Raw genomic sequence first — 68758 nt, forward strand, 5'->3', positions numbered from 1 at the left:
CATAAAGACAAAGAGCTGAACATGAGCTGTTTGGAGCCAACACAGCTAAAGCAGTTTTGGTCTATAACAGTAAAGGAATAGTAAATCATGCATGGAAAAGACTTTATCTCCTGTGCATGGGTAGTAAGCTAGGAGGCTTGAAGCCAAAGTATAGTCTGAATGTGGAAGTCCCTCCCTCTCCCTGGGAGATATACAGACCTCAAAACCTCTCCAGGTGAGGCAGGCAGCCCCATGCTCCTTGCTGAGTCCTTGAGGCACTGAGGAGCAAGGTGCCCTTGTGCTACAGCAAATCCTTGCCTGCTGGCATGACAGCAGCTTTCCAGTCAGCTCTGGCCCTCAACCTGGAGCAGATAATAGGTGACATCTGAGTATCTGCAGAAGTTCAGAGTCCAGAGGGTTATTTGGGGTGAAGGTTTTGGGGTGGTTTTTTTTTAAACAAACAAACTGCAGTATGCTAGCATACTGTTTACTATAAAAATACTAAAATTAAAAGCTCTGACATGGTTGCTGACCCACTATGAGCATTGCTGACAGAAGAACACAGAATCAGGTTCTATCACCCATTTGTTAGAAAGGTACCACAAAACTGGACAGAATGGAGAGAAGAGTCACAAAATGTAATTCAAAGACTGGGCATGGATAAAGAACAGAAGAGCCTGCTGCCGTTCAGGGAAGGACTTAAGGAGCTCAATCTGTTTTAGTTAATCAAAAATAAGATTGAGAAGCGGTGTGGCTACAGGGTATAATTACCCACATGGGGAGAAAATACTGGCTACAAAAGGGATCTTTAATCTAGCAGAGAGAGGCATAACAAGAACTAATTACCAGAAGGTGAAGCCCAGCAAATCTAACATAGTAATGGGGCACAACTTCTTAGGAGCACAGATGATTAATTATTGGAACAAAATACCCAGGGCAATGGTGGGTTCTCCATCTCTGTAGTCAGGTTGAATACTTCTCTGTAAGACCTGTTTTCAGCATGAGATACCAGACTCCATAAGAACACTCCCAGTGAAAACTTAAGGCCTGTGTTGCACAAGACCAGTTTTGGACTCCTCTTTCATCTCACATCCACTTTAACTCAGCACCTCTTCTGCACAAAGACCTCAACCCCACACCAATAAAGCCATTTTCTCACTTTAACTTTGCTATTTTTTCTGTTACCTCTTCCATGGTCAGTGCTGGGAAGAAGGCTTGGATGCCCAGCCACTTGTTGCTCCTGATTTTCATCCTCTCCTTGGCCTACACTTATTTTCCCCACACCATACTGTGACATCTCTCCAGTTTGTTTCTTACAGCCTGCTCCGACTCTTTGCATGCATCCCTACAAAAGCTGTCTGTGCCACCAAACAGCTGAACCATAGCGTGCAGCTCAAGACAAAAATCTCTCACTGTTACTCCCACTTGTGGGCCACCCATGCTTTCCCCATGCTACCCTCTGAGGGACACACAGATCCGGAAAGGGATTCTTGGGCGGAGTTCCCCTTGTGTTACCACACACCTTTGACCTTGGCGAAGTGTCTGCTCTGCTTTCCCTTCCCACCCTGTCTTTCCTGGTGCTCAACTGTATCCAAGAACCCACCAGTGGATGGACTGGGTGCTGGCTCTTAAACAGAGATCACGTTTTGAGCCAGAAGCACCTGAACATTATATGAATACCTGCCATTTGCTGTGCTTTCTCCATGCCCAACAACACCCCATGGTGCAGTCTCACCCAAGTCACGGGAGTCAATCTCACTAGTCTCTATTTACTTAAGTAGTTCTTCCCCTTTTTATATCCAACCCCCACACACTGCTTCTCTGGTAATATATTCACTGCCACAGTTGGAGCATTTGTAACCTGCAGAGTCTGAGCCAGTCTGGAGACAGAAGGTTTCACTGCATTGACACAGCTTTGTAATAAAATGACCCACCTGCTGGTATTTTAGGGCCAAAGGTGCTTTGAGGGCGGCTCCATTGGTGAAGCCCATTTGTCAAGAATGGTTTAGAGCTCCAGAGTCCCACTAGATTCCTCACTAATCTGGGCAACCAATTTGCATTAAATTCTAAAAATGCTCTTTTTTTCATCTTCAGCTTGCAAGGCAACTTTATCTCTCCCTCCCAGAAGTGGGAAATGGCTAACCCAATCTATGCATTTATCAACATTGGCATGGATTATTAGAAGCAACCATATCTGGACCTCAGTTTAAGGTTGCCACTCAATTCCAGCTGGTATAAAATGTTGCTTTCAGTATGGCTGAAGCTGCAGCAGGCACACAGAGCTTCTGCTGTCCTTCCTTCCCTAGCTCACAGATAGCCTCTGACATCAATTCAAAGTTTCATTTTTCAAAGAAGATGAAGGATTGAATCCCTGCTCCATGAAGGACCAAATTTCAATCTGTGACCCCTGTTGACAGCTGGGCTCCTCTGAGCCAATGCCTCTGAGAACTGACAACAAAACAGCTCTGATCAAAGGGAAGTCTCTGGGGAAATCATTCAAGTGGGGAGCAAGTGCACTCCCAAGCCTGGGGGTCTCTGAGGGATGTGACTAGGCTTTCCTTGGAGACAACTTTTCTGCCAACACTGAGGCTAACAATACAAAAATCTTTATTCTCCCCACCTCATGCTTTCATTCCCTCAATCCCTGCAAAGAGAAAAGCCATTCACGTAGAGTGCTGACCCCCAAAAAAAGGAAACTGCCAGAGGCCCCATGAACTCTATGTTGGGTTTAGTGACTTTTTTTTTACATGAAAAAGTGCTTGGAGGCTGCAGTAATGGATGCAATATAAAACTCTACAAAGAATCAGGAGGACTTGACCCTGAGTTTCTAGGTCAGCTGTCAAAGAAATAACCTTAATTTCTTGCATTCTGGAAATGAGTGCTGAATAAGGGAATTGCACAAATGAGGACTGCAGCATGTAAATGCAGATGAAGTCTTACCCGCCCAACTCCAATTTAATTCTACCATGAAATAGAGTTCCAGAGCTCAGTCCAAGAGCGCTAATACACCTGCATCATTTCCATTGCCCCAGGAAGAGCTATATCAGATGTTGCAACTGAAGAATTCAAGCCTGGCATTCTCCTGTGGCTTTCCTAACATCAAGATGCCTGAGCTTACACCACAAGCCATGAAGGAGAAATAATTCAGCACATTAAATATACATGCATGTATGTATATATTTATCAACAGAAAGAGAAAAAGAGAGTTAAGAAACTGCAAAATCCATGAGCCATTTACAACTGGCTTTTTCCCCTTCTATCTTTTTCCATTTATTGTGCAAAATGGGCCTCAAGCTCCAGTTCCAAAATACTCATGGTAATAATTCCCTCTAGCAGAGAATTATTATTTCCTGCTTGTATTCTCACTTCAAATACGAAACATCCAGCTGTAAACATAGAAGGACCGGGGTTAAAGAAAGATACTCCCATTTTGCTCAGAATGGCATTCCTAGAAGTGTTTATTGCCATGTAGAAGCTGTTAATTGTATTTTAAATTTTTACTCAATTTTCAGTGAAAAACATCTATTATTCCTGGAGCATTTACAGGTGATATTTATCTCTTGACCCCAGTTATATGGTATGCATTAAGACCACAAAAACCAAGCACTCTACAACAGAGTCACTGAGTGTTGGTAGGGAGCAGGGGGCAGCTGTGGTGATGAAAAACGGAGAGATACTAAAAAAGAACCATCTTGGTAACAGGTGTGACCTCACTTGTGATGTCAGCAGCCAAATATTGATGATAATCTACTGAAAGTTACTAGAAATCAAGCATCAGAAGGTATAAAGTTACATCAGGATCATGCTTGCAGCTGTGTTCAGGATAACACACTGATGTTTTCGCCATGCTAACACTAGTCAATTAACAAACCTTCCAGGCCAAACTAGCAACTGAAAAAAGAGATGCTAATCCAGTCTCTGAAGTGCTGCAGTGCACAATGCGTGGGCTCACTCCATATGTTCTCTCCCTCCGTGCAGAGTAAACGTCAGTGTTGCTTTTGCATGTTTAATGGCAGTTTTCTACAACCCACTGAGCTCAGGAAATATTAGAGGAGCTACGAGTGATTAAATTCAACTGGAGTGAGGCCAACTCATCTCACCATTCTTCAAAGTTGGTGGAAAATGTATACCAGGAAGAGGTGCGGGTAGTAAGTTTCCGAGCACTAAACAAGGATGCCACCTCAGGTAAAGTTTGCCTGAAAGAGGCAGTCCCGTATGTGCTCAGGCCTGAGCCCCTGCCAGTCCACCATCCCAGGCCTTAACTCTTGTTGGCAGCCCCTGCGCTACACCCAGCCTCACCCTGATCTCTCTACAATGGGATTAAGTAATTTATAGAGCAAATAAATAACAGGAGGCTATGAATCATGAGGCTATTACTCCTTCAAGGGTTCCTGTTCTAATTCTAATGATGCCATCAGCTGCAAGAAAGAAAGCTTGAGTCATCATAGCCCCTGGATAAAATAATATATGTGCAATACACAATTGCCTCTTTGTTTAGATATGCCAGCTTTATTACCCATGAGTCCTCTGACAGCCTGTAATAAGGAGGAATCGGTTTGATACTGGCCCCCACTGCAACCATGAGAGCCCCATGCAACCCCCATGAGAGCCAACATGATGCAATGCACCCGCTCTTTTCCTTACACTTAAGGCTGAGAGCCAACATGATGCAATGCACCCGCTCTTTTCCTTACACTTAAGTGCTGAGATATGGATCACAAATGACCCTTTAAAATCATGAAAAATGTACTTTATTTGTGCCCAGCACAGTTTTACCATGCACCTACTCCATCTCTACAGACCCTCTCCTGTCTCTCTCCCTCTCTCCCTCCCTTCCTGGGAGCTCTTGTGTGATTCAGGGATGGGACAGCTCACACAAGGCTCTGCAGGCTCAGCTCTGCCATGTGGCTCTGGTGTCTCCACAAGCCTGAACCAGGAGAAGTCATAGCAGCTGCAGCACCCAGCTTTTGGGCCGGTATCCTCAAACTGGAATCCAAAACCTGTGCTAAGGACCCACGAACCCTATGGCTTATGGAAGAGGGAGTAGGTATGTCAGAGCAGTTTGACTATGGTACTGAGCAACGAAGTGAGAATGTAGCTGAAGAGGGCTTAGCACCTGGGGCTTCCTGTCTTTTCGGAGAGTAGGAGTGCTCTTCCCAGCACTACAGGGAGATGTTCTCATTCCTTCTTTCCAAGGATGGAGAGTAGCAGGTTTGCTTCCCTGCCTAGTGAAGACAGACTCATCTTTATCTTTCTCAACATTGATTTGAGCACTATTCCACTGATCAGAGCATCTCCCTGGGTGGAGAGAGTATCTGGGTTTGGCATTTTACCCTAAATAGTTGTTGAAACAGTAGATAACGGTTCACCAAGGCAGAGCATATTAGCCTGGTCACATTAATATGACTTGAATGCCTTCAAACTGGAGCTTGCATCTCAATGTGTTGCTGCACATCAATTGTGGAGATGGCAAAGAGCTGGCTCTGATACCTCTAAACAAGTCCATCGTTATTATGGCAAGTGCCATACAACAGCAGAGGACAGAGCATGTGTGGAATCCATACATGCTTTTCATTTGCTCAGATTCCCTGGATGAGTGGCAGTACTCTGAATGAGCTTCTAGAGCTATTCTCAAAAATATGTACTAACATCATTCATATGCTCTTCAACTGTGCTCTGTTAGACAAATCTTTGCTTGCGACCTATCTTTTAATGTCTGTTGTTAATGTATTGTCTTTTGTCTCCACTTCATTTTGCAGATGTCTGCAAGATTTCCTCAGAGACTGGAAGGAAATGCCCACTAGAAAGACTTTTCCAGCCTTTTTCCTGCAGTAGGCAGCTTCCCTCCATCTTTAATAGCTGCGGGGTTGGATCCCTTTATGTTAGGATTTTAACCAGGCTTGCTAAAAGTTCACTGTTCCAGCTTCAGCGTAGGAATTGCAAATGATCGTCTTTTGATCCGCTGCCAAATGCTTCTTCAGGAACAAGGAGAGGGATGCCTGCTTAGTGAAGCCAGCCTGCATCCTGAACTACAGCTTTCCAGTTCCCACATTTTAGATTGCATCCTTGTCCAGCATGCAGCAAACAGAAGCCATAAATTGCAGAAGGCTATGAAGACCAATCACAAAAAAAAAAAAAAGGGTTAGAATAAAATTCAGGAGTATTTTTCTTCCCTGCCTGGTGTATGCTTCCTATAGATCACAGCAACAGGGGAGCAGCGTGCACACCCTAAGAAGAGCACTTCTTTTGCTGAGAGTCTGGGTCCTTCAAAATTGTTTTAAGCTGTTAAACTGTTAAAGCATTTGAAATGTAGCCAGGTCATTATGCTTTGAGATTAGTTACAAGGTATGTCAGTAACAAAAAAACATATGTGTGTCACCATATTTTATAAAGACCTGCTCTCCACACAGGCGGCATGCATTGTGGTCATTCTGTTAGAGCCAAGGGAACTGCTCAGAGCATGCAAAGTTAAGCGTATGTGTAAGTCTTTCCAAGATCAGGGTTGTAAGACAAAATTGGAAAAAAAAAAAATTAAGCAAAAGCCATGGTTGGTATGGGATTTTCAAATATTCATATCTCAGTTAAATAAAAATCAATTTCCTTCACAATAAGACTGGGCCTCGTGACTTAGGCATAGCTATTTCCATGGTAAATCATAGTTTTCAGCTGTCTGCCATTTTGCCCACAAGAGCTGTTGAAAAGAGTCACAAGATACAATGGGAGAAACACATTCTGCTTCTCATTCTCACTTTTTAAAGTTTAAAGGCAAATTTGAGCCTGGAAGGTGGACATTTCACAAGCTACAACTACTGGAAAATACAGTTTTATAATAAAAGCTATTTTGTCACCATAAATATAGAGCTAGTTGTCACTTACTTTAATATCCAATAATATGGTTTTATAAATATACAAATGACATGTCATTTTGCATCTAATACCTTGATTCTAGGTGTTTAAGACTTCTAGGAAGAAAAAAGTAACAAAATATGAAGCAACATGATAAAAATACAGGACTTTTTTTGATTCACTTTTGAATGACAAGAAGCATAAATGTATTAGTGTTTGCAGGTGTTGGAGGAACCAACAAGGCCTTGGCTTACTTGGTTTTCCAGTGCCATCATTCTGCTATAATCTTGCAAGAATTTTGAAGTAATGGAGGTAAAGGAGTTTCTCATGCCTTTTCCTACACTAAATAGGAGACCCTATCATCACAACCCACATTTTTCCACTTGGGCACAGGTGGAAACAACTGCTGTGTTGCCAAAGCTTCTTTGGAAGATCAACTCTATTAGCAAAGCAAAAAGCCAGTGCCTTCAACTCCAGAAGAAAAGCTACCATCCTACCTCTTGGAGAGAAACCATCCCACCACAGAAAGCAAATACTCATCCTCACACCAAACTCCATCTGGTTAGTGCTCAAACTGAAGGACATCTTTTTTTCATGCTGCGGTCAGTGTTCCAGCTAAATTATTTTCTTTACTTACAAGACTTAATTAACACCTTTCTGAGTCAGAAAAACTCCTACCAATTGAATGGCAAATGGTCAATTGTATGGAGAACACTTAGGGTGATAGGATAAATAGTGCAAAGCAGAAGCAATATGTGGACACATATGTTGGTTACACGTCACAGCCACAGTTAAGCACAGTAGGATTTGGCTTACTGTGGTATCCTGAGGTTATATATGAATGTCTGTGTATATGTAGCTGAACATGCCTTTTAACCCCCTGGTCATGATAGTTCCCCGATTTCAAGCTGATGTTGTGCCTGCTACTTGCTATGAACCTGCACAGCATTTGATAGGAATTCTTTTTTAATTTTTAATGGTAGGTACAGCTTGGGTTCTCACAACAGATCTGCTCCATAGGAAGGCTTGGTCCTTTGGAAACATGTGATGGCCACTTTCCAGAACCACACACAAACTCTGGCTTCTGTGAGATTCAATTTCTCAGCCAGGACCAAAGCAGCTATGGAAAAACAACAGCAATGGCAACAAGCTTAACAGTCCTTTCTAACACAGTACACAATACCAGAGGGTGTAATTCTGACTCTGCTTCTGGGAAACACAACTTACCTTCATTTGCTTTATTTTTACCATTTCCTGACATGGAGAGAAATGATTCTTTGCTGAGATATCCAACTCCATCTGAAGTGCCAACGATTTTCTCTGTTGATTTTTGTTTATCTGTTCTCTCAGCATAAATGCCTTCTGTAATGTCAAAGAAAGATTTAATTCTTGGCCATTTGTGCAACATACTGCAATTTTTTTCAGATACGTGTGCAATACAGGAGCTGACATAGCGGAGTGGCAGTCTGACTGCTCCATTGTCCTACCTCCAACACTCACAGACGCACAATTACATCTAAAGAGACAGCCCCGGTCACCCCCTCACCTCAGAACCATTGCACCTTTCTTCCAACGCTGCTTCAGAGCTTTCACAGGCAGTACAGATCTCACGCCCTTCCTGCACGAGATCTGCATCCCTCGATTATGTTATGCAAACTGTGGCCACAAAGAATCACTGCTAGATGACAGGAAGGCAGGGAAAACACCTTTTCAGAACAGAAGTTCACGACCAAAAGAAAAAATGTCACACTGTACCACCTTAGGCAGATACTGTGGCAGCAGCCATAAGAGTACAGCTGCCAGTAGCATTTTCTTCCTTCCTGCTAGACCTTGTACTGCTCTGGAGTGGCTGAGGTGATACTAACGGCACCTCTATTGCCATTTGGGAATATGAGGACTTCAGGAAGTGGCAGACTTTGCAAGGATGCAAAGTGACATTCAAGTCAGATCTAGCCTTAGGGCAGAGAAGCAGAAAGTCAATTCAGGCAAATATTATTGAGTGATTTTAATACATTTGTTGTTGTTAGGCTTTTTCCCCCTCCCTTTTTGTTGGTATAATTGATCCTTTGGAAATTAAAAAAAAAAAAAAAAAAAAAAAAAAAAACAAAATCAGTTGGAGGCTAACCCATATGGTCTAGGAAAAAAAAAAAAAAAAAAAAAAGAAAAAGACTCAGCAAATTCATTTTGTGTTATAATGAATAACAGCTTTTGGGATGATTGCAAAGTGCCTGAATTAGGACAAAATATAAATTTTTAGATGCACACAGAGAAAAAGGATAAGGAGAAATGGAAATTATAAAGTAACATTTATGATTTATGAAAAATTCTTCATTTTACTGCTAATCATAATGGACTCCTGCTGCTTATAACCTTATTGCAATCAAAGGGGTATATTCATTTCTTGCATAGTTATGTGCACATAACTCCTATTCAAGCTAATAAGTGTTATGTGCTTGCTGTGAGGGGCAAAGAGGTGCCACACAATTATATCATTTACTATAGCTTCATTGCAAATGATAAAAATGGCCTGGAATGTTATAATTATAGGTAACATTGCCAATTTTTAATTTTAAAAACAATGTATAGCATTGAACCTTTGGCCTTGTTCTTGAGGGAAGATAGAAGTGGTTGCAGGCACTGGAGGCAGTGGGAGGATAGGTTTCTGTACACGGTCAAACTCTCTACAGGCCTCCAGCAAGTCTCACTATGTGCTGTGAGGAGACTGCTGAACCACTTTCCAATAAAGCTTCTCGTGGGCACCTGCAGGGCTGGGTATAGGCTACCCATTTTACCATGCCTGAAACTGTGGAAGAGTTGGATCTTGGTGGGACCAGACATCACACTGAAAATATCACAGACAGCAACTTTGAAGAAACAGCAGAGACTTCTGTGCTGACCTGCAGGAAATTAATATCCCCTTTTCAAGGGTATTATGGAACCTGCAAGGAACTGTCTGGTATATCTTGGTTCAGTATATTTTAGATGTGATCCATTAGTCAGGGTCTGACATCAGAGTTCAAACCAGTGGCAGGATGTTTAGCCTGTGCAATTATTTTGTGTGTTTTCTTCTGGGAAAAGTGTGACCAGATCCACCTTGGACAGTGTATCCACAGCTGCAGTAAAGCAGAAGAAGACCGTATACATATATATACATAGTGCCATTTTGGCCATAACATTTCAATTTTGTATGGCAGGCTGAGGTGAACTTTCGATATTAAAAGCCAAAATGGTACAGCTTAGCTATAAGACCAGAGCTAAGAGTTCTTTTGATAATGCTAACCCAAAACATTTCCATTGTGCTGACTGAGAAAGTTTCACACAAGGTGACATAGATAAAATTGATACATGCTAAAAAAAATGCTTTGATTTTGGTAAATTATTGTTTTCTAAAAGACAACCAAAGTAATGTTCTCCAGTCCTGAGTGGTATTTTCCAAACTTTTGTATTTCCATAAAGGAAATAATATTACAAGAAAATAATGAAAAGTTCACAAACCTGGATAAGGGACTATGCACTTAAGTATCATAGATAGAGAAGAAACAAGTCATCCCCGTACAATTCAATGTGTATAGAAGTGTTTGAAGGACCATCTTAGGCTACTGTCCCAGGTCCAAGTTGCCCTGACATGAGTATTCTTGATACAGCAGTCACAGGGCAAGGATAATGCAGAAACCAGAAAAAACAAACAAACAAACACACACACACACACCCCCCAAAAAAAAAAAAAAAACACAAAACAAAAAAAACAGATTCTAAAGCTGAATTCTTCAGAAATTTTGAGTGATTTTGAGTTCAGACAGACTGATTTGGAAAAAAAGGCACCTTGCAAATTGATGAAAGTCACTGCAGAGCTATCCTTCCCCCTACTTGTGGTTGTTGGTCTCTTCTCCCAAATAACAAGCAATAGGAGAAGAGGAAACAGCCTCAAGTTGTGTCAGGGGAGGTTTAGATTGGATATTGAGACAAATGTGTTGTCAAGCTTTGGAACAGGCTGCCCAAGGAAGTGGTTGAGTCACCATCCTGAAGGTGTTTAAAAGATGTGTAGATGTAGTGCTGAGGGACATGGTACAGCGGTGAACTTGGTAGTGCTAAATTAATGGTTGAACTCGATGTTCTTAAAGGTCTTTTCTGACCAAAATGGTTCTATGATTCTACCTCACCTTAGAAACCATCATCATAGTCTTCTCGTGTGATATACGAAGGAGCTGCTACCAGTAATTAAAGCAGCCAAATCTTCAGCGCTTACACAGCACACACAAGCCCACAAATGTTACAATCTGGCAATAAAGACAGATATCCAAATTCCTATTTAGTTAACAAAATAAGTAGCACTTATTCTCAAATGTGTCAGACCACCCAAGGCTCCAGTTTAATTGCTTTCAGAGGCGGTGGACAAACATTCTCCTTCAGATCCAGCCGTGCTGCTGGATGTTACCACTGCAGGTGCTCATTTGTTGCATCCCCTGTCCTCCTCTTCCCGCCTCTTGCCTTTTCTAGTGTTAAGCACCCTTTTGAACCAGCCCACACAGCCATTCCTGTCAGCATTCCTTTGTTTGTGCCAAGTAAAATCACCCAGGTTACTTTAATCAGTTTAGATAGGAGGTGGCAGGAGTGACTGTAGCCGAGAGGCACCAGTCTTTGGTCTGCAAGGCAAAGATGAATGGCCAGCAGGCAGCAGCCTAGGAGCTGATGAAGAGAACTGAAAAGCTCAGGTGCAGAACAAAGGCAAAAAGCCAGTTCAGACCTAATTCATCCTATTATGGTGCTGGAGAAAAAGAATGCCTGACACTGCACTGGTCACTCCTGCAGGTCTCTCCTGCTGTTCTCATGCCATCCTGTAGATCTGTTTTTCTAGCTTCTCCCACAATCTGAGATGTCTCACCTGCCATGAATGGAAATACACTGTTCATGTATGACTACCATTGACCCACAGTACCTGGACCACATCCTTTATTCCTCTGCCTGGAAATGCTGTACCAGTGACCTTTGAGATCCTTGTTTATTTGATATTTTTCAGGGATTCCGACAAACATTGCTCATCAATTATCACTGCTTAGCACAATCAGTCCTGAGAGAAGTGAAAGAAGTGGCTTTTTGCTGCCTCCAAGATACACACGTAGCAGCTGTGGTGCAACTAGGGAGTGTCTAGCTTCTCATGTGTGGTGTGTTCCCGTCCAGGAAATCCCAGGCAGAAATGTGGCAGCATTACCTGGACAGCACACATAACCCAGAAAGCTTGACTGGTCCCAAAAGCACAGGTTGTCTTATGTTTGCAATGCAGTATTTGCATCTGCAACACATGTTCTCATTGGGTAAGTGACTCCAAACAGCAAATCCTGGATCCTTTGTTATTTAGGTGATAATTTGGGCTGACTTTCTCCTCTCCCCCCTTGGCCCAGCACCAGTTGTTTTGAAGATGCTGCCATGCAGTGTTTGCTAATAATACTAATGTGTCAAAATGGTGACAAGTCAAAATAGTAGCACCCATGCAAGAGACAACTCAGTCTCCTCACCCCCGTCTTTAAGGAGCTGTGCCCAGTGAGGCATGAAGCATACCAGCAACTTTCTCATCAAGTGAAGCTCAGCCACAGAGAGGTTGGGAGACCCCCTCAAAATCAGTAGACCCGGCTGGAGAGCTGGCACGTGGGAGGGAGTGCAGTCCACGAGAAACCAAATCAAGCAAGTATTAATTAAAGTCACCTTGCTCTCAGTGAGGACAGGTCATAATCCTCTCTGAGTCCCAGTGGGAACATAAGAGCTTAACTAATGAATCTCAAAGTCTCTTTTGTGAGGTACAGTTACGTGACACCTCTTTCTCCTCCTCATCTTGTCTTCTGCAGCTGTTGGATTACCAAGGATATGCAGTGAATGTAGAGATTCTTCCCCAGTACACAGAGGCGGAGTGAGCATTCACTAAGGAGTTATTCTTACATTTTCAGTCACCTCCTCTCCTGCCCCAGCCAATTATGCAGTTGTGATAGAGACTGTTAAAAAGTGGCTGTATTCTGCCCCAGAGCTAGCTGCATTAAGAGAGGTGAGTGGAATCTGGACTTCTTTCAGTTTTAGTGTCCTCTGGATTGAAAATTAAAGAGGAGATATTGGTGTTAAATTTTGTCATAACCCGGGGAAGGATCTTTAACAATTTGAAACCTCAGACAGCTTCAGAGTGAGATTCTGCAATTGTGCTACCAGGCACAGTTCCGCCTCGTAACCCTGAGGAAGACAGGGCAAAGGCTCACAGTAACAAGTGGCACTTTTGTATGTAGAAACACTGATTCTTATTTCCACTACCCTTACAACGGAATGGGACTTTACGATGAAAGAAAATATTATTTTTGCACAATTTTTCCTTGCTGTTACATCAGGGACACACTTACAAGGAGGAGGGTTGATGGGGTTATAACTTGCTTACAGCATGTACTGGATATCATATATACTCTTAGCCACAGGTTGGGGAGTGGCTGCTCCTTTTTCCCTACATCCTTAGATTATGGTCACAACCCATTCAACTCTACACTGCCAAAATTTGTAAAAATATTTTTCTGTAAATGAGAAAAAAACACCATATGCATTTTTTTGATCAGTCGCTCTTTTGTTTTGTTTTGCAACATGTAGTGAATATATTCTATAGTATACATATTTCTATAGTAACAGTTGTTCTACAGAAACTTTCTGGGAAACTTTCTAGAGAGGGAATAGAGAGTAGAAATTGCCTTCTTGTGATTGATCAAATCTGCATGTTCCACGGTGCCTCAAAGGCTTCTGTCCCCATTATACAAAACAGTGAGCTGTTCTTTAAGAAGCTCCAATAAATTATGACCTCAAATGAAGATGTTCTGCTGTCTGTGTACAATGTTACTAATTTTCTTTGTATGAGAAGAAAAAACATTAAGCAGAGGTATGAAGGACACCTACAGTATCCCTCCTTTATGACTCATGTCTGCCCATCTGCACAACCTTTTATTTTGGACTCACTGTTTGAAGTCTTTTTTGCTCTTCCCTTTCCAGAAAATATTCACACTCTGAATGGCCTGATTTGCTAGGATAAATTAATCTAATTCACTGTAATTAGGAACATGGTAAACTTCTACTCCTGTACAAAAGATGAAAGGTAACAGCTAGCAAGTGATTATTTCTATCAGTAGGTTTCTGTATAGCATTTCAAACAAAACATTCCTGCTCTTAATAGCTTGAATGTCTCCAAAGAAATCCATGGTAACTTGATCAACAGTGTCTGAATCTTTCCACAGGTTGGATGCTTTTCAAGAAATAATGTTTGAATCATCTTTCTTAATGAAGAAGATAGCATCAATACAATGTGCCAGTTCTGCTGCTTAGCCATTCAAAGTTGGCACTGGTTTCACATTAGGGTTATTCCCTTGGTGACTGTAGGGTGTTAAGGCCCTGATCCAAGAAGGTAATGAAGCACGTGTGCCTAAACATAAGCCTGAAGGTAATTCTTCAGGCTATCTTGTGTTTAATGCCACAGTCCTGCTCCAAGTACCTTGCAGAAGCACAGTGTGAAAGCCAGCAGAGAAGGGAGATGGGTGTTATTTGCAAACACTTTTGACAAAGAGATCCCAGTGTGGAAGAGCTGACATTATGCAGCACCTGGAGCAATAGTCTCCCGAGCAGATCCAAGGTATGCAAATAATTCACATCAGTCTCCTTAATTGTCTGGAGGATCAGGAGGCACAAAAGCATTGTCCTGAGCTGCACTGCACCGGACTGCTGTCACTGGCACCTCTACGCACGATAAGCCCAATGGAGCAGGGATCCTGTTACTAGTTCTGCATTTCTTCCTGTGGGATATCTATGACAATCAGCCTAAAATTACTCAGTTAAAATGAACCCTGCATCCACTGAGAGGTGTGAAGAGGGAGGTACAGACAGATGTGGGGCCTAGGAATTATCTAAGTTCAGGTTCATCCTTTTGCCGAGGTCTGGCAGGTTGTTTAGTCTCCCATACAGCATGCCCCAGGCACGATGGCATATGTAGCTGGTCTGTGGGCAGAGAGCAGTTTTGTCTCCCTCCAGCTTCTCAGGATCAACTACCAACAGAATCTGATTTCCCCTGGCTGCAAGCCTTCTGGCGTGCGAAAATTAGAAACTTTGACCTGAAGCAGCAACACATTGCCACAGAAACCACAGATCTCAGTGTTCCCAGACTGGGGAAAATCTGTGATATATGTTGGGAGTTTACAGCTCTGCAGAGACCCAGTAAAGCAGGAGTATGTCTGTGCAACATCAGTCTGCACAACAAGGAGGATGCAAATGGTTTGAATGCAATGAGCTAAGCACACCTCAGTTTGTGGGGACAATCTTGAAGGAAGAAATAGTTGCATTTTATTTCAAGTTAATTGTGTGCAAATTTCTCATCAGTATCCCATGGTCAGACTAGAATATTGGAAGCCTCTCTTTTTTTTAATTTCCCTCAGCTGCATTCCTATTCTTTGCAGAGACAAAATCACTCATGAATCTTAAACAGCTTTTGCACAGAATCAGCTCAACTAATGAAAAAACAGAGAAGATTGCCATAATCTCTTAAATCTAAGGAGTAATATAGAGCACTGATTCCATCAGGATGAGGAAGAAAGAAAGACATGGGAAAGATGGCCAGGTACATTATGAATTTTTTGCAATATATTTCTTAAAAAAATGTGGGAGAGAGAGAGAGGTGACAGTATTTTAACAATACCATTATTTTACATCATCCTTCTCCTCATTACTCATGGACAGGCTGATGCTGAGATTTAGCACAGGAAACAGTTTTAAGAATCCATATATTCTTGGCTACAGTTCATGCCCTTACACTGTGCCAGAACTCCAACTGAATGTTAAATATCTAATCTATCTATGCATTTTTAATGCACGTGTTACCATCATATTGAAATGATACTGAGCACCGATGACAACTTTTTTTTTTTAACAAATAAAAACCTGTACCCAGAAACTATATTAAAACAATAGGTGTAGCCAAAGCTGATATGCACTGCAAAAACACATGATTTCTTCCCAGAGACAATGTGACATGCAAAGTATAGTAAAGAGTACAGGGAATTAGATGTGACCACACTTGTGTATAAGGTTTGCTGGACTGGGAGCTCTTCATCTGGAAGATCTAGGCAGCCCTGAAATTTATTCTAGTGTTGCCCCTCTGTGTGCCCTCAGCTAGCCACTTTAGGTGCACTTGTCACTCAAGGCAGGATACGTGATGGCTTTTCTGCCAATGCTCCACAGACTTGCTCTGGAGGTGGAAGACACACCAGCCTGTCAAGCTCTCCCGCATGGACCTGGGTCAAAGAAAGGACTCCGGTACAGGCAAAGCACCCTATTTCTGCATCTGAGGCTTGTCCTAGGGTGTCTGCACAGTACTGCTCTGGGCCATTTCAAGGCACTAGCTTGGTCAGATGTCTCTAAACAAGCACTGTTTTCAGTGGATTTTCCTTTACAAATTATGGGGACAGTAAGAGAAATTAAATGGGAGGACGTTTCCTTTTTCCTGCCATGCCTTCTCTTGTCTATTTAAGCACTGATGGCTCCAAAGCTAGGACTCTTCCTTAGCATTTGTACAGATATAGCGCAAGGGAGCTTCAATTTCAGGGGCAGCTGCTAAGCATCACTGCAATACATGATCATTAATATGAATTAATTGTCTATACCAAAGAAACCAGCTGACTGGCAGGCCCTGTGTACCCACTTGTGAAAAAAATTATTAGCCCTTTATTTTCCTCTCTGCTTATAAATACATACTTAAGTGTATATATATATTTCTTTTCCACAGAAAAACTTCAGTGATTAACCATTTAAAAAATAAGATAAATAAGTCTTGAGACCTGGAGAGAATGAGAGGAATGTTCCTAAACCATGAATTTTTCAGGATTTTATAATAGTGTCTTCCATTTTTCTAATTAATTCTGGAACAAACATACTAGGTTTTCATTACTGCTCAAGTCATTGATCCATTCAGCTCTTCTCTTGAAAACAGAAAAAGACTCAATGCGAGGGGAAGAACTGGAGATCAGCTGCTACATATGCAATTGAAAAAAAAAAAAAAAGAGAGAGCATCTATATCCCTGGAACAGATTCCCCCCGTCCCCCTCCAAACCTAGTCCCCTCCTTCATGCCTTGCTAAAATATACAGCTTAAAATTATTCTTTCATGTGCATTGCCTTTTGCAATATTCTGCTTTGGTTTTGCCTACTATTAATCTAAAACATGCTTTCTCCAGTAGTCAGGACTGAGGAGTGATGCTTCCTCACTGTCAGAAGTTTTTTCTCAAGTAAAAGGAGATTAAACCCTGGCTAGGCAAAGCAATTAGAGCTCTTCTAACTTCTAGCAGCAGTTCACTAATGACTTAAAGTGGGATCCCCATTCAATAATCCTGCAACAAACAGAAATTTTAAAGCTTCTAATGCAAGTACTGTTTCTGGGTTTTGCTCGCTCATTGTGTCACTGGAACACCTGAAAAGTATGAGTACTCTCTTACATCCCAAAGGCAAACAGTATCACATTTATTTTTCTCAGGGAAACTGAATTCTCAGCTCATGTCTTTATGCCGAGGTGTCCAATCACCATCATCTTCATTTCCTATTTCAGGTGCAGAAAAGCAGGCAAGGTGACCTGCTCCTGTTGTTTTGGTTGTGGTTTTTTTTTTTCCTAGGAACATCACATGTTATTTCGTCCTTTTTTCCTCTGCCAAACCTGGTACTGTGGAAACACTGTCACAGGAAGAAGTACCTCAGTTGCCTAAAGAATAAGCACCTAGTTCTTAACACTAGTTAAAGTTATCTGAAATGAATCCCACTCGCAGTCACTGCTACTTTCTGGGTAGCTCAGAGCTACCTGTTATAAGCTGCTCATGCTGTGCCAGCAGTCTCGCTTCAATCAATGCAACGCCTCTTGCAGTGAGACATGACCCAGCTAGAGGCAGAACTGATTTTCTTGCTCTTTAAATCAATGAATTCTGCCATTGATTTTCCTTAGGATGAAAATATTTCTGTTTCTTTAGCATAATGATATAAGTACGGCCTTATTGGTTAAAAGCAAAGGTCTGTGCAGCCCAACAGATTAAAAAAAAAATAATAATGTTAGAAGCAAGGCTGGGGTAGAGTGATTACCCTATCCCCATATGCCCTTCCAGCAGCTAGAAGCTATGTTATGTGTCCATATCACTTTAAAAATACAACCTTTATTTGGCTTAATGCAAATAGTTTTATTGTTGTTGTTTTAATTTCATTAAATTTGGGCTTTCAAAATTTCCTGTGGCAATGAGTTCCACAGCGACACTGAATACTCACAGTGCTTCTTTTAAACCTGCTGTCTAATAATTTTTTCCCTCACTCCAGGGAACCAGAGAACCTTTTCATCATCTTCATGAAATTTCTAGTTCTATATTTTCCAAAATCTGCCTCATATTTTTTTTTTTATTCTGCCAGGAGACCAGAACTGCAGATAGCATCAAGATGTAAGCACAGCATAGGTCCGCATGGTAACAGAAAGCATGTCTTTTATCATATTCTCTATTTCTTTTCTAATAATTTCTAATATTCCATTTGTCTTTTTGACCACTGCTAGCTTTGAGCTGATGTTTTTGAAGAATTATATATAATGATTCCCAAATCTTTCTTCTGAGTGGTAATAGCTCATTTAGAGTCCATCACTGTGAACGTATAGTTAAGGTTGTTTTCCTTCATGTGCATTACTTTGCATTTATTGACACTGAATTTCATCTGCCATTTTATTACCCAATCACTCAGTTTCTCGAGCTCCTTCTGCAAGCCTTCACAAATAGTTTTAGCTATGACTGCTGTAAATAATGTGATGTCAGCAGCTGGCTATGCCAATTCATTATTCATCTCTTTTCCAAAGAAAGTATTGAGAAGCATGCTCTGCCAGGGGAACCACATCAGAAACCAGGTCTAATCTCTACTAGCAGTGCCGGTCATTCCCTCCTGCACTCGCTTGCAATAGACCCTCCCAAGCCATGGCACTGTCACAATGCTTTAGAATTTATGTGGGTCCCAGCAACAGTGGGAGATGAAAGCTTTTACAGGAAAAAAAAAAAATCCTGCTTGCTGTTCTGCTCACATCTTCCCCAAAGGGAGGTGGGAAAAGAAAATTAAACCCTGTGAAGGTAAAACTTTTCATCTGGGAACTTACAGGCCATAACTCAGAGCTCAGTGCTTTTGTTCGCACGCTGCTGACTGCTGCCAGACTAGCCATCTATGCTGTGCAGTGCAGGCTGAGGAAAGCTGAGAAAGAAGTGGCTTTCTCGTTAATTCTTCACTTGCTCAGGGAGAGGGCACTGAGAATGGAAGGTTCATCTCCCTCACTCTGGGCGGCACCGTGTGTTGATGCAAAGCCAGTGCTGTAAAAGGTAACTCCTTCGCCAGGATCACTCCCTGGAACAGGACTAAATAGCCCGTTTGTGCTAACCCAGATAGCTACATGGGTCTTAGAAGCAGCATCTTAGTACAGCAAAGTTCAGCACAATCCTACCTGGAGGAACCACCATATTTGAAACTAGCCCATACATTTCTGCCTTGCGTGGTCCTGACACGAACTGATGCACACAGAAGGAAGCTCAGATTCAAATCCTCAAACTACAGCCATGGTTTAGCTCATCTTACTGTAGCTCATTCCACCAAGGGCAGCATGAAAATACAACAAGATTTTTGTAACATTTTTGTATTCATAAGATCACTGCATTAATTAGGCACCTCTCGTCTTACACTCAGAAGCGTTTACTTGTTCTGTACTTTTACAGCACCTAGCACAAGGAGGTTCTTAGGTGCTAAAGGAGAGGTGATCTGTAAACTCAGTCTAGTCCCTTGAGAATTCCAGGTGGCAGCTAAATTTAGGAGAATGTAAAAAACCACAAACTGCAAGCTCAATGTATAATATGACACCATTCCCCATATTAGTAGAAAATTGCATAAAATTGGCATATGTTTTCAAGCCACAACTTCCAACGTTTCTTTGTGACTGCAGGCAATTGGTCTGGAGCCTACGTATCTGGACCCTGCACAGAGAGGATCCACTGCAAGGTTGAATGCAGCCGTGATGTGAAGAAGGGCCTGTGAAGACACAGAACTATTCCCTTTTCCTCTGACCTGTGCTGTTTGGCCTGGGTTAAATTTCAAGTACCAAATGAGGCATTAAATCATCCTCAATCAGAAAGCTTTGTAACAGTTGCAATTGTAATCCAAAAAGCAAAACTTCACCTGATTGAAATTCCAGGCCAGCCAACACATGAATCAGGTACATTGCACGAATTGCAAATGGCTTCACTCCTTTTCTCTATCTCCCTCCAGATGCTCCCACTGCACTGTACTAGTGTGAGCCAAACCCTAGAGCTTTTCTCATCTGTGCACTAAGTCTACATGGGCAATGCAGAAAGTGCCCCTTGTTTCCTCCACATGTTAAAGTCTCCAGTGCACTTGAAGTCCAGTGCTTGGGCTTTGGCCCAGGAGTACTCAGCCAGCACCCCAGGCAGGAATCTTGGCTGCATGAACATAAAAAGTACACAGATGGTTTGTTGGTCATGTTTTGCCATGCAGAAGGTCACTAAGCAAATGCTTGTTGTCATTCTCTTTCTGTCTCAGGAAGCAAATAAATACTCTCAAAACGCACTCATCACAGCTTCCTCATCACAGACACAAGCCTCTGCAAACTCTTTCTCCCTCTGTGTCTTTAAAACACTCTTTATGTATTTGGTCTTCTAAAAGGTCACCAGGAAGATTTGTCAACAATGCACTGTGGAGATAAAAGGGGGAGGAGAAGTTAACCATTAGCACTGAAGAACAGCTGCAAACTGGGCAGACAAGGCAGGTTAAGCAACCAGCTTGGACATGAGGTTTAAGACGTTATTTGCCCATCTTTCTCCCTGCTCCAGCTGCAAATAGGAGAGACATGCAAGACGGATTAATCTTGGTTATAAAAAAGAGTTGTGAGGCAGGGTCCACAGACTAAGGATCCTTGCACTCTCTTTAGACTGGACAATTCTGGATTTGATTAACACAGTCACACATAGTGAAAAGTTCTTAATGGGAAGAGAGGCACAGACTGTCTTTTTTGAGGGTGAAGCAGGAAATAAAAAGATTATGCTGCAGGTCTCCCTGATGCTCTACATACCCATTATCCAGGCTGGATATTAACTGTGCAGAGTCACCTGTGGATGCTCCACATGAACATCTAAGCTATTTCTACATCCAAAGAGGTCATCTGCATGGTGCTGCACTGTCGCAAGTGGGACACTGTCTCTGCTGTACATCGGCCCGAGTATGTCTACATTGACATGGTTTCTTACTGCATCTCTTCTCTATTGCATCCTCCTTATTTTCTCTCTACCCTATTTCAAATGCATTCAGTGCAAGCTGTCTTACTGCTTTTTGTGAATTGTGTTATGCCATCTGTGTCGCTATTACCTTGCATTCGAGAAAACACTCTTTGGCTATGTATGACTTCATGTTTGTGCGTGTGTGTGCAATTTTTTTACTGCTCTGTAGCTGTGATGTATTAAGGTGGAGCCATCCAAATATTTAGCCATTTAGCTTGCTGTGCCTGAGGTGGATTTTTATTGGAATGCGATATTTCTATTATAAACTATAAGCCCCAAATCCAAAATGTGCATCTTCAGAAGTCTTGAATTCAAAATACAGTCTCAGAATATTAATATTTCAGATTAATGTGGTAGTTCTAATACTTGAGTATTAATGAAAAAGAACAGACATACTGCAAGGTTGACCCAGCCACCATTTTAATCAAAGGAACTTTTAATTTTACTTTTATAGGGGTCAAACTGGACCATGAACACACTATGTTTCAACTATTCTTCAACGTTTCAGTGAAACTATGGATCTTCAGGTATAAGTAGGAGGATGCTTGAATGTAGCATTGACATTTCTTGGCAGTAGAGTTATGTTTATTTCTAAATAATCAATGCCAGAATATGAAATAGGATCTAGATGTACTTTCTCTGTCACTATTGTTAGCCAGGTGACAGATTACATGTTATCTGAGCACTGATTTAAAGGTGATAGATTTGGACACGTAAAAATAATGTGTGTTTGAACTCCATATTCTTCATAGTTCCTCAAAGGAGCAAAAGAAACTTATTATTTAAAATAGGAAGTGATGGGTAATTATAAACTGATTCTTAACCTCATCTCACGTCTACCATTGGTATACTAGCATGTAAACAAAATTTAGGAAAGTATTTGCAAGAAAAAACCCACCAAAGCTGACAGTCACTGTCGTGTATTTAATGCCTAGTCATGTCAACAATATAAGGATAGCGATTCGTATTTGGTGTCTGCAGGGGAGTTCCTGTGGATAAAGCACATCCATGGTTGTACCTGCCTTTGCAGAGCCAGATGAACAAATCTCCATGATGTCCAGGACAGATTAATGCACAGGCATCTGCCTTAGGCTCCAGCTCTGCTTTGATGACAACATCATCTCTGTTTTCATTATTGAGAAATGTTTTTAGCCCTCCTGGCCATGAAGGAAATCTGGAAATGGCAACTTGTATGTCACGGATAGAGCAACATCTGCTTGAAGCTGCTGTCAGCGTCCAGCAGAGGGAAGGGCTGTACCTAAAGCTAAAGGGAAATTACAGGGACTTTTTTTTTTTCCCCCTAAATAAATAAAGAAGACAGAAAAGATTTTTCACTTTTAAAAATGTTATTTTCTTGAATTTCATAAAAAGAGCACTGACAATCTGAAAATGTTTCCATTTTTCAACACTTGGTCCCATAATAATACAACTAAATGTAATGTTTCAGCCAATTAGTTTTATTTTTGTCAACCTCAACTGCGAATAAGCTTCAGTAGTCAGCCAGAAAAGAAGCTCATTGCCCTGTTATGTTACCACTAGTGTAGACAGGGATGGGGGGAGAGGGAGAAACCCTGCACCAGTTGCCCTTAACAGCCCTCACCTGTCCTTGACCAGATTTCTCTTTGGCTATGCAAGAGGGCTTCTCTGTGCTTTGCTTTGGCCATGCAGAGCTCAGCTGTTGAGGTGGAGTGTAAATTTTCATTTTCTGCTCAAGGTGGGCCATGGAAACATTTACTGGATCAGAAAATAGCACGGCTTTGTAGCCCTTTTTCGGTGCCTTGCCAGCAATGAATGACAGCTCAGCACCAAAGGAGTCTGAATGAGCCAGGAAAAACCCACAGAGAGGAGTGATCTACCGAGCAGATTCTGAATAGAAGTATTAGTCTCAAAATCTCTCTCTTGCCTTCTGGGCTGAAAAATGCCCTTTTATCTCTCTCAGGGGTTTTCTGAACCAGACAATCCTCATCTGCCTCCTCCTTCTCCTCTTGCTCTGCCTGTGGCAGAGTTCAAGCAAATGAGTCACATTTCAGGTAATTCATCAGTCCTGCCTGTGAGACAGCTCCTCCCACCTTCTGCAGGAGTCTGACCATCTACAAAAGCTTTTAGTACATCCTAATGCATCTATCTCTTAATGTATGACCAGAAGCAATCTCAAGTCTGGCATTGCCTTAGCTTTCCAGTACTTGACTCTGCAGCCTCAGCTAATAATGTTCTTTAGACGGACTTTCCAGTATGTGATTTTATGGATAAAAAGGAGACAGGGCACTTGAAGAAAGGCCAGGTTGGCACACAACTACAGAAAGGTCACTTTTCTACTACAAACTGCAAGGGGAAAAAGGGAAAAAAAACCACCAACTATGTAGCCCAAACAATTTTCATAGCCTGTGGCAATGTCACATCAGAAAATCCAGAAATATGTTTAGAATGTCTGTGGGTATAAAAACATGGGATGGCTTCTTGCAGGAAATTTATTTGAAATGTATGAAAGTGGCTATGTTAGGTGTCACCTTGGGGAACCAAAGTAGGGCTTTTCTGCCCCAAGGACATACACAGATTTAGCAGCTGGAACTAAACTTTGGCTCAAGTGTGTGTAGTTTGTAGGCCAGACCACAGAAGGACTTGCAGTCAGCTGCAGGTCAGAAGTCTCCATTTCCCTGAAGTCTAAGTTCTCATGCCACTACATAAGTGGAAATGACCGTAACACACAGATCAACTTAAGAAGGAAAAACACCCAAACCATACTTTTGCCCCACAATTGGACAATTTATTTTGGTATGACACTCAACCCCCCAGCAGACCCCACACTCCCATGTAGGTTTGGAGACGTCCTGCCCTTATCCAAATCCTAATGGTGACTTGCTGCTCCCCTCCAAAGCTTCTGTAATTCTCTGAGCCACAAGAGCCTCCTTCTTCCCTTGCTTCTGACACATCAGCACTTGGCCTTTCTCTGGAGGGCTGCAGCAAGAAAGCTCTTAATGGGCCCCTGTGGGACATCACAGGGAAGTCCAGAAGTGAGGAGGAACATCAGGCTCATAATTCATGACCTGCCTTAGGCAGAAGGGGGCAAACAACAACAGCAGCAACAACAACAACAAAAAAGCTCTTCTCTCTAGAGTAGATTAATAGGAGTTCCCACTGGAGCCCATTAAACAAAACAAAATGCTGAAAGCCTAGGAATATTGTGCACTTCATCATTTTCTCAGGATCCCAAGGGAGAGGACAGGGAAAGTTGCAATGCTACCGAAGTGGAGGGAAGGAGCCTGGGAGAGGGCTGGCTTAGGAGGGGAGAGCACTGCCAGGTGAGAGGGGCTCATATCTCCTCAGTAAGTGGATGAATGTCTCCTTTATTTGCCTGCAGGTAGTATTTTTCTTTCTCTAGTCTGTACACAGATATCTTGTGCTCTCCCAAGATTTTTTCAAGGCCTCAGTGGACTGTTTGCTTGGTTTGCCATTCTGCCATCTGGACAGCCTGATGTGCCTGTCCCTGGCAGAGGTTGAAATCTTGATGTATTGTCTAAATTTGGAAGTGACATTTTCCTCAGGTTTTATAAGCAGAACTAATGAATCACTGCAGTGCAATCTCTTTTACTCTCTCTTCATGGAGTTTGACCTGAATTTTAGCACTGACGAAGATGATGTTTTGACAGGACAAGTTGCAAGGATAATATCTCCCAGTCTGCTCTGCTGATGTATCTTGCTCCTGCCCAGTATCTTCTGCTATCAATATTTTTTTGTGTACTGTTTTCATTCCTCTGGCAACAATAAGTTTATTCTCTTCTTCTTACTCCTTTTTTTATGACTCTGAGAGCACACCTTTATGCCCTTCTGCCATTACCGTTCAGGACCTACAGAGAAATTTGATAATATAAACTATCTCAGCTCCCAGTTATTCCTGAAATAATATTTAAGGTCTCATCAGGCAAGAGACTGTTTGGCCAAGCAGGGCCTGGATCAGAATCAGTTTCCTCCCTACCACTTTGTGGAATAAGTAGGGTTTGGGCTATTTGACAGGAAAAAACACGAATGTTTGTTAATTTTCCCAATATTAATTTCTGTAAAACTGCGTGTCTAGGTGCTGGGAAATCTGAGGTTTAAAGAGACAGGACAACTCTCAGCTTCCCTTGTGCTTTCCAGAATGAGACACCTGAAAGAAAAGGGCTTTAGTGATCAGCCTTTAACTTATTTTAATTTACTGGAGTTTTTTGGTAAATATTTCTCTAAATTTTGCTACACTCTAAGGCTGCAGAAGCCCATATATGCAAAAAATCAAGGTTGTTTTTGGCTTGTAAATGAGGAGGTTTATTGTTTGAATTAACTGCAGGAGAATCTTTGCAGAAAAAGTATCACTTCTCATTCTGTGACATCTTTTAACCATGGGGATGACTCAACTTAAAGTGGAGGACAAGCATGTAAGACAAATTTTCTCTTCCCCAGCTGAGTTGTTGCAGCCCTGGTGTGCAGTCCCACAAGACACGTTGCCCTCTCCTGCCTTGCTTTGAGAAGCAGAAATGATTCAAACAGTGATCACCTAACACTGGCTCCGTCAGCCAGAACATTGAATTAATTACTGGTAACTAAAGCACTGTTTCACTAGACTCTGCAAAACCTATCATGTGAAAAATGTTGACTGGTTAAAATCCATGCAGGGTGTCAGAGACCAGTGGAATTTCTCATAGATTCATAGAATTGTCCACGTTGGAAGGGACCTTTAAGATCATATAGTCCAACCATCAACCTAACTTTGATTAAAAAAAAAAACATCACTAAACCATGTCACTAAACACTATGTCAACCCATCTTTTGAATACCTCTAGGGATGGTGCCTCAACCACTCTCCTGGGCAGCCTATTCCAATGCTTAATAACTATTTCAATGTGAAATTTTTTCCTAATATGCAATCTAAACCTCCCCTGGTGCAACTTGAGGCCATTTCCTCTTGTCCTATCACCTGTGACTTGGGAGAACAGCCCAACCCCCGCCTCTCAACAACCTCCTTTCAGGTACTTGTAGAAAGCGACAAGGTCTCCCCTCAGACTCCTTTTCTCCAGGCTGAACAACCCCAGCTCCCTCAGCGTCTCCTCATAAGACTTATTCTCCAGACCCCTCACCAGCTTTGTTGCCCTTCTCTGGACCTACTCCAGCACCTCAATGTCTTTTTTGTGGTAAGGGGCTCAAAACTGCACACAGTACTTGAGGTGAGGCCTCACCAGTGCCAAGTACAGGGGAATGATCAGAATGATCAGTCCTACTCACCATTCTGTTCCTGATACAGGCCGGGATGCTGTTGGCCTTCTTGGCCACCTGGGCACACTGCTGGCTCCTGTTCAGCCGACAGTCGACCAACACCCCCAGGTCCTTCTCTGCCAGGCAGCTCCAGCCACTCTGCCCCAAGCCTGTAGCGCTGCAGGGGGTTGTTGTGACCCAAGTGTAGGACCTGGCACTTGGCCTTGTTGAACCTCATCCCATTGGCCTTGGCCCATCGATCCAGCCTGTCCAGATCCCTCTGCAAAGCCTTCTACCCTCAAGCAGATGAACACTCCCACCTAACTTGGTGCCATCTGCAAACTTACTGAGGGTGCACTCAGTTGGGAACTAAGACAGTTGGGAAATGATGCCACAATAATGTGGTTTTTTTCCTGTAGAAATCCAAGCAATTTTAGAGAAAGGTGAGGTTGCCAAACTTGTAGACACTGGTATCTGTGACCATTACAGATAGATAAAAGCCCTGTTATGCATGAAATACAGAATTTCTTTATTCCCACCTAAATTGTCTGTATGGATGCAATAACTTCTTTGCAGAATATTCACAGAATGGACTGTTGGCTTTGAGAAAAGCAGCTATGGAAATAGAGGAAAATTCTTTGAAAAAAAATATGCTTAGCAATATAATATGACTAGGCAGTTAACTATATGTCCTGTTAATCAGGACAGACAGCAGTCTTAGGAAAAGCATACAAAATATACATTTTCCTGAATTTTGGTTGGTTTTTTTTTTTTTGGCAAACAGATAGTTTTCCAGTTGTATCTAGGAGATCTGGAAACTGGGTCAGCAGCAAACACATGCATTTGCTCTGCACAAACAGAGCACTACACCTCCATGCTGGCATTGTTTGAATTCACTATTAATTTAAAAAAATAAAAAAAAAAAGTTTATGAAAAATCTTTGACTTCTTTAAACATGTTGTTCCAATAGTTTTTAAAAGGTTGGTTTTCCATGTTTGAGATTACTCTTTTATTTAAAAATAAATTAATAATGGTAAAAAATTAATTGAAAGTCCAACAGCAAGACAAAGCATTTTATTATGATCAAAATGAAATGTTTTTATTGAGCTGAGACTAGTGAACTGGAAAAAAAAAGCCTTTCTTTCTTTTTTGAGTCCTTGAGAGTTTGACTTTTCTTCCTGATTTGGTGTAGAAGCATCTCTTGAAATCTCAAAGTACTCCCAGTATGAGAAAGCTACGTCCCATAAAACTGTTCCCAGGATGCAAATGACTCTAGAGCAGTCTTCTCAGGAATGAGACAACAGCTGGCAGCTCCGTCCCACTAGTATATTATAAACATTTCCCCTACAGCCAAGACACTGATGGTCAACTTAACCTCTCTCAGAGAGAGGAGCACCTCTCTTAGGCATTTACCTGAGGACAGATTGAATTGCCCATTTCTTCTCCCTGTTGGCCAGTCTTCTCCCTATTGGCCAAAGAGACAGCTTGTCATCCTCTGATGGGCATCTCCATAATAGAAAATTTAGTGAAGGCCTAATTCTTTAATCTCAGATACTGCTACAAAACAACAGCAGTGCAGCACAGAGCTAGTTATTCATGGGAGGATTCAGTGCCTTCTCCACATCTGGATTATGAAGAACCATTCTGGGACACAGAAAGTTCATTCTCATGCATCACTATGGACATATATTCACTACCAAACTACAACCAATTTGAAATAAAGAGCCAGAGGTCATAAATTTTCAGTTTTACTCTGTTATCGATTCCTGGAGCTTTTTTTTCCCCTCCTCTGGAAAATTGTTTTTATTTCTGTACTTATAGCCTCTGTAACCTTCTTCAGCAGGTGGGGAGAAAAATTTTTATTCTTACCATGTTTGCAAGATGGGCTAAATTAAGCACATTCCTTCTTTATTTTTCACTTTCTGTCAGCCAAACAGCAGACAGATCAAAGTCAGTTTATAGCCATGCCGGACAGTTCTCCATGGCAATTGCTGCTCAGAGGTCCAAATTGCTATGAAAAGGACAACCTTTGATCTCTTCAGCCCTTCCCACGTATAACAGGCCCTTCTCTGCTCGAAGCAAAAAGCCAAGCTCCCTGTCATGGTTTAACAGAAGATTTTTGGTAGCAAAACATCTATAAAGGGCTTGAGGGGCCTGGCAGGGGCAAAGAAGCAGTATGAAACAGGAGAATGGATTAAACAGAGGGTGAAGTTGCTAAAAGCCACCTCCAAACTATATAATCAGTGATCTGGACTCAAACTGTTTGTGTGCTTCCTCTCTTGCAGTCTTACTGCTGCTGCTGTTATTATTTTTGGCCTGGGAGAAATATCTTTCTGGGTCCATTTCACCTTGATGGATTATGATGCCATTTTAAATGTCAATTGATAATAATTGTGCCATAAAAAAACATAATAAATGTTATCAGTTTAAACCTATAGTGTCCCTTTTCTTAATATTTCTGATTTATGAGCTTGTTGAGAAATCTATGGAGACAACAGGGCTAATAAATCTGAGGTTAAAAGGACTCCAGAAGGCAGGCTGCATGGGGTTTCTGCTAGATCGTTGCCAGCTGTTGAACTTTGAGAAGATCAGAGCAACTGACACTGGGGAGACTGTCAGAGTCCGGTAACGCGTAAAGAATGAAAGACAACCTACAAGGACATGAGGCTCCGGAGGGCAATGTGGCAATTAGCAGCTGCACCGTCACTGGCAACTGCTGGTGCACCTATGCGCTGGTGCCCCTGACCACCAGAGCTCATAGGCTTGCTCTGAACAGCTGACTGAGCACAAGCCCTTGGAGATGAGGTGTTGTCAGCTACAGCATCCATGCTGCACATAAACACCAGACAGCTCTGACTCTGAGTCACATACAAAAGTGGGAGCTTAAAGGAGAAGCTTCAAAGGGATTGGGTGGAATATTGTCCAATTATTGCCTTCCCGCAGAGGAAAAGACCAGTGGGGCAGGAACAGTCACACTTCCTGACTGACAACATAAATAAAGTTCTTTTTCCTCTTTGAGGTGGCAGTATAGGACAAAGACCTCCCAAATATTGATCCCAAATTGATTTTGAGTCCTCACATCCAGGATTTTTCACTTTCTGAAAGCTCACCATATTTTAAAAACCTCACATGTTTTGTGGACCTCTAGATTTGCCTGGCATGGGCAGGACAGGTTAAGAAAATTGACACAGTGTAATTTTGTTCTAGACACCTGCCTTCTGGTGTAAGGAGCTGCCTTGCAGAGCTCAGCAACCCCAGGGGAAGATGTGTTTCCTGCGTCAAGGAATTTATAGACTAAATTAGACAGGTAGCACAATAATTGTAACAAATGAGAGTCATCTGCATTTCCAGGTCAAGCAGAAATGTAAAAATATCCCATAACTACCTTACAAAAGCCATCAAATTAGAACTTGGCAGAAAAATAACTTCTTCATTCTTTTGTAATTTAAAAGTAAATCATTTCTTGTTTTGAACATAAATAATTTGTTATATTCCAGCAGCTCAATCATTTGAAAAAGGGGGTCAACTGAAGTATTTTAATTTGCAAAATGTTAATTTGCATTTCAAGCTTCTATTTTTTGCCACTCATCTTTATTTTAATATAATACAAAGCAAAGAAATTTCAAACCAGCAGTCATTCCAAAGAAAGTGTTTCAATTTTTTTGTTAATGAAATAACATTTATCATTATTTTTCCATTTTTGTATTAAAAATATTAAAATGTTCAAGTCTTTCAGTATTACTTAAGCATTTTGATATCAAATCTGCATTTTACTCTGAAAAAACTTTTGTATGCAAAACATGGGATTTATGCATCATTACACTGCTGCTTTCTAATCCCCTTTCAAGAGTTGTCACTTATTCATCCTATTTCCTACTTTAATGCTTGTTGTGTTTTTCTATATAGAAGAACAAAAACATATTTCTCAGTTGGCATTGCCTTCAGTTTTAATAAAAAGAACAATACAATAAGACAGAACAAAAATAAAGCCTTCACAAGGAAGCTTTCAAGTTGTAAATTTGCATGCACGCATCTCATTTAAACGCACACAGAAAATCAACTTCTCCCTGGGAGCAGCAGGGAGGTTTAAAGCCACAGACTAAGACGGAATAGTTATACAAACAAGCACGGTTTGATTTTGTGACATGGGACTACAGCGTTGTCTCAGCAGGCGCCTGCACAGAGCGAGTCAGCGGGGGTGGAGACAGGCGGCCTATATTCTCTGAATTTGGAGATACTCTGGTTTCACTTGTTACGTGTCATCAATCTGATCATTGAATAAAGGTGTTTCACCAAGAGGAAAACTTGGAGTGTGCCTGTCTCAGCTCTCTTTCCTTCAGAAAATTTCTAACACGGAATTGCACGGATTTCTTTAGGAGCTGGTGTGAGTGTTCATAGAGATGTAACTGCCAGAAGGCTACATTTCTTTCTCTCAAAACAGTGTGTATTTAACTCCGCAAAAATGGAGCTGGAGCAAAGAGAAGGGACAGGAAGTGTGGTTTTTGCCCTGAAGTCTCTAGGCTAATTTACCCAGGCAGTGACCTCCAAAGATATGAGTCCTCTCATAAGGAGTGCTGGGACCTATCGGACTTTCCCATGAAATCCTCCTCCCCCTGCAACAAGAAATGAACCCCTTGAAGACAAAGAGGCTTTAGTAACAAACAAAGCCAAAGGTTTCCACAGCAAAGGAAAACATGTCCTTTCTTGGGCTTCACTTGGCAACTGAAGGAGGCAAATCCATGGGTTTCACTCCTGCACCTACACAGAGCCTTTGGAAAAGCAGACAGCAGGGAGGCTTAAAAAACAGAGGGTCCTGGTCCCTGGAGCTGGTTGCCCTGTGCCTGAAAGCTTCCAGAGAATAGGTAGCACAGTAAACATCAGAGAGTCCAGACACTGTCATATGTGCTAAATTAATACACTGGAGGCTGGGCCAAGGATATTCAACTCATGACATCTGGGAAGTAAGATTTGAAGCCATTACTCTATAGGTATCCAGTAAAAGCAAGAAGTGGCCCCCTTTTTAGTGCCTTAGGCAAGCTGAGTAGGGAAAGTAAGGCATTTGTAAGAGAATGCATACAGGATCCTCCTTGGGCTTTTTAATGATTTTTGAATCAAGAATTAGGAGGAAAAGCTGGAGCCTTGTTATCAGATAGGCAGTATTCATCCAGGGTGTAGATTCAGAGCATCTTTCTTTCCCTTCCCTCTGCATACAGGTGACACACTCACCTCTTCTCAGCCCATAAATTACCTACTCTCTCATTCTACCTAAGCAGAGAAAAAGAGAACGTCCCTCTTTGTGTGCCCAGCCAGAATTACAGGCACCAGCAGCAAAGCAGGAGAGGACAGCTTGGCCAGAGCAGCATCCCCCTGCACACATCGATTGAAACAGCGAGGTTTCCTCTCCTTACGGAGAGGGCCAGGCCTTTTGCACCAATGAAACAGCTGCCACCTCATCACACAACCAGGAAGGCAGGAGATCCTCCTTCACACAAATGCCTCCGTTGAGCCACTGGGCAGAGGGATGCAAAGGGAACAAAGAAAAGCACTTCCCACCCATGCATTTCATCAGCGTGAAAGACACTCGCTTGTCTACCCTGTCGCCTGGGGAGAAGCTTGATTAATAAAATCAGATAATTAAATATCCTTCATCATGACTGGCTACACCATTTTTTACCTCTTTCATTGTTCTTTTCCCCACCGCCCTCACCGCTTTTCCAGTATCTCGAATCTGGAAAAAGCCTTTCATCTTATCAGGTGTAGTTTATTGCCCCCTGGTTACACAGTAATTTTGGTCTCCGCTCCATGAAGAGGTCATATGATGGGATATCAGCTCAAGAATTGTCAGTTCATTGGACAAATAAGGCAGGGCCTGCCAATACAATTATAAGAGCCTGATAACGAAGGCACAGAGGAGAACCAGCAGGAGAGGGAGACACAACCATAGCAATTTAAAAGGTGAGGGGCAATCCCAGAGGGCAGCGAGAAATGCCAGTGGGGGCAGGGAGAGGGAAGGAATGGGAATGTATCTAACCACACATTCTTCCTAAAATAAAAATTAACGAGAAGATAGAAATGGCTGAGCAGAGGAATCACTGGCATTCACCCGCATTATCCGGGAAATCTTCTCCCCCTGCGGTGGACGCCTGACTGGGAGGCGCAGGCGGCTGGTGGTGATTATCAAGCTAGCTTGCCTCATAGCTCAGGAGAGAAAGAAAATAATGTTTTATCTTCAGGAGTACAGGTGGGGGGTGTAGGGCACTAATTCCTACTCCTAAGCCTGTTGCAAGGGGCGTCTTTTTCTCTTGTGACTGATAAGACGGGATGATGTTGAAAAGCACCTGTTTGCAAAGTTCAAAGAGTTTCCAAAGTAGAAGAAAAGTGGATCTGAACCAAAGCTGATGGGAGGGGGGATGGCTGAGAGATAACCTGGGAATTGTTGGTGAGGGAGGTTCCTCCTTGTATATGAGAGAAGTTTACGGGATGTCTCTCTTGTTAGTAAATGGCAGAAGGGACAAATATTCATCCTGCTGATTTTTTTCTTAACTCTGTAACAGTACAAATCCAGTGGGCTTGTCACCAATTTCAGCCTGAAAGCAGAAAAAGAGGATAACTGTCCCACAAACAGGATTTACCAACAAGAAGTAACCCTTCCCGGGGTATTTTTCACCCAGGTCTGTGAGGAGCACACCTCCTCCTGGGATGGCCATGTGATTGTTCGGAGCTCCGTAATCTGCACCAGCTGGGGAATATCTGGCAGTGAGTGGGGTTAGTAAGACTTTTCACCCCCACTTCTAATGCTGTCTTCCCCAGACACGGGAGCACAGGTCTAGGTCCCAGGCTGATCAGCAGAGAGGAGCAGGTGTGTGTACTCACTCGTGGATTGCCTTTGTTTCTCCTCCCGGTGCTGCTGCAGGTTGGGTACAGGTGGGGAGAGACTTGCACCTTCCCAGCTGCATGTTTCTTGGGGTACACCTAGAGTCAGGAGAACAGAAGAGGACTTTCTACCCCGTGGCTGCTTTGGCAGGAAGATGACAGACCCCCGGGAGCGTGCCAGCCAGGGGAAGCCCAGCCTGTCCTTTTCCATTGAGGAGATCTTAAAGAAACCTTCTGCCAGCACCGACGCAAGCAGTGAAACCGGGAACAGAAGTAACTATGTTGAGAGACCTCCAGCCCTAGAAGCAGGGTCACCACTGGCCTTTGGTAAGTACCAGTTATAATACTTAATGAAAATGCTTCTTTCTTTTTAACCCCTAAAACTATCCTGTTTGATTATGTAGAGTTTTTATTCAATAGCTTTTGTAGGAATCTCAGATTTCCCTAATCAAATACAAATCATTCATTATATATACAGACATTATCTTTAAAAAATAATTTGCTTTAGATCTCACTGTAGACTGGGCTCTGTTGCCAACCTTTGGTGGGATTTTGTACATTCTGAAGCCCCCATGTCATTGGAGATGTGGGTATGCAACCGGAAAAGTTATTGCAGGCAGATCTCTTCAGTAACAGTGAGAAGTGTTTATTGCAAACAAATACAACATCCTGGTGCCTTTCTCTTTAAAAAACAATGCTGTTGTTATTAAAAAAAATAAATCACCTGTCATAAGGAAGGGAAGGCTTTCAAACTCGGGAAGCTAGCCTAAAACTGCTGTAACTTAATGAAGTTGTTGGAGTTTCACTTACAGTAAGAGCTCACTGTCATCTGGAAATACAGCCAAATCTCATATCAGTACCATTTTCTGATAAATCCAACCATTCATCCTCAAGCAGGAGAAATGGTCTGTAAGGGTAATGGTAGCTAAGGAGTTTTAGAACTCAATTGCTGGAACAACAAAAGAGAAGGCATTTGTGTTTAATCATTTCTCCTTATCATCATGGACACTAGGTCCTTTCATGAACCAAATAAAACCAGCTAGTAGAAAAACTAGCATGACTTCGATCTTCGCAAACCAGCAAGTGCATTAGCCTTTTTGACTTCAGTTTCCTTAGTTTAGTTATTTTGGCCTAGAGTGAAATTTTACCCCCACAGAAATTGTCTCTTCTTTCCTTAAACAAAGACCAATGGCAAGCATTTTCTGGATTTAGTATTTCTTCTTCTTTTTCAGTCCACATCTTCCATGAAAAGGAGATGTTTTATGTACATAAACACATCCACTTAAATGAAAAATAACCTGCAGTTTTGACAGAAAATTTTCACTCACCTCTCGCTCAACTGCTTTCAACAAAGCTTAATGCTACACTTCATATATTTTAACACAGAGAGATCAGGACCCCATTTCCCAGGAGGCTGGATGAACCGTCCAGTAGTAAGGGGAAGTGTCTTTTCCAAAAGCCTGGCAGTCCAAGTGACTATTGCTTATTTGAATAGCTTAAACTCTTATTATGTCCAAACTGGTTGCTCACCTGGACTGGAAAGCAAACAAGACCTATATTGGGAAGGAAACTGCAGTGAAATGAGCACCACACTCACTTCTGTAACATTAATCACTGGTTGGGCTCAAGCCCAGTCCCACTAACCGCCTATCAGCCATGCTTTGCACAAGGTTTGGACTTTCTTGTTCACCTCTGACATAGGGTAACTTCGCTTACTCTGTACAGAGCTTGTTTCCTGATCATGGGGCAGCACCAGTGCACAACACATCTCGCAGCCACGGGAGCCCCAAGCACTGGGGCTAAGTATAAAAGCACTGCCTTTCTGTCAGTACCTGCGGCTTTCTGTGGAAACTTGTGTGTGGGGAAGAGGGATAGCGTGCTGCTGAATTTGCACAGAACCATAGGATAACTGAGGTAGGATGGGACCTCTCAAGGTCATCCGGAAGTTGAGTCTGCTGCTCGAAGAACATGTAGCTTCAAAGATAGATGAGGTTGCTGAAGATCACACCTGGCTGTGTTTGGCTGTTTCACCACTGGTATTGTTGGAGGATTGCAGTATTTAGAAGTTTCCTAAAGCTGCCAGTGCAGATCAGACCTGAACAAGAGCATACTATGATTTAAATACAGTCCTGAAACAAGTGAGAGCTTGTCAGTTTATAGGGGTGGACAAGGACATAGCTGATGCTGGTGCAAGCGTAATGGGGCCCATGTGCTGAAAGTGCCAGGTTGCAAAGCGGGAGAAATGCTGGTATGAGTCTATGACTATGGCAGTCACTTTGTGCCACTGGATCCAAAGTGAGACAGATAACACCACTGAAAATGAAGTCGGTGCTGTTCATAACATGGACCATAGAACTGCATTTTAACAAGAGACTCTTCTCTGGGCACAGAGAAGCGTGGCAGAGAGAGGACCTTTTTGTATTAAGTCTGTTTTGCGATCAATATGTTGAAACCCTGTTTCACTGAGTGTCTCAGCTCCAAGCACAAGGTGTGACAAATCTGTATGCAGGATGTGGTGGGTTCCTGGGATTGCATTACTGCACTGCCAGCGCTGCTCATCCCAAATTGCTCCACCTGAGACTACAGCCGGTTTTTCACCTTGAAAGCAATGCGGGCAGAACAGCCAGGCCTTGCCTTTGATTTCTCTTCATCGCCTAGCCAGAGACCAGAGCTGTAGAAAGAGCATATAGTGACTCTGCTGTCCCCTGCTAGAAAGTAAGGTTGGGTTAATATACTTAAGGCAATAAAAAAATGTTAATTAACAAAATAGTATATACATGAAGATTCACTTAACTGTCACTGGAGCTGGGAAAACTGGAAAGCTGTAGAGAATGTTATTCCAGAATGTTATTGTATGTTGTTTTCGCAATTGATCAAGGATGTTTAAAAAAAAGAATGAAAATTAAGCTTTATCACTGTTGTTTTTTTACTAACACCAAAGAGATACCTCGGCTTATTCCACTTTGCTGTTCCAGCAGAACTGCCAATTTTTGCAGATAAGGTTTATTTATTTCAGAAGTGCAATACCCTATGCTGTACATCTTAGGATAATTGCTGTATTTCATCAAAGTCATTCAACTTCATGTCATATAACACTGGCATTAAACAAGTTGTGTAAATAGTCAGCCATATCTAATTTGGCTCAGTGCTGGCCAAGGTCAGGGAACTGAAATGAGCTAGGGAACTTGTTGGAAATTCCAGGATGAGACACACATCCAGCTGCTTTCCCAGAACAGTTGAGAAGCAGCAAAGGAGGAAGTGCTACAGGTCAGGGCTGAGTTATATTTTACTATGGATTTTAAGAACATTTCCTATATCCCATACGGTGTGGATCTGAGCCAACCCATGATCCATATGAGAGCCAGAACTGGCACCACACACATACTCAGGGCTACCATAAGGTAAATTCCCAGAAATTATCATCCAGCTTGTCTGCTGATCTAGGCAGTCTGGGTACCAAGATCACAATTTTTCTGAAGTCTAAATCTAATGCTTAAGAGCTTAGGAGATGGATCAGACAAGAGGATCAGAAGATGCAGAATGTCAGAAATGAGGGACATAGACATCGCTTACCTTGGGGTCCTCTCCCAAGAAAATCCAGTAGTGCTGGACCAAATGACTTCTAGAAGTTGCTTCTGACTTAAATTATTCTATGAGTCTTTGACAAAAAGGATGTTATGATGTACAGTGCCAGCCTCTCCTGGAAAGCTGGGGTAGGAATTGATCACGTATGAGAAGATCTCTGGGCCTGACTCCTAATTTCGTAAGTTTTTGTGAGTGTAATTCCAGTGGGGCTTGGAATAAGGAGTGTGCACTCTTCCAGGAGTGTGTGACCTCCCAGTTGCAATATTAGCCATTTGTGAGTTTACTGCACAAACACAAATACTAGATGACCTGAAACTGCAGATGTTGATCAGAAGACTATTGAAGTTTTCTCAATTTTTAAAAGTCTCTTGCCAAGTTAAAAAGGAATAGTGAACAAGACGGCATTTTATTATTCAGTCTATGCTTTTCCTCTCTTTTTTTTTTTTTTTTTTTTTTTTTTTTAAAAAAAAAAAAAAAAAAAAAAAAAAAAAAAAAAAAAAAAAAAAAAAAAAGTTCTAGGAAAAATATTAAACCCGAGAAGGGAGAAAATATTCTGGAAAAGTGTTGCACACATACTTTTCCTTTCAAATTGTGCAACTTAATTGGGATGGTGTTCAACAGTTCTCTCTCTATTGTTATCGATGACCCATCTTTCTGTAAACAACACACTTTTCCTATAGAAAAAAACAGAGAATAGATTATAGCCTGCTATTCATCTGCTTGCTCATAGGGTAATGTTTACTGTGCTGCAGCTGTGATCAAAATGACTGTCTCTCCGCATCTACAAAATTTGAACACAGGGCTAGTTACAAGCGCTTGGTTGTACAAAAAATCCATACAGCCCCATCTGGCTTCTGAACTCATCCTTCCTCTTAGATACCATAAGATCAGTCTGAAATTGTGTCCATGGAGGCAAGATGATGAGATGAAAAGGAGGAAAATTTCTACTCTGCCTTCAATTTTGCATGTACTTAACAAGGAGAAAGGCTTGATGGAAGACTGGTATTCAGGATTGCCCAGTGTCTTGCAAGTTGATGCAAATTATTTGATTTCATGGGAGAAGAGAGGGAAAACTGCTTGCTTACTTTTCTGCTTTTTTTTTTTTTTTTTTTTTTTTTTTTTTCTCTGTCACAGTACCTAGAAAGGGTACTATGGCCTTTGCAAGGGACACAAATAAACACCCAGCAAGTGCTGGTCTCCTCCCTAGTGCCATCTCTTTCATTTTAAACAGAGGAGACTAGCAGACCTATTTCAGAAGAATTCCTTCTTCTGAAATCCCCAGGAGCTTGATTTCAATGTGCTTGAAAGTACATCTGAAATAATTGTTCATTATTCCCCTGGTTTCCGCCAGTGAGGTTCCACCAACAGGAGGTCCTTTATCAAGTCAAAGAGAGCTTGGGATGTTACACTTTAGAAATTAATAGTAAAAGCAGTAACCGATACAGTAATTTTGTCATTCTGCTTGTGTTATGCACCATTATGTTAAGGATATGCAAATTAATAGGAATACAACTGCCACTTCACACACAAATGTCAATATGGTGATTGTTTACTTCACCCTTAGCAACACTCCACCCAGCTTTATTGCAAAAAAGGAAACAGCTGAAGGAATATAACTGAACTGGTACCACCTGGCCAATATCACCAATTCACCCCACCTATTACAAGGGAAAACAAATTACCTAAATAAAAAAAAAAGGTAAGAAAAAAGAAAAGGTATAGAAAACCAGCACAATAAAAAGCTGCTTGCACTTCTCAGTGACAGACTCTTCCCTGTTCACAGCCTTAATCAGACCCTAAAATCATTAGTCTTATGCCTACAACAGGTTTGTCTGTCTCCAGTGATTATACAAAAAGGCTTAAATGGAACTTACGCTATCTGAAATAACCTTCTGCTTCCAAAAGAAATCTTACTATCTTCCCTGAAATTTCCCATTCTTTTCTAAACAATTGAAAGTCAAGCTCAAAACACCATTTTAAGCCACAAGTCAAAGCCATTTCTGTGCATGACAGTAACAAATTTGTTGTGCCAGGCTGAAATGTCACTGCCATCTCTGGAAAAAAAATAAAAAGAAAAGAAAACTGTGTTCCCTGGAGGAAATTTTACCCCATGCCAATTTGTAGGTATTTTTCAGACTCTCTGCTGGACTCACAGGAATACACCCCCCCAAAACACTGGCTAACCTAAAGAGTTACCATTTCAGGCTCCTTGCCTGTTCAGGACAACAAGCACCAGAGAAGTTTGCAATGCAGTTAGGAGTAGACCTTGGGACTCTTAACTCTCAGATATACGCTTTAAACTCAGTATTATTTATCTTCAGTCTTATTCCCCAGAAAACTTCCTTGATTTTTCCAGCCTCTCTTTAAGGTTTATGCCACTTTAATTTGCTGCTTTGATCTCAAACAACAGATTGTTCCACTCTTTTTCACCTTTTCACAGAAACATTGGTATTTTTTTGTCTGCCTAAGACGGTATTCTGTTCCTTCCCTGTTTTCTCTTCTTCAGCCCTTAGTTATTCTATCCATGCTCATACATAAGTTGTGCTCATCACTGGGGTACATGATCATGTCAGAGAAAAAATCTGAGGAGGAAAGTTGTGTATTAGGAAGTACCAGTGTTATTCTTAGAAAGCTTTAGTCACTGCCTATATGAGCATCTTGCTCATGTACCCTTATGTTCTCCATTACTGTATAATATGTAAGTGCCATCAATTCTGTAACATATTCATTTTCACCACATCAAATCTAGCAAGGGAGTGCAACTAGTCCTTAATTTAAGGATGAGGGACTGAGATAGAAATCCTGGGCTAGGAACCCTTGCCGACACTGGTATTCTCTGAGTTCTTGAGCAAATAATTTAACCCCAGCCCCATGTTAGTGATCACTCCTAGGTCCACCCTTCTCCTTTATCCAACAAATATTGTTCAAAACCTCACCTGTTTTCTCACCAGAAAACTCAAACCTCATTGATCCTAAAGGAGTTAAATGAGTACTATTTTGCACAATATGCCTCAAACAGAGAGGTGGACCTCATACCAGGTTTCTAAGATTTCCATGGCTAGACACATGCAATTGTGTTTAGAAGTTTAACCAAAGATTGGTGATAATTTGAAAAGATAACATTTGAACAATCATCCTTTATTGACATGAGGCTTTGGCTAATTTCCAGAGCTCTTATAACTGCATTTTCTTCATGTCAATGTCAGCTCTCTGTAAAATTCCTATTGTGTTGGATTTTTACTGAGGGCAGAATTGGGCACTTTGTCTCCAGATGTTATAATTAGTACTGCTCCAAGGCTGGTTACAAATAGAACTTGTTATTTGTTCAGAAAACAAAATTCTGACATGTTTAAAAAGTCAGATGCTTTGCCAATGCTAGATAGTGCACCACAAGTAAAATATGTATTAAAAAATGGAGTTTCTTCCAGTATGACTTTTTGGGGTTCAAACCTGCTGCTAGTTAGATATGATAGGGGAGTGGGGAACACGTGCTGCAAATCCCAGAGCCTAGGTGTGGGTGACTGCTCAGGACTGCAGTCCATTATTGCATTAAGATTTTAATGTTATTTGGTAGTAATAGCGGACAAACCTATGCCATCACATTCACTTCAGGGTCATGCTAACCATGGACCATAAATTCCCCGATGGATCCATTATGCTTATGTGTTGTGTCTTACTCTGTCTTTCCAAGCAAAGAAATCCAGGCATGGACAAAAACTAGATCAAATTCTAGGTTTGCCATTAAAGCAGCACAGACCCAGGCATCTTGTGTCTGAAGAGTCAAGCCCAAGCCTTGATTGCATCTACCAAAGGCAGCACATAAAGCACTCAGAATTGGGACTTATGGTGGGGCTTAAATGTAGAAAGGAGCAGGTAAGAGGAGTATTTGTTATACCTCCCTCGGGATGCTAACAGCCACAAGCAGCCTGCTGCCTTGAACCATGAGGCTTCCCAGCATCTTATATTTCAGCACATGGCTTCACAAAGTTCACTTACCTTTAGAAGGAAGAGTGAGGACTCATACTACATTCATGAAGGCAGAAAACTAACCTGAAAGATCTTTGCAGTGCCTCTGCTACACACAGAGATGTTGGTGTTAGCAATAAGACAATATCGTGGCAGAAGAAAGACTGTGGCTTCTGTGATCTATTTCATCACCACTCAAGGCCAGGTGTCCTAGCACATGTCACCACTGGTTGCTGCTGAGGTTACCTTCAGCTCAAACTGGGATTGTTTATAACACCCATGCTCAAATCTAAGCTAACCTTATGGCTGCACTTCATGAAAATAGGACAATGTGCACTTCTCTTATGTTTGTCTTGCCAACAAAAGCATGCAGGTGATTTCATGAAGATGAGTTGACTGTCAGTACCTCTCTAGATATCACCAGTGTCACCTGTCACAAAGACAGATGGGAAATGTTGACAGCCCAGGCAAAGGCTGCCTTTAGAATTATCCAATACCTAAGTCTGAGCGACAGGTGCAGAAGAAGTCTACCGACCAGGTGCAGAAGAAAGGACAAATGTACCTGAATCAGGGAAGATGTTGACCTTTAGGCTGTACTCTTGCCAATCTTCCTATAGGGCAGATGTATCTACAGGAACATTTAAGAAGGGACTGGATTTTTAAAAGCATTTGGCTTCCAGCAAATTTCACAGTAATTTTGATGACAGATTTTCAGAGCAGCTCCACATCTACTGTACTCCTGAGTTCTTCAGAAAAGGCAGCCATTGGTTTGGACACTGACAGAGAAGCTGAGCTTTCTTGATCATTTGGTGGTGTTTCCTTACTTCTACAGTCCTGCTTGAAAATCCCCCACAAGGGTGACTGAAAGTTTTAAGGTGGAAGGAAACAGAGAACAGGCTAGGTTTTGGGGTCAAATTCACCAGAACCATACCCCTGCAACATGGGATCATCTTGGCATTGATACACAACACAGAAGGATTAAGTCCATTTTAAATATAATCAGGTTTGAATGGTAGAGTATCTAGATCACACCCATGCTTCCTTTTTTCACACAAACTGGAAGGTGCACTGAACGACAGTAGCTTTTTTCAAAGCTGTCTTGTGCTGTGTCCTTCACAGATTCCAGCAGCAGGAGTCCTTTAGACTGTGACTTACCTTCAGCCAAAATGCTTCTCCCTGCCACGTGTACTACACCCATGGCCAGGGCAAAGAAAATGCAGGCAGCTCACTGCAGGAGACCTACTGGCAGCCCAGCTTCCTTCCTGGGTGAGGACACAGCATGTGAACACCTGGAAGGCAAAAGAAAGCATGAGGAAGAAGATGATCAGCTATGCGATTTCCCAGTGGACCATCCACTTCATGGTGAGTGCCTCTACATCCAAACTTTCTCCCAGAGTACCCAAAACCGCAGTTGTTATCTTACAAGGATGTTCATGGCAATACCTAGTAACAGACATCATAAATATTTCTGCTGCTAAGTTACTGGTTGAATCACAGGGATGGTTCTTCAGTTGTGCCATCAAAACCATGGAGACCCACCATTAGAGCTAAAGACCTAGCTCAGGCCTACTAACCCTACCAGTTTTAGTGATTGGGGTGTTCATTGTCCTCCTACTTGGGGTGGCAATCTAGGGAGTTACCACGTTCAGCAGCCTGGCTCCCTGGGTTGTGCAATGCCCATTTCCTGGTAAACGGCCGTTGCACAACGTGGGGATCGAGGCTGCTGAACATGCCAAATAAGCTTGACGTGTTCCTTACACCTTGGACCCACTGAACAGGTGATGAAGAGGTCATCAGCATGCGCACAGGCAAACTGGCAATGCGCAATAGGTCTGGCATCCAGGATGTGTCAGGCACAATTTTTAGGCCTGGCCATACTAGTAGGTCTGCTAATCTCATTAGTTGTGAGCACAGGTAGAATGGTCTCTTGCTTTGGCTAGTCTGCCCCTTTCGCCAAAGCACAGGACAATACAAATATACCTTGCCAATAAGTTGCACAGTGACTTTAAGCTAAGCAGGGTGCATGAAACCTGAACAAGACAAGTTCCTAACAAACGGACTGCAATTTATTGGTAGCACATGACAAAAACTGCTTTAAGTTCTTTGAGTTTTAGGAAATGATCATGCTACACTCCAGCAAACAAGCTATCAGTAGCAGCAGTAAGGTGTTTCCTGTGTAGTTTGTTATTATTCGTTCCTTTCTGAAAGCAAAAACAAAGCAATTTCAATTAAGTCCATTGAAGACTCCTAATGGGCTCATGTGACCACAGACGCAGGGTAACTCAGCTGGCTTCACTGCCACACATCTTCCTCAGGCCACACTCTGCAAGTTGGCAGATGAAACATTTATTTCCCTAAAATACATTTGAAAGAAAAGCCTTGTTCCTGATGCTGCTGCTGCTACGGTATACACGAGTCTTGTGACAAGCTGCTGTCACCTCTTCCTCCTGCATGAGACAGCATCTGCCTTGATGCAGAGAGAAGCATTGTAAAATAACTGGATATTTCAGCCTGCCTTTGCCCTGGAAGCTGCAGGCAGCTGATGGCAGCTGGGCAATATCACACTACCTCCTCGCAGAAGAGCCAGGCTGGTGTGTATCCGGTACTCAGGGCTGCCTGTGAGCGCTAAAAAGGAGTGTATTTTGTGCAGGAGGGACTCCTCAACCATGGGTATCACACCAGAGCTGGGAGGTGGCTTTCTCAGGGTGATAGAGGAGGGCAGCAGGTGTCCCAGCTCCGCATGTAGCCTCATTGACCAGCGCAGAGTTTGGTACCAGCCTCATCAGCAAAGCAGGCGGGGAAGCATGTAATTATCTGCACAAAACTGAGCTCAGCTGAGCAGGCCCTTTCAACGACAACTTATATTTTAAACGCATTTTAAACAAAATCCTTCTGTTCCCTGGTGGCAGTGGGGTTTTGAAACCAAGCAGAGGTTTAATGATCTGCCATTTTCTAGGCTACTGGTTCCCGCAGTTGCTGAACCTTTGATAGAAACTGGCTGAAGGAGAGGGGAGGATCCTAAAGCACTGGACTGGCATTTTCCCCACAGCGCACAAACAATGGTGTTTAAGATCCCGTTCACACACGATGTTATTCTTAGCAGAGAGCTGGAGGCCTGGTTTTAAAATCCTTTCCAACACCATAAACTCTTTTCTCCACTATATGTTAGAGGGGGAGAGCTGGCATCTCTTTTTCTTCTGCTTCTGGCTGTGGCTGGAGTCTCCTTTCCCAGATGAGTTTGACAGCAGCACCTATGGGAGAGGTAGGCTGGCACCATCCATGGGAGTAGTTTGTAATCCGTACAGCTCAAGCTGATAGCAAGTGAACTTCTGTTTCTGTATCTATTGATTCTGTGGTGCTTCAGGTGCGGTTTCAGCATGGTAGCTAATAAGCCAGTTAGGGGTCTTCTAACAAGGCACCCGGGTGGTGCCAAATGCCCACAACATATTCCAACGAGATGTCCCCAAGACCTCCCTCACACCCACACCCAGGATGACTACAACAAGCGTGCAGGGGAACAATACCAATCTCAGTGACAGGAGAAATTTCTGATGTGAAAGACGTCAGAAATCCTTGGCTGGGTGTTCCCTCACCCCTTTCTCACAGACCGCCTCTATCTATATAAAACACCTATGTAATTTGTGAGCATGGGCTCTGACTACAGATACAAATCTGTATAGTTGTCAGGGAGCAGAAGAAATCAAGCATGCAATGCAATCACCTTGGGGACAGGAAGGCTGGAGTTTGTCTGGTGCTTTTTTGGATAGGAGGAGAAAGACGATGAGTAGGTCATGGCAGTATGAACTTCATGGATATATTGAGATAGCAAGAGCATCCCTGAGGAAATATTGGAGCATATTTCTGGTCAAGCCCATAACTCTATAGTGTTCCTCAAAACTTGCTTTTCCCGCAAAATGGCTTCTGTGACTAAGTGGTTTAGAAATGCAGTGTCATTTAAACTAAACAGATTTATGCCCTTATCACAAGCCATTTACAGGAAGCAATGCCTCTTGCACTTGCTCTTTGAACTTAAGAGGTTGCATTGTAAGCAAAAAAAGAGAAAAGCCCTCATAAGCTAGAGGTATGCTGAGAATAGCATTTAATTTTGCTAAGCCCCCATTTGAATTTGGAAGTTTTTGTTCTGAATGTTGGGTGCTTTCACTTGCAGCCTTCTGCATGGAAGGCTCAGCAGAACTTTTTTGGAAAGCCTGGCTCCCAGAAACAGCGCTGATAAAACCCGTTTTAGAAGGAGATCATTCTGATAGAGGCCTTACTTTGGAGCTGTGGGTACAGACTCTGCCTTGGGCCAGCTCTCTATGAAACGATTAATTGCTACCATTTTTCGATGTGCAAGCACCATCACTGCCAGGGTCTTCAAAACATAAGAACAAGCAGGGCAAACTCTTGTGGCTGTCAGTCAGCATCACAGCAACACATTCATGTAAGCCCCCAAATTAAATACTGACCTTCCACTTTCCTTTTAATTCCTTCTCTTTGCTCTGTGTGACACTCTTGGGACTTGACCAGCTCATGACAACCAAGTACCAGAGCCCAAGAGGATTACCTGCCCCCGTGCCTGTCTGACCTGCTCCTGCTGGAGACTGCCACATACAACATCCCAGCCTAGTTCAGATCCTCATGGGAAATTCTTTTGAAGTGTCTTTTACACATGCTGGGTTTGATTCTATACATTTGTCTGTGTGTGCTGTAACTATTTACAGCCAAATGCAGTGGCTGAATGTGCCCAGCATTTCGCATGGATAACAGTTCCAGTCCCCTGCTCCAGCAAGGGGGCAGTCAGTGCCTTGAAGAAGCCAGAGAGCAGCATCACCCTAAGACACTGGCAGATGCCCAGTCTTGTAGGATTTCTTCTCTGGGCAATAATTCAAGTACAAGGTAGATTAGGCTTCCATAAACAGAGCTGTCTCCTATTTCCACCAGAAACTGGGGGTTTCAGACCATGGGAACAACCAGGCAATGTTATTCCCTGAAGCTCTTGTCTCCATTATTCACTGTAGAAGACACTAAGACACTGCCGTACTGAGTCAACATCATCCAAATATTTCCATAGAAAAAATCCTCTGCACATTGCTGACTGGGAACTCAAGGATCTTGTTATTAATCTAATAGTTTTATAATTATGATAGCATCTTTGATCCCAAAGCATATTGACAAATTCTGGTAGCAATTATCATAAAGACAACAGGAAATATAGAGATGATCTCAGTCCTGGAGAACTTCCAGTGTAAGTCGTGTACCCTCTGTATCGATGCCAGTTGCAGGCATCTTTAGCTTAGTGTTTATGTTTTCTCTGAAGCCATAAATTAATTTGTACTGTTCATTTGTGGACAATATGGTCAAATCCATGTACCCTTGTGAAGCAGCATGGTTTATCTCTCGCAGAACAGTCTTTTCCCCAATATGCTGACTTATTTTAGTGCATTTACAAAACACTCAAGAGACAATGAAGCACTGTATAGCCTCAATCCCAGATAATTATCATCTGCCCGGAATATGCCAATAGGACTGAGGGAAAAGGCATAAGCATCCCATTGTCCTGCAAAACAAAAGGAAGAAATTCTAAATTAAATTGAAAAGCAGGAATAAAAAATAAATGCCTATATGTATATAATTTTGCTGCCCTTAGCTGTCTTCCCAGTCTTCCATTTGTCAGTGTGAATAGTCCCTCCAGCGCTGTGTCTCTAAAGTGCTGTATTGCTATATACATTTAGAAAAGCAGTACACCATTGACCTTTGGTGGGTTTACCTGAGGCATTGTTGCAGGCTGGTTCTTTGTTTTTCTCTCTCTTTGAAGACTGTTTATAATCACACCCACAATATTAAATGAAAGGCATGAAACCGGAATCCTTTACTCCCAACCTCCAGACTGTGTTCACGCAGAAGTCTCACTGACACGAGTAAGCACCGAAAAAAGCAAAGCTGTCAGCAGTTGGAGGGACTATCTTAAATTCTGTTTCTGCTGTTTCTTCATTCTTTTTTTTTTTAAGTAAATATTAGCATTCAAAGCTTTCTTCCAGCATCCCCTTCTATCCTGGGAATTTTGGTCCAAAGGGTACATTATGCAGAACCCAGAGGTTAATTTGTTCCTGCTAGTCAAAAATGTGTAATGTGACCGCTTATAAAGTGGATGGCGCATCTTGATAAGTTTATTTCAAAGGTCTTTCTAGTACTTATTGGCTTCTCCTAAATTGTCTAAGAACTTTTCATTACATCCCTGGGATTTGGTGCTTTTAATTACTGTTCTTTAAAATTGAGGGCAGGCCTTTTACCTACTGTATTAGCAAGTGCTTAATGCTGAGAGGGGAAACAGCAGAGATTACACGCTAAAACAATGATGGAATTACGCTTTCTTGGAGGGAGCACAGACTCTGAGGCAGGGATGTAAACAAGCACACCTGATGGATGTCTAGAGGTTTGTGGGCACAAACAACCACAAAGAGCAGGAATAAAGTAGAAAACAAGATATCTGTGCAACCTGCAATAATCTCAGCTTTCTCCATGGCCAAATGGCTGTTTTCTGACAAAGGTGGTTGACCGGAGAGTGTGAAGAGAGTGGTGGGGAACCTGTTTTCCTCAGCGAGAAGCATTATTGGATTAGGATGGTCACTGCTCTCTTGTCTTTGAGGTGAAGTTTGGCAGCAGACAAACATTCACAGAAAGTAAATTTCAAGCCTGAGATTTAGCTGAATGGGGAAGTTACACATATACTTGCCTAAAATCCACTTTGACCTGAAGGAGTTCATGAAGTTGCAGGTCATTTAGCCTGGGTACAGAACTGGTATCAAGTGATAGAGACTAACACATCCCCGTGTCAGTTGGGGTCCCTCAAACCATGGCCTGCATGCTTCTTCCTCCAGATACTTTGCTGACCATTGGCTGTGCCAGAGCTATGGACAACACCGTTTCAGAAATAACAGCGTTTGTAAACACTGTTATTTCTTTGTGGACAGATGGAAAGGTTTAAATTCACCAGGGTCTCAGGCTGATGGCGAGCGCCATCCTCCACAACGAACTGTCCACATGAACGGTTTCATATGAGCTGTCTATTCCTTGCCGATTCCTCTGACAAGCAGGCTAAGAAATTCCCCTGGCCACTGCCACACAGCTTGCTTGAACAGGTTTCTGGACTGGTATTTTTAGCATACACCTAAAGCCTGTACCTCTCTGCATCTCAGCCTTGCTGTCAAGCAATTAGACACTGTACTCTGCACCAGGGTGGAAACAACTCTCCATCAAGGAGTTTTGGACTGAAGGGAGGGAAGTCAAGCCTTCAAAATTTCAAGTCGTGCTGCTCTGTCTTAACTTCTGCAGTGCCTGAATGGCCAGCGGCTGGATGCTAAATGCTGCGTTTTGCTGGCAGGAGGCTCTATCTGGAGCACATTGTACCTATCCAATTAGGATCAATCTCGCTGGCTATGACAGTCCTTCTTAACAAAGGCCGGAAAACCATTTTAATAAAGATTAGCCACACTGTCATACTCCCACCTAAATATTGAAGAGCAAGCTCTTTTGAAAGCCACGAGCCACCTCTTTAACTAGGAGAGGGACCGCCATGGGCACATCTCTGTACACAGACAAGCACGTTTTGTTGATGCCATCAGTGCTTTATAATAGCTCTTTTATACAATTGCAATTGTTTTTGCTGTGGGCTTGGCTGCCTTGAGCAGAATGGCACCACAAGAGAATAATGTTCAGAAAAGCCATGAGAAGGAACTGGCTGGGAGACCCACATATCTGTAATTGGCTGAATTAATAAGAAAAGAGAGAGGAACTTCTTTTAAAGAGGCTAAAAGGGAAAAACAGAACTTAACCAGGTATAATGAGGCTCTTTTTCAAAGCCCCCGAGTTTCTTTCTGAGAAACAAATGATACAGTCAACTTTGTTACACAAAGAAAAATATATTTCTGAGGATATTTAGCTAAAGCCTCTTGCTTGCTTAGGTAACTGCTTTCTCCTTGTCAAAGAAGCAGCGAAATCTTTGGATCTGGTTATCGCATACTGTGAGAGGGTGTCTGTCCAGAAACGACAAAGAGGATTGCAGCAAGATAAAATGATCCCACCAGTTTTCATCTGTCTAGATTACGTACTCCAAAGCAAACGTGTGCCAGCACTGACTTCCAGCCCTTCTCTTGAGTTTTCAGTTCCTTATCCCTCCAATGTATGCACCCTTGTAATGAGAGCAAGTATAGGCTTGATAGAGTCTTAGCCTGCTAATGGGCTAAGTGCAAATGGGAGATACAATTGCAGAGATCTCACTGAGGCAGCGTGTATCCATCTGGCTCAGGCACACAGGGCAACTAAAGAACAGCAGTACCAGCTATTTGCCTACTGACTGCAGTCCAGAATGAATTTGCCCAAGTATGGCATTGCTGCAGCTGCATATTTTTACTTAGCAAACTCAAGTACAAGCAGTAGTCTTCGGTATTGATTTGCTCATAACTCTTGCTCATCTTGTACCTGTGTTATACCAGACACTGGAAATAAGACATAATATGCTTTGATAAAACTGTGTAAATAAGCAATAACAAATCAGACTCCTTGAAGCTGGGAGAGCTTCAGACCACGTGCATATATTTGAAAGACAGAGATTACATCATTAAGTAAATTAGGAGAGACTTCTGGAGACCATCTTGTCCAACCCCAACTCTAAGCGGAACCAGCTTAAATTAGGACAAATTAATTTGTCCAATCAAGTTTAGAGTGTCTCCAAGGATAGAGACTTCTCAGCCTCTCCAGGCCCACATCAGACTACCGTCAGGGTAAAAACATCTTTATCCTATTATGTAATCAGAATTTTCCTTGCTGCAACTTGTACCCATTGATCTCATCCTTTCACTGCGCACCTTCAAGAAGAATCTGTATTCCTACAAAGTTCAAATGTTTAAACTTGCTCCAATCTGACCTTAGTAATAAAGCCACACCTGAAGAGGACAAATGGAGTCTGTTATTGAATTTAAAGGAGCTATACTGTTTTATCGGCATGGAGAATCTGGCTCTTCCAATGTCAACAGTAAGGCAATGTATAAGACAGCTGTATCTCTAAGCATCTGCAAAACCTGACATATTTAGCTGCCTGGCATTTTCAGGCTTGGTTTCAGCAGTCAGCTAACCTGCAAATGACTTTCACAGAGTATAAAAGCACACTTGAATATCCCCATCTTTTACATAGAAAATAGCTCAGGAAACTCAGACAGAGTCTTATTTCCCCAGAGACTGAAGAGCCACGTTTGTAAAGCCGATGTTACACTTCCAACACTTTCTAGTCTTATATCTTCCACCCACATTCTTTATTAGACTGTAATTCTGAATGCTGTTGTTTGCTATGGGATCTCTAAGCTAGGGTCCCAAGGCAAAGGGAAGTATCAAAGCCACAGTCAGACAAAGTTTCATTCTGCAAGAGAAAATGTTAGCATACAGTCCTAGATATTTTGTATTTTTCATAGCCTTTTTTTAAAATAAAAATAAAAATAGAATGACTGATTACTTATAGAAAAAAAAATACACTCTTCTAGATTTCCTACTGGCAAAAGCCTTGATTAGTTCACAGGAGTCTGTTTTGTTAGCAATTTAATTTCATTTCCTGTTGAAATCAAAGCCTGTCCTTCAGTCTCTACTGGCCCATAGCTGACCCTGTGTTATTGTATTTTGTTTAATCTGATGAGTTTCAGCTTTGAAAAATCTGACTTCAGTAGGACTGACACTTCTGAGCACTGTGTAGATCCTTCCCTTACATAAGAGTCTTGTCTGTAAAACAGTTCACCTTTCAAGAAGGAAAAATGCAGAGGATGTAAGAGTGAACTGATGGGGAGTTTCTTTTGCTTGTCACCAAGTTATCTGGGTCATTTTCATACCAAAGAAGCTGATATGAGACATCAGAAACTCACAAGTCTGCTCTCTCTGAAGCCATGCTCTGTATTCCTGGACATTTCTTAGCTGTCAGTGGGACAGAGTACAGTAAGAGATTATCTGGCAGATTCATTCCCCATCCCATCTCCAGCACAATTTAAAATACTATGTGGTTCAAGGCAATGTGTCCAGCCTCAGCTACCATAAGATGTCCCAGCTAAAAGCTTCTTCCCAAACTTACACCAGCTGTGCACAGCCTTTGTCTTCTCATTCTCATAAATTCTTTGTAGGGCAGAATTTGCAGCTCCTTCTAGACTCATATTCTTCACTGAGTTTGTTCCACACCTTGGCCGAGTAGAGATGGTATTGCATGGCTTTTAACAGTTGATTTCTTGTATCTATCTGTAGGCTGACTAATACAGTGGACTCTATACTAAGTGTCCTTCCAGCACCCACAACTAGTTAAACTGGTAGCCAAGGACAGATATCCACATTGTCATCTCAGTTTCTGGTGTGTATAAACATATACTCTATGGAGAAGTCCTGCAGCTAGCGTGGCCAAATAATGGAAACCGTTTCTTTCTAACCCAAGTAGTATCCTCTGGTGTGGGCACTAAAAGTCTTGACTAAACTTTGACTCCACATTCTAAAGAGGAGACGATGGCTGTCATCATGTGTGCTTACAGGCAAGAAATAATGATCGCTCTTTGTATGGTGTCCACTATGTTGATGGCTGATCCAGGTGGTCTTTGGCATTCACTTCAATCCCATCCCAGTCCACCTTAGTCATTTCATTTCTATACAGTCTAGTTAATGTATGAGACAGGGCTAAATCATTATTTGCTTATTCTGACAGAATACTAAAATATACTTCTTTTTTTAATCTGATTTGACACCTAAGATTTTAAAATATAGACACTTTCTTTCTTCCTTTTCATATTAATGAAATTATATTTCAGTTCATTAATAAGTTTTTTTTTAAAAAAGGTCTTTTTGCTAATTCAGAAATCTTTGGGGAAGTAGGCAGGTTTGTTCTCTTTGCCCTGAAGGGAATACAAAACCTGGCAGGACAAGAACCCTGCCAGCATCCCAGATGTTTATGTAGTGTTGGGACTACAGGAACAAGAATGTGGTCACAGTTTGAGCTTGAATCTCTTGCTCCACTCAGGAAACATTGGAGGTAGACTGCAGCTTCTCCCAGGTTATTGAAGCCAGTCTTCTACCCTGGATAGAGGCAGGAGCTCAGCTCAGTGTTCATGAAGATGTACAGGACATCTCAAGGAGGCGTCAAATTTCTGAGATCATGACAAGGTCAGGACAAACTTCACTCATTGGGATTTGCTGTATGAATTGCCCAGTGCTAGAGAAATGCAAATATCATACATTGTAATGATACAAATATAGCGGGGAGATTCTCGACTGTATGACAGAACATGATGTGCTTGACAAAATATCACCTTTGTACTCAATCTTACCTGTCTGCAGTATCTCCCAGTAGGATATGGTGGCCAATCCCCACAGGGAGGTGTGAGCTGAAAATCTTCCAGACAAGAGACGCCATTATGAACTGTTAGGTCTACCGTATTTACAGAGGACACAGTGTCCTGAGATTCATATTCTAAGCACTGACATTTCCTTTTTAATCCATATAGCAATAAATCCCCCTTACAACCATCTTTTGGGAAGGTTCAAGCAGATGCAACTTTGTAATCAGGGCTTCTTAGTAGAGAGTGCCCAGTGCTGTCTTGAGCAAAACCACGTAAAAATATTTCTTATTTCAGATCTCTGCCCCAGTAGTGCCATCAAGATTCAATGTAAATAACATTTTTCCCTTGGGGCTGAAGCCAGCATTGCAGTCTAATGAGTTGTACTTTGATAGGCTAGTGAAAAATGTAATGATACAGATTTAACTGTGTTGGACATCAGCTTTATTAAGTTGTTTGAGAGATATGAGAGTATTGACAGTGTTCATGATAAATGACACTCCACAGTTCTTCTTGCATGACTGGTTTTCTTTCAAAGTACCTGAAAGGTTTAGAAAAGATGAAATATCCACAATGGAATATACTCACTTACTGGCCCCCAGGTATCGTGTCCTGGGCAGCTTCCTACCAAGTCAGTGGACAGAATTTTTTATTCCTTATTTTTTGTGTCAACAGAGTCACAATGAAGTTTCAATTACAGAATGAAGAATGTCATTTTCTGGTTGGCACAGAGCCCAGTTTATATTGGCCAAGGTGTTCAGTTACCTTTTTCACTGCTTTAGCCCCCAGAAGGAAGAGGTTATGCTAATGGTTGAACAAAAGGGGGAAAAAAGGTACTAAGTCTCTTTGGGGGACTAAATTAACTTTCTATGGTTAACTGTTCACATTAGTGTATGCATCTAGTTACATAGAATAAATTGGTAATTGTCATTAGATAATGGAAGACCAAAAGCACTTATTCAGAAAGATAATTTTCTCAAGCAACATGGTGTCATTGCCAATTACTTCACGTCACTGAGTAGTGTACTCATCATAGTCACTAGTGATATTAGAGTTTTTGTGTTCCTATCAGGCTACAGTTTTCCAAGCTCAGTAGAAAAAACCTTGTGACTCACAATTCTTGGGCCATGGCTTTTGCACTGGTCATTCAATGTCATCTAGAAGACACTCTATTTGTGCATGAAAGAGGATTCCAGCCTTGGGATGAGGCTGAACTCCACAGTCTGTGGATCAGCTGCCTTACAGCTCACTTTTGCTGCTCCTTTCTCCTCTCAGCACTTAAGCATCATTTCAGAGCAACCTAGACCTTACTCTAACTTACACCAAGCTGCATACAGAGTTCATGATCTAAATAGGGTGGAGGGGGGCATTTTCGAAACACCATAGGAGTGCTGAGGGAAGTCTTTAGTGTGGTGACACCACAGTAGGTGAAGGAATGGAGCAGTCTAAGAGTACTCTGGAATTCACAGCATCCAAAGTTCCCCATATGCTGCTCCATGGGTTTTAAGACCTTGTAGTTCTTAAGGCTAAGCTTATTTAGAAAGTCGCCATACTGCAATGATGCTGTCAGAATACCATTAATTTCCATGCAAGATAACATCTTTAATGCCACTGTCACACTGCAGTGAAACTGCTGGCTATCCCTAAATACTGCCAAAGGAATGGTAGGGGAAGAGAGTGGCTGTCAGTCAGTCTGGAATGGTTGATTTCCCTCCAAAACATTCACGCATTTTGAGTACTCTTTGATCTTGCTGGCATGCAGGAGTAAATTCATCAAAATCGATAGAGTGACAATGGAAAAAGATAATACCTCAGAGCTTGAGGAAAGCTTAGTAAGACCAGTATGACTGGAAAAGATAGGGATGGAAAATTTATCTGCTGAAAGAAAGATGGTGATTCTTTACATGCATGAGAACAAGGCAAAATGGAATATCTACTTTTACATTCCATTTACATTAAGCATTTCTTCACAAGTAGTTAACAAAGGATTATAAATTAGCAACAGATGTGTGCATGTGACAGGAGCAAAAAGGCGTCAAAGTTTGGATTTTGATGACAAAACCCACTGCTGGGCTAGTGTGTTTAAAATACATAGGGGTTTATACCTCTTGACATGCAGCACGTCAATGGAATCAGCATTCAAATGGGCACTTTTGGCTCAGTTCTTGAATGATAAAGGAGTTCATTCACCCTCACTGCTGGGTCAGGAGACAGTCACCTATGGTAAGTAGATCTCTGGAAGGTGTTGGAAGTGCCATCCCAGCTCCACAACAATTTACAGAAATGAATGGATCTCTGAGTCTTCTTGTGGCCTTGTGGCCTTTTCCTATAAAATGTGATGCACCTTTCTTTGTTTGCACAGTTGAGAGGAAAGGGAAACGGAGAATCCGGACAACATTCACAGCTGAGCAGCTCCAGGAACTGGAGAAGATTTTCCAAGTGACTCACTACCCGGATGTCCATATTCGCAATCAGTTGGCAGCAAAGATAAACCTCCCAGAAGCCAGAGTTCAGGTACATTGTGTCTCCAAAAGGCTATGCTCACCACACCAGTTCTTTATTCAGAGTACATTCTTAATAGTTTATGCCTGGGTGACAACGCTAATGAAATACGTGACCTCTCTGTTGCCTTACAGAGGAGGCCTGTATCACTGTTGTCTTTTTACAAATAGGGAAAAAAGTATTTGTCACCCAGCTGGGACTAACAAAATGGGATTAACCAAAGGAATAACAGGAGCTCTAAGCATACTAAATGCATAGCAAATAGGAGTTACAGATGGTTATGAGCAGCCTGTTGGACTCTGTAGCGTCAGAGTGGCCATTTATGAAAATATTTATTAATCATTTATCAACCTTTTATAGACTAACGTACATCCAGTATGAGCTGTCATCCACATCCATCTTCTACAGGGTCTCAAAAAAAGTGAAAATAACTGTCCAAATGAAAATGCTTTCTTGCTGTTCTGTGTTTTGATGTCACAGACTATAAATGCTTTGGCTGTAATTTCAGTGCATGGAAACCGGTTCCCCAGCTGTAATGTAGTCTTGCTGACTGAGCTGAAAACTGACCCCAAATGTTTACTATATATGAAATGTGTTACATTGACATATATATACCTCTGTGTATTGGAATTTGGTGTTGTTTACCAGGCGCTGTTGTGACGATCTTTGCACAAGGCAGTTTCTGTACTTGCCGTAATGCTAGAGTGCTCAGTGTACTTCTATGCACATATCCCCCTCTAGCAATCAAAGTTCAACACAGAGCAGTTTATTGACTGTGACATGCCTGGGACTATCAACTAACCATGATGATATTGCTTCATAGTTAGGTTACAGGGAAAATTGGAGCAGCATAGCCGTAATATGCCCATGAGCGATATCAGTGCACCCACAATGCATTCCCAATGGTATAAAGCACAAGCTGGGCTACTAGTTAGCATTCCCAACAGAACAGCAAATCACACAAAAGAACAGGACAATCTTCTGTTTAAAAAAAAGCATTTATGATTGGAGGAGGGGAGGGGAAGGAAGAGTTATCATGGGAAACATCAACCTGAGATGTACATGAAGGAAGTAAAAAGCCCCATGTGTATGAACTGCAGATGGCAAATTCCCAATCCAGACAGTGTTAAACACGACACAGGAAATTCTGCATTTGACCTCATCTTGGCTGATAAAGGGAAACTGGCCACAGCACTAAAAATTAGCAGTCACTGTGGTACAAGTTACAAGTTGTTATAATTTTGATTGATTGCATTTGTCAAATACAAACAAAATAGAGTGTAGAGAATTTGTTTATACTCTTAGTATGTTGAAATGATAGTTTTGACAAAGCTAAAAGCAGTATAGGTCAAATCAATTCAGAGAGATAATTTAGCTGGGGGAAAAAAAAGAGCAACCCTCAGGTAACCAAGTGAAACATTTTGTTGCTGTGCAGAAAGCCTGTGTCCTCCAATCAAGCAAAAAAAGCTATGATTTCTGTGAAACAGTTTAAGAGGATAGATGGAATTATATCTCTGCAGGTGTGTATGCCTACATGTAACACAAAATGAAGAATGTTGGATGAGTAAACAGTAGAAACAATAAATTATAAAAAATTAATAAGCAAAGCAGAAGGATACAGGCCAAAGCTTTGGTAATAAAAATTAAGGATCATCAGAAACTCAATAAAAGTCCATTAAGAACAAACAAACAAAAAAAGAAGTGAAGAATTATATTTATATTGATCTGTTACTTTATAGAAACACTGGGGCTGTCAAGGATAATGCAGAAATGGCAGAGATGTTCAGTCATAATTTCTGCTCTATCCTTGGAAATATGTCAGGTAAGGTGGTAGTATCGTGCAATGATGATGAAACACTTTCCATAAGGACAATGTTGAAGAGCAGCTGCTACAGATAGATACATTTAAATCCAGACATCCAGGTGACTTACCTCCAGTAGTTCTTAAAAAGCTGCTTGAGAAGCAAGCAGTGTTGATATTTAATCAGTCCTAGAGCACAAGAGAAGTTCCAGGGGCCTTGAAGAAGGTTAATGTTATGTTAGAACTTAAACGGCAAACTGGAAGACCAGATAATGGCTGGCCTGTCAGCCAAATATTGATTTTTGGCAAAACAGTGATAAAGCTGATATAAGTCTCTGTTAATGAAGAATTAAAGAAAGGGTAATATATTTAATGCTTATGAACACTGGTTTATGGAAAATAGGTGTTGACAAATTCATCTTTTTATGATATTATTGGTGACAGTTTTAAACTGAAAGAGGATAGATTTAGATTAGTTGTATGGAAGAAATTATTTACAATGAGAGTGGCAAGACACTGGAACAGGCTGCCCAGAGACATTGTGGATGTCCCATCCCTGGAAGTGTTTAAGGTCAGGCTGGACAGAGCTTTGAGCAACCTGATCTTGTGGAAGATGTTCCTGTCCATGGCAGGTTGTTGGACTAGATGAACATTAAAAGCGCCTTCCAACCCAAACCGTTCTATAATTCTATGTTTTATGGTTCTATGATTCTATGGTTCTATGGTTCTGTGTATTTGGTTGATAAAGGTAGTAACATCAGAGGCATGTCGTTGTAAGGACCTTGTTGTAGACCTGTTTGGAATAAGAAAACACCAGATCAAGACAGCATGTGCTAGTAGACAAAAAGCGAGGTCTACAACAGGTGTCCAACTGCAAATGAGGACATTTCAAAGGAACCATTTACTGACACAAATGTGTATTTGAACTATATAATCAGTAAAATCTTTAATGATAGTGTTATGAAATGGTAAGAAGATTAGTGGACTAGAAAAAAATGAAAACATTGAGTCTTTAGTACAGCAAGCTCTGGATCATTGGTCATGTGCAAGAGAACAGCAAAGGGACAATCTTACAGAGTAAGAAGTACTGGAGTAACAACATGGGGCATGACACTGTCCCTCTCCACTCTCTTTTAGTCCTTGTTTCATTGGACAATCTGCTGACAACTGAGAGGGCAAATGAGTCTTTTGTGAAATCTCAGGCAGGATTAAAGAAGTATTTGACCCTGGCTTTAGCACTGGTGTGACTTTTATGAACACTCAAGGGAATACTGTGCTCTGTCCCAGTGCCATAGCTCAGAAACATTGGAAAAAATGAAGGTTAGTTGAGTGCGGAGAATAAATTATATCAGTAGCTTGATATCTGTGGTAGACAGAGCATGGAGGAATAGGTTTAAATACCAGTAAAAGAAATTCAGGGTGGGCATTGAGAAATCATTTTAGGGGTAAGGGTGTTGGAGAGCTGATTGGGCAAAAAAGAGCAGTTCTATCTGTGAACACAGCTTTGCCTTTAAAAACATCTGGAAATGAGGACTTTATCCCATGTTCAGACTTTGGAAGAAGCACTTCAGAGGTTGAATTTTGGCTTCAGTCCCTTCTCTGCCCTCAATCACTTTGCTGATGTTAAAGAGAGGTCATTTTTATGGTGCTGTTTCACCATATAACTCCTGCATGGTAGAAAGGGAATGGAGCAGTTCATATAGACTAAGCAGTTCTCAAACACATGCAAAGCCAGATAAACAGGACTGTCCTTTCAGTAACCTCAGATACTGCTAACTATCAGCAATATAACAGAGGGCTCCTGACATTCCCATTACTTCCTGGGCAAGAGATGTAGAAATAATTGAGCTGCTCATTATTGGGTTTAAAATACATACATATTTACATCCAGCAGCATCTGGTTTTGATCACTAACACCTTGTGTTCATGTGAATCACTTGCCTAGAGAGAAATGTTTACAGTCAAACAGTAAGTTCCTAAGCCAGCTAGAAACTACAGTGAAAGGAGGATTCAACTTTTCACGATAATGCAGCAAGATTCACTACTGTGGCTGCACAACAAATACTTGTGTACCCCAAGCAGGTCAAATCAGCTGACAGATGGAAGAAACTCCCTTGAGAAAAATTGTTGTCTGTTTTCTAGTGCAAAAGATATTGCAGACAACATACTCAGACTGATGAGAGATTTAGAAGGCAGCATCCCCCTGGGTCTTTTGCATAGGTCCCCTATGTGAATTTCAAAATGTAACCAGCTAAATATAGAAAGAATGATGTTAATACATTTCCACTGGTGACACATTTTTATTGCAGCCCAGTAAAATATGTAGGTGGGTCTTTCCCCAATCTATTGACTTGGGAACAGGTGAAAGAGCCCTGTCATGCAACAAATCACACTTCCTAGTGAAAGCAGAATGCTGTATGCCTTGACTGCTATAAAACTTTGACCGGGAAAGGGTCTGCTTTCTCCAGAGAGCCCAGAAGACCTGCTGCACGGCGTCCCACTGTCTTTCCTTGAACAGAGAGATCCTAGTTTTATTGTGAGCTGTGAAAGAAAATACGCTGTTGTGATATGCAGAGATCCCACGTGCTATGCAAAGCGTTAAATGTGCTGTGTTGAACCCGGTCTTTTCCTTTAGTCCCTGGTTCTGCTGAGCTGGAGGTCAATGTTTTCTGACGCTCTCTTAGAACCTAGGGAAAGTAGTTGGATGAGAGAAGTTCCTCCCTCATCTCCTGTTCATTTCTGTGCCTTTTCTTTCTTGCCTGGATCCAGATCTGGTTCCAGAACCAGCGAGCAAAGTGGAGGAAACATGAAAAATTTGGCAACTTTGGTGGCCTTCAGCATCTGACAGAAGTTGACTTCATTCCTGCTCCCAAGTCAGATATCACAGTGAGTATCAGAATTTCACTGAATTTCAGTGGAATGAAACCTGTTTTGTAAATATTACATGAGGTCTTGCAGGATGATCCTCCCTCATTTTACTGTAAATCACACTTTGGATATCTTTATATCTTTAAATAATAAATAAATAATTTTATAAATATAAATAATTTTATAAATAAAAAATATCTTTACCATCAGAAACTTCCTGAACAGGAAAAAATATTACATTTGCAACCATAAAGCCATGCTTCTTTATAAACAGTCAGTATCTCTTTACAGTGTCCAGCCTTGTTAGGCTGACCAGCACTTTTTGGCCTTCATCCATATCCTTGCTAAGTCTAGGAAAGTTAATATTATGTAGGCTGGCGCATAGGCTCTTCCCTGTCAGGAGTTTTCCCATGGATAAAACAAAGGGTATTTCACCTTGCTCCCTGGTGACAGTACATCACCGAGTTTTAGGGAGTCTATTCTCAGCTTTCCTTCTTAATTACTGAGCATCAGGGAAACAAATTAGGTTGATTGTAAATTGTACCTAACAAAAAGTCTGTAATGATTCACCTGATACTCTATTTTTATTCTTGAAAGGCTCCTAGCTTGATGCCAAGAAAGCTCACTGCTACCATCCCTGCCGTGGGATACTACTCACCGCTGCAAGGGCAGCTGACAACTGCCTGGCTGCCCAACACGCTCTCCTTCATCCCTCACCACTTGGAGCTGCTGCCCTTCCCAAAACCGTACTTCCTCTTCAATGTCCTCCACCCTTACGGCACACCACTACCCCACAAGTTGGAAAGGAGCAGTATCTGCGCCAGCTCCACATAGAGGAGGATACAGGGGAGTGGGGGACTTTAAGGGCATGCTTTTCTCACCCATGACTGTTTTGGGGGTGTGCATTTCCTCCCTTCAAACAAGCCTGCCAGGACGATGGGTGGCCTGTGGTGCAAGGTCAGCTTGCTGCAGGAGTGCCACCACAAGTCACTGCAGCCAAGTGAAGATGGGCAAGAGCCACCATTGACTGGGAAGGAGCTCCCCATCTGCCTGAGGAGCAGCATGCTCTGTAGAAACCCAGCCACTCAACTGAGAGCCTCTCCCTGGGGAGTCGGTGCACCAAGAGGCCCCGCAAAAGGACTGGGGTTTTACTCAGCCTCGAGACAATGTGGGATGACCCTACTGTGCTGGTAGCTTGGGGTAGGCAAAATGCCTGCAATGAGGTGCACATTGTCCCCAGGTCCAGCCAAATGGGCTTTCCTCCACGGGTTTAGGTCTCATTCCTCATACGTTCTGGTCCCCATGCACTGACGGGTGTAAAGAACATGTTTAGGTCAAAAATCAAGCTTTCAAGGTACTTTTTTTCAAAGTAGTCAATGAAGAAGGAGGTTGAGTTTGATTTGTTTGTGGTTTTGACTTGAATAAATGATGATGCTGTTGATACAAAACTGGGAGGAGTGGCTGTGCTGCCATTCAGCAAACCCTAGACAGCCTAGGGAGTTGGAGAGAGAGGAACATAATGAAGTTCAACAAAGGCAAATGTAAGGTCAGTACAGGTTAGGGGGAGATTTACTGGAAAGTAGCTCTGTGGAGAAGGACCTGGGAGTCCTGGCAGGCAACAAGTTGACCATAAGCCAGCAACATGCCCTTGTGCCAAGAAGGCCAACGGTATCCTGGGCTGCATTAAAAAGAGTGTGGCCAGCAGGCTGAGGGAGGTTATCCTCCCCCTCTACTCTGCCCTAATGAGGCCACATCTGGAGTACTGGGTCCTTTTCTGGGCTCCCCCATTCAAGAAAGACAAGGAACTGCTGGAGAGATTCAGAGGGCTACAAAGATGATAAAGGGACTGGAGCACCTCTGTTATGAGAAAAGGCTGAGAAAACCGGGTCTGTTTAGCTTGGAGACAACTGAGAGTGGATCTTATCAATGCTTATAAATATCTAAAAGGCAGATGTCAAGAGGATGAGGCCAGATTCTTTTCAGTGGTGCCCAGCAACAGAACAAGGGGGAACCGGCACAAACCAGAACATAGGAAGTTCCATCTGAACATAAGGAAAAACTTTTTTACTTTAGGGTGACAGAGCACTGGAACAGGCAGCCCAGAGAGGTTGTGGAGCCTCCTTCTCTGGAGACATTCAAAACTCACCTGGACACAATTCTGTGCAGCCTGCTCTGGGTGGACCTGCTTTGGCAGGGGGGTTGGACTAGATCATTTCCAGAAATCCTTTGCAATCCCTGCCATCCTGTGATTCTGTGATGCTATGAAAGGGGCACAAACACAATTTGAGCCAAAATATGACAGTCTGAGAGGAGTAGCAGTGTTGAGTTCTGGATTTGGTACCGTGAGTCTCTGGGGGCAAGAGAATTCTTCATCTGGTTAATTAAAATGCTTATGAGGAAGTCTCTCATTTTTTGACCTGAATTAAGAAAGCTCTAAAACTCCACCAGAAACAATAACAAAAAGAGACAGCCTAACTGAGTTTAATCTGCTAGACATAATAGGATGGTATGACCCCACAGTTCGGTTTAATTGTAGATCAATAATGAGAGCGGCCTGCCCACTTACAAAATGTCTGTATGCCTTATTATTTACATAATATTAATCTCCTTCCAACATATGGTGCTTTTTTTTTTTTTTTCTGCTGCTTATTCAGGGTCCAATCCTGCTTTCACTAATGTATGCACTGACTTTCACAGGAAGCACCCCTGGAAAGCACTGTTTAAAGGCCTGCACCACCTTCTGTCTTGCAGCCACGGCACATACTGCACACTGACAGGGGAAGCCACTGAACAAAGTCAATAAAATGTGGTCTCCTTCCCAGATGTAACACTTGTAAGGGTAGCCACTCGTGACGTAGCCTAAAAGCAAAGCAAATTGTGCCCCAAAGGCCTGGTGGGGATGCTCTCCTGTGCACATGGGAGTGCAGGTAGGTTAATGACTCTGCATAGGTTGCTTACTCAAGAAATCCCTCTGGCCAGACTGCAGCTGCCAGGTCTGCAGCCGCCTTCTAGCTGGTAATTGTTAGTTACACAGTGGATCACAGCGAGTCAATAGCTTTCTTGTTGTCTGTCAGGAACCAGCTTTCTGTGCACTTCAGGTTTGGGAGACCTGTAAGCTAGGGAGCAGCTGATTGTTGCAGGGAAAAAGATAAATCCTATCCTCTATGCGTTTCATTTCTCTGTGCAGGTGACTGCATTGCAGCTACACACACCTGAATTAAGCACCGTATGCTCACTTTAATGAAGAAAAGGTGATCCCATTAAGGTTTCTATGTTAGGTGAAGTCCACTCATTCGTGCAGTTTCCAGGGTGTGAATTGTACCTATGCAATTTTTATCATGTAAAACTAAGGGGGCGTTGCTCTTTGCACAAGCAGGCGCTTGCATCGGGACAGCTTATCCTGGGGGAATATTTGTGTAGCATAGAGGAGGCTCTAAGGTGATCATAACAAGACAAATTTTCTTGGTCAGGATACGGGGTGCTTAAATTTCAGAAGTGTTTTAATAGAAACCAAGCAGCTTGCCAGGGTTATGTTTAATTTCTGTCCACTCCACATGACTGCCTGATAAACCCATGGCCAAGGTTCCTACTCATCATGATGCCTGCCCAGAATCTGGAAGCTCTACTTCCTGCCTCTGAACTCCTCTAGAAGCCTCTAGGTGTTTTGGAGCAGAGAGGTGAGAAGCAGAGATGCTGAGCAAACTTTGACTTCATCTTGAAAACCAAAGCCTTAGAATTCCTTTTTTGCTATCATGTCCAGTACATGGAGGGTTTGTTTTGTTGTAGAACAATTTTGCTTGGACTTTCTTGTTTTGTTTATGAAATTTCAGAATTTAGCACTGAATACCAAATCTAGGTTTCAGGATATGTGTAGCATCTCTATCCATATGCAGGTTGTTAAATCCCAGAGATACTTAATACTATTACCTTGTTTTTCACCAATTTCATAATTTTATTCTGAGGTGCAGTCAGAACAAATTAGCATTGATGGAGGCAGTTTTGGCATTGGCATCCCAACACCTCCTAGTCTTCCAGTTTTCATCCTCATCCCATCTAATAGTGGCAACTTTCTCTTCCTCTGCACCCCTCACCTGTCTTCAAATCAAGAAGTAAGAAAGTTCAATTGTGTCATGGCTGTGGTGGTCCCGAGGGTGCTAGTTTTGCATTGTTTTATACTGTGATGTTTCCAGAAAATGACAGGTTGGGCACACCCAGTGTTTGGGGCACACCCAGCATTTGGGACACGCTAAACTCCACAGTCCTTCAGACATATAGGAGAGTTACTTCGGGCATAAATGTGTCTTAAACCTGCCAAAGGGTTGCTAGAGGAAAAAGTCATCGAGAAAGATGACCACACACTAACAAGACCAGCACATAGAAATGCAGCTATTCATCCTGACTTCAGAGTAATAGCCTGTGGTATTCCCTGCAATAATCCCCAAACTTTTATTAACATTGACAGAGCTGTTTTCCTCTGAAACTCAGGAAACCCTTCACAAAGCAGAGGTTTTGATCTGTGTTTTGAACAGGGAGATGCTGGGGGAATAGAGCACCACTGATTCATTTCTCGGAGCAGGTGGCTGGGAAAAGGAGAAGTCAGATTTCTCACCAGTGGTGCATGGCTCTGACTGTGCTGCCTTGGAGTGAACTGGTCGACCTGATTGACCAGCACATTTGCTACACTAGTGCCAGCCAGAAACACCCTGACCACCTCTCAGCAGACCCATCCTTCTTCTCAGACAAAAGCATGTGATTGTCATCTCTATCCAAAGGGCCTGGCAGAGATCTTGGGTTCAAATCCGGTCACAACAGCATTTTGTTCCCTCTGCAGATCTGAATCACTTCTCCATGGCAGCAGCAATGAGAGGTGACAGCGTGGAGCTGCACGCTCCCCATCAATGGACGTCCTGGAAGGCTGTTGCCACAGTCCACTGGATCAGGACACATTAGCCTAATAGCATCTTGGAAACAAGTGATGGGAGAGTCCCATTGTGTCCTAGTTCCTGACAAAAATGAAGGGCCATTATTTATGGTAGGTGATGAGGTTTTGCTGCACCTGATTTCAAACGACTCAAACAACAGGACTTACAACCCACCTAGGGGAAGACCCCTCTGCAGTCTCACAGCTCTCCATGACACTTTACTTACATATTCCATATGATAGTTTCATCCTTTAATCCCCATAAAACCCCTTGTAACCTGAACAATTCCTACCCACAGCTTATGGCCCTGATTTCCATTTTCACACTGATATTTCTCAGTAAGCCAGGCCTCCAATTTCAGGGAAATTAGTCCTCTTCGGCATGAGGAAGACACAATCCTGCCAATGATGTTTGCACACCGCAGACACCTCTGAGCCTTCAGACTGCCCTTGCTTGTTCTTTAGCTCACCTAGCTATCTGGTGTCATTAATCTTTTCTTGTAAATCCATCTGGGACATAGATATTGAGGGCAAAATTCTCAATTGGATTAAAAACAATTAGATGGACGACCAAGGTCCGAGAACAGATGTAAATTAGTACCAATCAAGAGGGTGGAGACTGGGACAAAGTCCAAAGGGGGTGATAAATACGCATCAGGGAGAAGGGGATGGAGAGCACGGCAAGTTGGCTGGGTTGGGACCAGCTTGCCCATATATCAGTTACCTGGGAGAGGGGTGTCCTGTGCTGCTGAAGGGAAAAAGGGCATGACTGCACAGGAGGAAATCTGGGCTTAAAAAAGACACCCCACAAAAAAATGGATGATGAGGCTACCTGACTTCTATTTAGATGATTTAATGTGGAAAACTTGCTGCATATCACACTGAAGTGCACACGAGTGGGCAGAGCAAGAAGATACATGTGCAATGATTGCTCTTCTGATAAAAAGCTCATTTTGGGGGTATTTTTCACTCTCAACTGGAGTTTCTAGATTGGATTACTTTTAACTATGCCACAGTAAGAGAGCCCAGGGGCCTCTAGAAAGCTTTTCTGTTGTTGTTGTTGCTGCTGTTGTTTTGTGGGGATGGCTAGAAAAGAGAGCTGGGGTTTGGAGCAGGTTGTTTACTTTTAAAGGTTTCTACTTTTTTTCATTTTTCCCCCCCTGTGATTACCATATGTTCTGATCACAGTCAGAGAGAGAGTGTGCAGAGAGGTTTCTGCCTGCTCTGCAATTTCAAACAGGTTTGCACTAGACCTTGGGTCAAAAAAAGCTGTGATTTAAAGCAGCCAAAACATCTGGTTCTTCATGCTTGTCGACCAAGTTCTCTGTCTTTTTCCTGCTCTATGCTTGACCTGCGTTTGTTACACAACTGCAAAGTGTCCTTCCTCTGACACTTCACATCTCTGCCTATCCTGGACTACAGGTCTCGCCTAAGTGTCTACTTCTGTTTTCTTGCTCTGGTCCCTTTATGCCCGTTGACAGTTTGGCGTATTTTTGTGTTATGAGAAAATGCTATCAATTCTAGCTCAGGGGCCAAATGAGCCCACATCTGTGCATCACAGGGAGATCAAACAAAAAGACTGGGTGTAAATAAGGGCTTAATTAAAAATATAATGATTATTGAAATAATTCAGATGGGCTTTTATCCAACCAGGAGAGCTTGGCTCTTCCAAGAAGCTTCTTGTGGCACTTCCCCCTTGCTTTTGTCTTCATGCAAACCTGCTCTGTTCCTGGGCCACTTTTTATCCCCCTTCCATGACATGTTCTTGCTTTTGCTGAAATCCATCATTTACAGCGTCTATCCAAACATACCTGCACAGACAAATTTTGTTTTCCAGTGGCTAGCAACAAAAACTCATCCCCTGACCTCCTGAAGCCCAGAAGAATTGAGAGGATGAGAAGAGAAACTACCTTTTATTCCAGCTCTTCGGAGCTGGAACTTCTGAAAAAGGACTCTTGAGTTTGATCAAAAATGAACTTGGTAACAAAGCCACAAGTGGGGTTTAGATTAAGTGCTTTAAAAGGAGACCCAGATATTTATTTTAATCAGCTCAAACAAAAAAAAAAACAAACCCTGTGCCTCAAAGTAGCAAATTATTCATTACTGAGACAGCCATTTTCATAGGCATTTCAGGGAGAGGATGTCCCCTCATGGGGTAGCTTGCAATGGCACTGCAACCCTTTCTGGCAGCAGCATATCAAGCAGTACGTGTTGGCCACCTGAACGATCTGCAGCCTGTTAAAGAATTAAAGAGTACCAGCTAGCAACCACGTGCCAGGAATTCATAGCAGCTGCCCTTTTTTCTGCATTTCAAAACTCTTATAGTCACATTCTTTGCCATTGCATTCCTTGTTTTTGTCACACAGCTGATGTTGAGCTTACGGGACAGAAATTCACTGAATCCTTCATCATCTTCGATTAAATATAGATGCTGCTATTTACAGCCTTACAGACCCTGGGCCTTGCCAGCTTTTAATGGTTTTGAATGCTTATAATAGCCGAAAAGAGCCATTTTGTCTGCTCCTCAACAATAGCAGAGGCCAATTTAAGACTTTTATTTCTTTCTCTGCAGGAAGTACGTTCCTGACTCTGGAACTGTACGCTTTGCTTTGTTTGTGTCTGCTGAAGCTAGGAAAACATTTGGGGCTCTCAGCAATATCAACCTTGCCTGTCACTAATTTTCCACTCTCTAAAGCTTTTCTCTTCCCCCTCTCTTTTCTTTTGTCTCCCCTGTGAATTAACAGAACTGCTACCGTTGCTTTATCCCTTTGGCTAATCTCTTTTTGCTGCTCTGAACCTAGGGCTGTCCCATACTGCCAGGATTTCCCAGGCAGGAATAGGTGTGCACTCTTTCAGGGGCACCAGGCAGTGCAAAGCACCTCCTCACTGCCACGAAATGGTTGCTGGTGTAGGGATCTACTCAGGAGAAGCTTTTTCCTTCATTTGCCCAGAGGAGGAGCAGATAGGCACTTGGTGCTTAGGTTCTATCATGATTCCCAGTGTTACCCTTCTCATAGTTAAGGAAAAGCAGGTCCCCACCAAGGGGTCTTAAATCTCAGCCTGCATTGCAGTTGTTTGGGCAATCTTTTATCAACGGCATTTCACAGCACTCCTTAGTGCAATTCCCTTGCTCTCAGACACTTTGAATTTTACCAAATTTAAACTTTCAAAAGTTTAAAAGTTTAAACTTTCAAAAGTTAATGTTTTTCTGTGTTATCTGTCTGCCTCGGGCCAATGTCTTAAATCTAAGCAATTCAGTCCTTGAGGCTGGGGAAAGCACTTTTTGCTCATGGTGACAAAATTCTGTCACGCTTTTGAGAACAGGACTTGGAGCAGGAGCTTGAAATCTGGCATGGAGATGGCCTTTTATGTTAATCGTGCTCTTTGCCATCATTATCACCATCTACTGTCATCTGGCCAAAGTATCAGTCTCTGAAAAGTTTTGATTTGCACAGGTTTATTCTGTGTCCTTCAGATTACAGCAATTACATTTCTTGTGGAGTCGATGCTCCCTAAAAATGTTTATTCTGATGGCTCAGCATTACTTCCCCCACAAGCTCAGTTCTTGGCTTGCTGTGAAAAAAACATGGCCCAGACTCTCATGATAGCTCCATTTCCCCTGGTTTCTAAATGCCCCACTGCCTCAGTGGCAGGATCTGGATTGGAAGGTGGAGCAACCTGCCCTGAGCTTAATAGCCAGAGCAAATTCTCCAGGGGAGGTGTGATAGCATGGAAGAATTGTGGCTGGAGAGGAAAAATAGGACAAGGACTGACACAGGCAGAAGAGGCTGGCTGGGTGAGGACACTCTACTGGGGAACCAGGGAGATGCGACCAGAGGTGATCCCAGTGGTTCATGGAGCCAGGATGGGTGGGAAGCAGTGGACTGCATGGGGCCAAAGAGCTGATCCGAGGCAAGGTGAGGGGCACGTTTGGTCCTACCTGTTCCTATAGGGTGCTCAACCAGTGGCTTGAACTGCAGCTTTCACTCACGCAAAGCTCCTTTCCTGCATGGCTGGCTTGGCTGGATCAGACTACAGAGCCATTTGGCACTGCCTGCTTGCAAAAATAAGATCCCCAGAATTTCACAGTGGCATGCCAAGCTCAGGAGTGCTCCCAGCCTTTCCCAGCCTGTGCCCCAGTTCCAGTCTGCACTGTAGGGGTTGAACGCCCTCACAAGACGTGAGTCTGTGGGGCTCAGGCACCCCCACGGTGGAGCACTGCAGAGAGCTGGGAACACTTCTAAGACCAGAGCAGACAGCAGCTAGGGTCTGAAAGCTCCCAGATAATAATAAAGAGAATAAAACAAGTCCTACTTATGCCCTGCCTTTCAGTGAGTCCTTCCATCCTGTTCATTCAAAGAAATCCGATCCCGCAGGGAAAAAAGCATTGTGCAATCATTTAATTAAGGACTCTGTCACAATGCAAACACAAAAGAAGGCAGAGCTGAGAATTCACTCCACCCTCTTGGGGTTTCCTACACCCCCCCCCCCCCCCCCCCCCC

At 42.3% G+C, this 68758-nt stretch overlaps 1 protein-coding gene across 1 annotated transcript; it reads left to right on the forward strand.

The window, feature by feature from the left end:
- Positions 1-32303: 32303 nt before the first annotated feature.
- ISX (intestine-specific homeobox) lies at positions 32304-60644 on the forward strand. Its single transcript, XM_014963539.1, has 6 exons — positions 32304-32344; positions 33303-33589; positions 41933-42175; positions 54527-54678; positions 59237-59353; positions 59933-60644. Exons 2-6 carry the CDS (start codon positions 33418-33420, stop codon positions 60167-60169), a joined length of 921 nt encoding a protein of 306 aa, XP_014819025.1. The 5' UTR covers positions 32304-32344; positions 33303-33417; the 3' UTR covers positions 60170-60644.
- The last annotated feature ends 8114 nt before the right edge of the window (positions 60645-68758 follow it).

The sequence above is a fragment of the Calidris pugnax genome, unplaced genomic scaffold, assembly GCF_001431845.1.
Source record: "Calidris pugnax isolate Ruff unplaced genomic scaffold, ASM143184v1 scaffold44, whole genome shotgun sequence".
Classification (NCBI taxonomy): Eukaryota; Metazoa; Chordata; class Aves; order Charadriiformes; family Scolopacidae; genus Calidris; species Calidris pugnax.

Coding starts and splice junctions, on each gene's coding strand:
- ISX (XM_014963539.1), top strand. CDS start 33,418: ATGACAGACCCCCGGGAGCGTGCCAGCCAGGGGAAGCCCAGCCTGTCC. Junction 33,590..41,932: donor AGGGTCACCACTGGCCTTTG/GTAAGTACCAGT, acceptor TGTCCTTCACAG/ATTCCAGCAGCAGGAGTCCT. Junction 59,354..59,932: donor CTCCCAAGTCAGATATCACA/GTGAGTATCAGA, acceptor TATTCTTGAAAG/GCTCCTAGCTTGATGCCAAG.